The 67,201-nt window shown below is 49.4% G+C and overlaps 1 protein-coding gene across 1 annotated transcript; it reads right to left on the bottom strand.

Annotated features, from left to right (window-relative positions):
- Window positions 1-16,440: 16,440 nt before the first annotated feature.
- TMEM218 (transmembrane protein 218) lies at window positions 16,441-36,038 on the bottom strand. Its single transcript, XM_077458199.1, is given in 6 exon segments — window positions 16,441-16,726; window positions 18,388-18,545; window positions 26,489-26,591; window positions 28,240-28,350; window positions 35,949-35,975; window positions 35,977-36,038. Coding segments are annotated over 5 exon segments (438 nt in total). The 3' UTR covers window positions 16,441-16,726; window positions 18,388-18,410.
- Between the last annotated feature and the right edge of the window lie 31,163 nt (window positions 36,039-67,201).

The raw sequence follows: 67,201 nt of genomic DNA, 5'->3' as shown, positions 1-67,201 counted from the left end.
TTCCCCTGTGTAGTTCTGGGCTGATTCCTCACCGTTCCCATAATCATTGAAACTCCATGAGGTGAGATCTTGCATGGAGCCCCAGACCGAGGGAGACAGTTATTTTGTTCCTTCATTTTGCGAATAATCGCACCAACTGTTGTCACCCTCTCACCAAGCTGCTTGGCTGCTTGGCGATGGTCTTGTAGCCCATTCTAGCCCCCAAACCCTGCACTCTGTATGCAGCACACCCCCAAACTCTGCACACTGTATGTAGTGCACCCCTGAACTCTGCACTCTGTATGCAGCATACCCCTGAACTCTGCACACTGTATGTATCGCTTTCCTGAACTCTGCATTCTGTGTGTAACTCCCCCTCCCCATCTCTGCACTCTGTATGCAGCGCACCTTGAACTCTGCACATGCAGCGAGCCTCTTAACTCTGCACACTGTATGTAGCGCATCCCTGAACCCTGCATTCTGTGTGTAACCCCCCCAACTCTGCACTCTGCATCCTGTGTGTAACCCCCACTCTGTATGCAGCGCACCCTGAACTCTGCACATGCAGTGCACCCCTGAACTCTGCATACTGTATGTAGTGCACCCCTGAACTCTGCACTCTGTATGCAGCATACCCCTGAACTCTGCACACTCTTTGTAGCGCAGCCCTGAACCCTGCAGCGCGCACCTCTGAACTCTGCACTCGGTATGTAGCCCATCTCTGAGCTCTGCATTCTGTGTGTACCCCCCCCTGAGCTCTGCACACTGTATGCAGTGCACCCCATGAACTCTGCACTCTGTATGCAGCGCACTCCTGAACGCTGCACACTGTATGTACCACACCCCTGAGCTCTGTAGTCTGTATGCAGCATACCCCTGAACTCTGCATACTGTATGTAACGCATCCCTGAACTCTGCATTCTGTTTGTAACCCCCCCAAACTCTTCACTCTGTATGCAGCACACCCCTGAACTCTGCACTCTGTATGGAGCGCACCCCTGAAATCTGCACTCTGTATGTAGCGCACCCCTGAACTCTGCACCCTGTATGTAGCGCACCCCTGAACTCTGCACCCTGTATGTAGCGCACCCCTGAACTCTGCACTATGTATTCAGAGCATCCCTGAACTCTGCACACATTTGACCACGCCCACTATTTTATATGGGTTAGAGCAGGGATCTCAAACTGGTGGGCCTCCAGCTGTTGCAAAACTACAAGTCCCATGAGGCATTGCAAAGCTGACAGTTGCAAGCATGACTCCCACAGGCAGAGGCATGATGGGACTTGTAGTTTTGCAACAGCTGGAGGGCCGCCAGTTTGAGACCCCTGGGTTAGAGCGTGTGTATGTGGGGTGGGGGGGGTTGAGCGTCATGGTTTAGTTCCTGCACCTATTCTCTGAGAAAAAAGCCCTGTAAATAACACATGATTCTACAACATAATGTTGGATGTAACCCATAGCAACAAACTGAAATTTTTCCTGCACAGATTTAGAAACGAAAGTGGGGATATGATTGGCTCTAGGCAGACAGTGTGGTTGTCTCATCTGCACAAAGTCTCAGACTGTTAAATGAAGAAAAAAAGCACAAATAAAATTCCGGAAAGGCTTCAGCTACATAAAATCGGAGAAACAATAGGAAAGGCGGAAATATCATGTAAAGCAGGAAGAGTAGAAGTGAGGAACGTTACCATGTCTGGACAATAAGAAAACACAGCGATACAAGCGGCACTACGCTATACCATGTGATTCCAGTCCACACCAGACATGGATCAGTGCCACCGGCCCGGCTCTCTGTTGTTCTTCAGCCTCTCTGAAGGTTAAATCAATAATGCCGCTTCCTCCATAGACAGAGCCCAGCCAGGTCCGGGTGCTAATTAACTACAATGCTGTTCTTAAGACTCCGCCAAGAAAGTCAACACAAAGCCGGCAACTTTCAAGAGCTCTACAGTGGAACGCCAGCCAAAGTGTTTTTTTTCCCCTACTTTTAAATGAGTTATCTGGCCATACAATGATAAAATAATTTTTTCATTCAGCCTGCAAATTCCTCCATTCACGCTAACAGAATACAGTACCTTGAAAAAGTATTCATACCCCTTGAAATTTTCTAAATTTTCTCATGTTACAACCAAAAACTTAAATGTATTTTATTGGGATTTTATGTGATAAACCAACACAAAGTGGCACATAATTGTGAAGTGGAAGGAAAATGATAAATGTTTTTCAACATTTTTAAATAAATATGTGAAAAGTGTGGGGGGTGCATTTGTATGGCGCCCCCCGGAGTCAATACTTTGTAGAATCACCTTTCACTGCAATTACGGCTGCAAGTCTTTTTTGGGGATGTCTCTACCAGCTTTGCACATCTAGAGAGGGACATTTATGCCCATTCTTCTTTGAAAAATATCTCAAGCTCTGTCAGATTGGATGGAGAGCGTCTGTGAACAGCAATTTTCAGTTCTTGCCACAGATTCTCAATTGGATTTAGGTGACTGGGCCATTCTTTTTTTTTTTTTCAATTCTTTATTTAATGTTATAATAAAAAATATCATCTTACAGATTCCACCACTTATAAACTTGCATCTTTCACACCCAAGACTTGCAGCATTTTTATCATAAGTCCCCAGTCTACCCTGTCAAATGCTTTTTCAGCATCAATTGACAGGAATAGCCCTGGGGACCTACTGATTTTGATGGTCTGAAGGAGGAGCAACGTTCTCACACTGTTGTCCCTCCCTTCCCTCCCTGGGATAAAACTGACCTGGTCCGGATGGACCAGGTCAGTCATCCATTCCTTCATCCTGGATGCCAAAACTTTTGCGAAAAGTTTGGTATCTGCATTCAGAAGGGCTATCGGCCTATAGTTTGAACACAGCATACAATCCTTCCCTTCTTTCAAGATAACCATTATTGGTGCTCCCAGGGCCTCCTTACCCATTCCATAGTTAACTCCAGTCCCAACCCATTCATGTACTGACATAACTTCGGGACTAGGATCTCTTTATATTTTTTAAGATAGTAGGTCGTGAACCCATCTGGTCCCGGGCTTTTACCCAGGGCTGAATCCTTTAAGGTATTATGAATTTCCTCCTCAGTTGTAGGTCTGTCTAATATGGCCCTATCACTTGCTGATACATGAGGCAGTCTAGCATTTTTTAGATATTCTTTAATCCTCTCAGTTTTTCCTATTTCCTGTTGCCCTTTCTGATTAATGGAGTATAGGATCCCATAGTAACTCCTGAACATATTTGCTATCTCTTTAGTTTTATATACCATTTCCCCATTTTATTTTGAATTTTTTTTATATAGCTAATTTCTTTTATCTTTTGCAACATTTTTGCTAGATGTTTACTCGCCTTTTTTCCCCAGTGACTGGGCCATTCTAACACATGAATATGCTTTTACCAAAACCATTCCACTGTAGCTCTGGCTGTATGTTTCGGGTTGTTGTCCTGCTGGAAGGTGAACCTCCACCCCAGTATCAAGTCTTTTGCAGACTCTACCAGGTTTTCTTCTAAGATTGTCCTGTATTTGGCTCCATCCATCATCCCATCAACTCTGACCAGCTTCCCTGTCCCTGCTGAAGAAAAGCATTCCCACAACATGATGCTGCCACCACCATGTTTCACGGTGGGGGTGGTGTGTTCAGGGTGATGTGCAGTGTTAGTTTTCCACCACACATAGCGTTTTGCTTTTAGGCCAAAAAGTTAAATTTTGGTCTCATCTGACCAGAGCACCTTCTTCCACATGTTTGCTGTGTCCCCCACACAGGGCCGTCTTTAATTTTGATTGGGCCCTGGGCAAACATTTTCTTGGGGCCCCCCCTCCATTCTGAGACATACAAAAAATAGCAGGTAGACTCAAAATCAGTTTACTGCAGCAGATCACGCAGTGATTGCAATTGTTTGCCAGAGGTTACAGCCTATCCTTACTGCTCGCTGGCTGGTTGCTAGAGGTTACAACACATAATTTCTGCTTGCCGATTGGTTGCTAAAGGTTAATGCACATCATTACCACTTACTGATTGGCTGCTAGAGATTAAAGCAGATCACTACTGTTCGCTGATTGGTTGCTACGGGCTAATACACATCATTACCTCTCACTGAGCAGTGGAGCAATCCTAAATAATTGAGCAAGTAAAGGGGCACATTAATACACATACTACAGGAGAGTGTCAGAGAGTGCAGACATACTACAGGAGAGGTTCAGAGACTGCGGACATACTGCAGGAGAGGTTCAGAGACTGCGGACATACTGCAGGAGACAATCAGAGACTGCGGACATACTGCAGGAGACAATCAGAGACTGCGGACATACTGCAGGAGACAATCGGAGACTGCGGACATACGGCAGGAGACAATCAGAGACAGCGGACATACGGCAGGAGACATTCAGAGACTGCTGACATCCTGCAGGAGACAATCAGAGACTGGCGACATACTGCAGGAGACAATCAGAGACTGGCGACATACTGCAGGAGACAATCAGAGACTGGCGACATACTGCAGGAGACAATCAGAGACTGGCGACATACTGCAGGAGACAATCAGAGACTGGCGACATACTGCAGGAGACAGAGACTGGGGACATACTACAGGAGACAATCAGAGACTGCGAACATACTGCAGGAGACAATCAGAGACTGCGAACATACTGCAGGAGACAATCAGAGACTGCAAACATACTGCAGGAGACAATCAGAGACTGCGGACATACTGCAGGAGACAATCAGAGACTGCGGACATACTGCAAGAGACAATCAGAGACTGCGGACATACTGCAAGAGACAATCAGAGATTGCGGACATACTGCAGGAGACAATCAGAGACTGCGGACATACTGCAGGAGACAATCAGAGACTGCGGACATACTGCAGGAGACAATCAGAGACTGCAGACATACCGCAGGAGACAATCAGAGACTGGCGACATACTGCAGGAGACAGAGACTGGGGACATACTACAGGAGACAATCAGAGACTGCGAACATACTGCAGGAGACAATCAGAGACTGCGAACATACTGCAGGAGACAATCAGAGACTGCAAACATACTGCAGGAGACAATCAGAGACTGCGGACATACTGCAGGAGACAATCAGAAACTGCGGACATACTGCAGGAGACAATCAGAGACTGCAGACATACTGCAGGAGACAATCAGAGACTGCGGACATACTGCAGGAGACAATCAGAGACTGCGGACATACTGCAGGAGACAATCAGAGACTGCGGACATACCGCAGGAGACAATCAGAGACTGCAGACATACCGCAGGAGACAATCAGAGACTGCGGACATACCGCAGGAGACAATCAGAGACTGCATACATGCTACAGGTGATGGTCAGAGAACTTTCAGCAATGCACAGCTTGACAGTTGAATAACACAGCTCGGGGTTTAAGCAGTCAGGCATTTATGGGTGCAAGGACATACCTGGGCAGCCAAACTCACTACATACATTTAGAGGTGTGTGGGCGGGGCTTCCATTCTCTGATCTCATTCTCTGAGCTCCACTGATGCTTTGTAGGGGGGCCCCGTTACCCGTGAATTGGGGCCCCGATGAAGGTTTTGCAGAGTGCACAGAGAACACGGGAGGTTGTATTCCCGCGCTAGCCAGCTGAGAGGGGGCAGGGCCGGGAGCTCCACTGACGCTCTGACCCCGCCCCTGTGCAGCCTGTATGCTCGGAACAGAGTGGCTGTAGTGAGAGCCAGTGATCGGAGTGGGAGCGTCAGTGGAGCTCCCGGCCCCGCCCCCTCTATACTGGCTGGGGAATACAGAGGTCCGGGGGCGGGGCCGGGAGCTCCACTGACACTCCCACTCCGATCACTGGCTCTCACTACAGCCGCTCTGTTCTGAGCATACAGGCTGCAGGGGGGCGGGGTCAGAGTGTCAGTGGAGCTCCCGGCCCCCCCCCCTCTCAGCTGGCTAGCACGGGAATACAGCCTCCAGTCCCGTGTCCTCTGCGCACTCTGTAAAACTTTCATTGGGGCCCCAATTCGCGGGTAGCAGTGCGGGCCCCCCTACAAACATTGGGCCCAGGGCAGGTGCCCCGTTTGCCCTGCGCTAAAGACGGCCCTGCCCCCACATGGCTTCTCGCAAACTGCAAACAGGACTTCTTATGGCTTTCTTTCACCAATGTCTTTCTTCTTGTCACTCTTCCATAAAGAGCAGATTTGTGGAGAACACGACTAATAGTTGTCCCGTGGACAGATTCTCCCACCTGAGCTGTGGATCTCTGCAGCTCCTCCAGAGTTACCATGGGCCTCTTGGCTGCTTCTCTGATTAATGCTCTTCTTGCCCGGCCTCTCAGTTTAGGTGGACGGCCATGTCTTGGTAGGTTTGCAGTTGTGCCATACTCTTTCCATTTTCGGATGATGGATTGAGCAGTGCCCTGTGAGATGTTCAAAGCTCTAGATATTTAGTTATAACCTAACCCTGCTTTAAACTTCTCCACAACTTTATCTCTGATCTGTCTGGTTTGTTCCTTGGCCTTCATGATGCTGCTTGTTCACTAAGGTTCTTTAACAAATCTCTGAGGGCTTCACAGAACAGCTGTATTTATACTGAGATTAAATTACACACAGAAGGACTCTATTTACTAATTACATGACTTCTGAAGGCAATTGGTTCCATTCGATTTTAGTTAGGGGTATCAGAGAAAAGGGGACTGAAGGCAAACGCACACTTTTAGATATTTATTTATAAAAAAAAATTGAAAACCATTCATCATTTTCCTTCCACTTCACAATTATGTGCCACTTTGTATTGGTCTATCACATAAAATATACATTTACATTTTTGGTTGTAACATGACATGAAAAGTTGAAAAATTTCAAGGCGTATGAAAACTTCTTCAAGACACTGTAAATGACGAAGCTGACGAAGAATGATGTCATGGGCCACACTTGAGGCCCACCAACCATATCATGATAGTTGGCCTCCACTGCCCTACACAGGGCCGCTGTTAGAAATCATGGGGCCCCATACAGCCTACCTGATGGGGCCCCATTGACCCCGCCCACAACCCATCCTGGCTCCGCCCATAACCCCACCCCTGCCTCCACGCTGTCAGGGCAGGAGGCAGGAGCTGGAACATTTAACATTTACAGCGCCCCACCAATCATAACTGCATCTGAATGGGAGAGATGTCAGTGTTTTGACATCTGTGCCCATTCAGTTTGTGTCTTCATACGGAGCTTTCAATCAGGTCTGCATGAAAAAGGACCTAATTGCAAAGCTTGGGTGAAAGGTTATGAAAGGAGAGTGGTTTGGGGGTGGTAAAAATGCAGCTTGGCTATGTATTTTTACTGTCCCTTCCCCCATCACATGTGTAAAAGTAGCATCTCACTATGTGCACATGGTCATTATCATTATGATGATCAGAGCACAGCAGGTGCTGTGTGGCTCTGTCAGTGTAACATGACTGTGTGATGCTGACTTTGTTATGGCTGTGCTGAGTTATAGTCTGTAACACACAGTACAGCCATATATAAGGAAAGTCAGCACCACACAGTCATGTTACACTGACAGAGCCATACAGCACCTACTGTGCCCTGATCATCATAATGATAATAACCATGAGCACACAGAGTCTAGGGACTGCACATTATACAATAGTGTGACCTGTCAGTGTGTGTGTGTGTGTGCAGGGGACTGCTTGCCTGTGCACCACTGCCATTGTCCAGATTACTCCTGCTGCTCTGTCTGTCTCAGCCGTCCCAGTGATAAGTCCCTCAAGCTGCAGCACTTACTGGATGAAGGGAGCCGTATAACAGTAATATCCATCCGCCGGAGAGGCATACAGTGAGCAGGAAGAACTTTAGTTTGTGCAGGTATACTGAGAACAGCATGCGGCACAGCATTGTATCCCTGCACCCGAAAATAGAAAAAAAGTCCCTCTTCTGCTTTCACCTCCTGGGCCCCTCTGGTAACCTGATGGGGCCCAGGAAATGAATATATATTCCTTATATATGTTAGTAATCAAGTGGGTGCAGGTTAATATAGTTATTTCGTTTTTTTTTTTTTTTTTTTAGCTAGAAGTTAAAAGCTGCTCGGGCCCCCCCTGCTGGTCGGGCCCGGTACAACAGGGCTGGTTGTACTGCCCTATCAGCGGCCCTGGCCCTACATACTGTAGGAGAACCTCTACCAGGATCACACCTTCCCCAGTTTTCAAAATCTTCTGGAACATGAACAGTGTGGGTAATGTCTCCTTGTGTCTTCTACCCATGAAGGTCATTAAGGCATATTGGCCTTCACACCTGCAAATATTTACTTACCAAACCCAACCACACTCCGTTGTGGAGGATTTCATTTTTTTTTTTTTTGTGAATCCCGATTTTCCCGGGGTCGTGGTTATTATACACATTTGTTGATGTAGCAGGGAACAAGCGATAATGAGATTTTGATTTTGTGTGAATTTGCCCCTCGGGGTACATGAAACGTTCAGCTATTGTTATGATAAGGGACACACGGCCAACTGGCCGGCTTCACACCTCTCCATTGTACACATAAATCATGTGTTCTCACCCCGTGCCGAAGCCGCAGGAAATCAGAGTGCATGAGCTTGGAATGCTGTGAGTTGTGTAATGTGGCCGAGTTCCATATACAATCCCCCCCCTCCCCCAAATACACAGTAGAGGGTGATACAATGGCTCGATCGTTCTGAGTCCTGCCAGTTAGATCTGCATTTGCAGTGTGCTCTTCTAGTATGGAAATTGTACATCAGTGAGAACCCAACAAAAATAAAGAGCTTTAGCCCCGGTTCACACTTGTCATGCGACTTAAGAGTTCAAAGTCGTATGACACGTCCCGCCGCATTAACGGCAATAGAACCGTTCTAATAGGAGCATCTTGAGTCGTTCCGACTGAGAAAGAGGTTCCTGCACTACTTTTGGTCTGACTTGCATTGAATTCTGTTAACCACTTGAGCTCCGGAAGGTTTTACCCCCCTTCATGACCAGGCCAGTTTTTGCGATACGGCACTGCGTCGCTTTAACTGAGAATTGCGCGGTCGTGTGACGCTGTAGCCAAATAAAATTGATGTTCTTTTTTTCCCCACAAATAGAGCTTTCTTTTGGGGGTATTTGATCACCTCTGCGGTTTTAATATTTTGCACTATAAACAAAAAAACACAGACAATTAAAAAAAAAAGAAAAAAAAAACAATATTTTTTTACTTTCTCCTGTAAAGCATATCAATAAAAAAAAATTGAAATATCACATTTCTTCATCAATTTAGGCCAATATGTATTCTGCTACATAGTTAAAAAATGGAGAGCAACAGTATTTGGGACGCACCATCTCTGCGCAGGTATATATGCAAGTTTATGGATCAAGTGTGCATGTGGGTCTCTCCACATTGTATATTTGTCCTCCCCTTTCCTTAGACATTTCCAAACATGGCTGTTCTCTTTATTTATAGGTTACCATCATGGTTTTGCTCCTGATGAGTGATATAAAAGTCACGAAACGCGTAGAGCTGTCAACTTCCATGCTGTGTACACATCTTATAACAAAGAATGAACGTTCCATTTTGATTTATCCCTATTTTTGTTTTTATTTATTCTTAGGTGACACTTTAGAGTGCCACATACCTATAGATAACTGGTATTTATTCAATGTGAAGATTCCTATGTATGTACTATCAAGTCCTTGTTGGAATGTACATTTTGATGAAATTCTATAATATTAATTTATGATTATGTATAATAATAGGTGCAATACATGACTATTTGAATTTATTAAAATCAGTTTTTTATGTATTCTGCTACATGTTTCTTGATTAAAAAAAAATCCCAATAAGCGTATATAGAGTTTTGCCAGCTATACGCAGACCGGGGAATTCTGGTGCTTCTCCAATTCACGGTGCAACAGCTTTGCCCATTCAGTAAGCGTCTGCGACACCAAGGCCGTGGCCAGCACGGGTTGTAACGCTGACCCCACTACCGTACACATGGACCGGGCCACTGCTTCGGCCCTCCTGTCGGCAGGATCCTTGAAGGCAGGAGTCCCCTCTACTGGAATTGTGGTTACTTTATTTAACCTGGATACCGGGGGGTCAACGACCGGAGGAGACGTCCATTTTTTCAGGCTCTCCTCAAAGGGGTAACGCACCGCCATTTTTCTTGAGACTGAAAAGGCCCGCTGCAGACTTCCCCATTCCTTGTAGATGAACTTATCAAAATAAGTCAAATACGGAAACACCTTAGGCTTGCGGGCCGGTTTGTGGGACCCAAAAGGGGCTGATACCTCAGCAGAGGTTCCTGCTGCATCCTGTATTCTCAGAGTATCCCGCACCGCAGTGATAAGTGCTCCAACTAGCGCTTTTTCCTGCACTAACCCGGACACAGAGTCATTCTCACTGTCCGAATGGTCCTGGTCCGCATCTTCTGACACATCAGAACAGGGGCCACCATTCACCGCAGGACCTGAGTCTGAATCAGAGCCCTCCCCAGAAGACGGGGGCAGGGGGCATTTTTTACCCCCCTTGCACCCGCACGCTGCTTCCACCCTGGCAACAATGGTCTCCAGGACCACCAAAAAGCGTCCATAGGCACTGCATTTTTTGCAGGTGAGCCGGTTGCAATAGCAGGGATGTCTGGGGAAGAAGCGCCAACTTCTGACGCCATGCTGACCCTCACTCATCTGCCACAACTTAGGGACATAAGGCAAGGTACACAAAATCCCCCCCTCCTAGCTGCTTGCAGACTGAGGGGCCCCCCCGCAGGACTCACCACCCTGACCAAGTGCTGCGCTGTGCTGCCGCTGACCGTTCTGCCCTGTTTCAGTCACAAAGTGCTCAGAGTGAAAACTGTGCTGTTCTGAGGTACACAGAGCCAGCACTAGAGGTAAAAACGTGCTGAGGCTACAAGAAAATGGCCGCCGGCCGTCCTTAGTACAAAAATCACCAAGAAAATTTCCGCCGAACTTTATAGAAAATGGCTAACAGCCATACACTGCATAAGACTACAGGAAAATGGCCGCGGTCTCTCCTGAAGTAAATTTACTCAGGCACCTCACAACGCAGTAAAAAGGGGCAGAAAAACAAAAACGGACCCCAACAGGCAGCGCAGCCCTGCCAAATCTGGGACCCCCGGAGGACCCCGGCCCAAGTACATACACCACACCTCATGCCCAGTCACACAGCGGCCCCAGCAGGGGGAGGAGGGAGTGAGGGATAGGGAGAGAAGAAAGGGAGAGTGAGAGACCCCCTAATCGATCTCCCAGGGAATGCCCAGCTGCTCTATCCTGCTGAGGCCGGGAGAGCCATACTTACCCCTCCTGTCGGCATTTCTGGACGCATTCCACCACAGACCCATCACCTGAGCAGTACGGGGTGGCTGCTGGCCACGGCACACTGTGACACAGACAGCAGTAGCCCGGTCATATGTGTGCCCCGGAGCATATAGCTCACCGCCCGCCCCTGGAGCAGAAGGGGCATGTTGTGGCCAACCCAGCGCGTAGCTAGGGTCTGCTCATGCTCGATGGCCAGGCTGGGGAGACCACAAAGATCTACATTATCCAGCCTGTCACCCAGCCGGCTGTTGATAGTAGATCACAGCACAAATTGTAGAAAAAAATCACAGGACCAATGGTCCCCTCAGGGAGCCTAGGTCCTTCTCCTTCACTAGGCAGAAATAAACTGAGCTGCAGGAAGCAGGCTGAGGGGTTATAGCCAAAGGGACCGCCCCCTGGGCGGTGCTGTGCAGTCTTGCTGTTTTTACATGTGTTACATGTTCTGCCTAGTCCTCTCCTGAAGTGGCGTGATAACCCTAAGGTCAAGAATTAAAGGAGCTGTGTCCGTCAATGAACAAAAGAGAAATACTCTTTTCATCTTTCAAAAAGTGTTTTCCAGCGCTAAACCTTTCATCTAATTTCCAAATGCCTGCATTTGTAAATTTTAAAAGCCAATATAAAGGAATAGCAGTGGTAAAAAAAAGCACTTGTCGATTTAATTAACCCTTTTTTTTTGTTAATTCTCCTTTAAGTAGGCGTGGCAGGAGGTGTATCCTATGCCTACATATGTTTGCTGGTAGGTGTCCCTCATTCCCATCTCAAAATATTGAGAGCTATGATGTCGTGTTTGGTGAGCATTGTTTCCGAGCCTGTTGTCCGCTGAAAATCTACTAGCCAACATTTGTTGGCCGAAAGTTGGACAACAATTGTCTGATGGAGCGTACTAATGGTCGGATTTTAGGCCAACAGTCTGTCATCACACAATTCCCTGCCGAAAATCCGATCGTGTGTACGAGGCTTTAGGTATTGATTTACTAAAACTTGAAAGTGCAAAATCTGGTGCAGCTGTGCATGGCGGCCAATCACTTTCTAAATTCAGCTTGTTCAATTAAGCTTTGACAATAAAACCATGTGTGGGGTGCAAATTGGCATGTTCGCCCTGGGCTTGCATATTATTATTATACAGGATTTATATAGCGCCAACAGTTTACACAGCGCTTTACAATGTAGAGGGGGGGGGGGGCAGCATATGACTCCTTTAACCACTTAACGACCGCCCACCCTACATATACTGCAGCAGGGCAGCCGCTCTGAGCCAGATCACGTACGTGATCTGACACTTCCGGGTCTGGGACGCATGCACGCTGATTCTACACAGCGGGAGCCCAGCAGCAGGTACCACGGAGTCGATATTCGCTAGCACCCGCCCATTAGACGGGACACAGGCTGAACGACAATCGGCCTATGTAAACAAGGCAGCTCGCCATTCTGTCAGTAAAGAAGGCATGGATCCTGTGTCTCTGCAAAGTGCTCCAATCAAAGAACCTCCCCCACAGTAAGTAAGCACAACCTAGGCACACATTTAACCCTTTAATCGCCCCTGATGTTAACCCCTTCCCAGCCAGTGTCAGTACAGTGACAGTTAGTTTTAATTAGTTAATTAATTAATTTCGTTTAGTTATATTCGTTAAATTCGTTTTCGGATTTCGTTTCGTTTTCTACTGAATTCGAAAAATCGGTCGCATTCGAAAATTCAATATTTCAACCAAATTTTGAAAATATTTCTACCGGATTCGAAATTATTTAACCGCATTGGAAACTATTTCAACCGGATTCGAAAATATTTTGCGACCCGAATTTAGGGCCATGTATCTCGGGGTCACTTGGTGCTAGAAACCCCAAATTTGGAGATGTTGTAGTGCTAGTTCTATTGTGTTTGCATACCAAATTTGGTGTTTCTAGCTATAAGTGACCCCGAGATACGTGGCCCCAAATTCGGGTCACAAAATGTAATTCTCTGCTGCAGAAAAGTGCTTGACATTTTGTGACCCGAATTTGGGGCCACGTATCTCGGGGTCACTTGGAGTTAGAAACCCCAAATTTGGAGATGTTGTAGTGCTAGTTCTACTGTGTTTGCATACCAAGATATGTGGCCCCAAATTCGGGTCGCAAAATGTCATTTTTCGAATTTGATTCGAATTTCGTTTGAATTCGTTAGCATTGTAATTCGGATGCATCCGAATGTCCGAATAATGAAAATTTGTCCGAATTTCGATTCGGAACGAAATGAAATGCACATGTCTAGTGACAGTGCACATTTTGAGAAATGATCACTGTATTAGTGTCACTGGTCCCCAAAAAGTGTCAAAAGTGTCACTTAGGGGTTGATTTACTAATCCCGGCATGTAGCCGCATGCTGTCACAGCCAGGTGCCCACAGTTGAAATACTTGCACTGGGGAGAGAAGACCGAGAAAAGGGACCGCTCCAGTGAGCATAGCACTGGATTCTGGGACAGAGGACACATTGCTTCTCTTCCATTAATCCCTACTGTTGAACCTGGGCCAGAGAGCTATACCCTGATTGTCAATCAGAACAACAAGATGAGAGAAAGTTTTCCCAACCAGCTATGACACAAGCTTGGTCCCTTCTGCAGGACTCCTAATGGACAAATATTCCACTTCCTGGCCTACTCCTTTCAGAAGAGTGCAATTTATGGTTGTACAGTATCACACAAAAGTGAGTACACCCCTCAGTCACATTTTTGTAAATATTTTCTTCTATCCTTTCATGTGACAACACTGAAGAAATTACACTTTGCAACAATGTAAAGTAGTGAGTGTACAGCTTGTATAACGGTGTAAATTTTCTGTCCCCTCAAAATAACTCAACACACAGCCATTAATGTCTAAACCACTGGCAACAAAAGTGAGTACACCCCTAAGTGAAAATGTCCAAATTGAGCCCAAAGTGTCAATATTTTGTGTGGCCGCCATTATTTTCCAGCACTGCCTTAACCCTCTTGGGCATGGAGGTCACCAGAGCTTACCACTGGAGTCCTCTTCCACTCCTCCATGATGACATCACGGAGCTGGTGGATGTTTGAGACCTTGCACTCCTCCACCTTCCATTTGAGGATGCCCCACAAATGCTCAATAGGGTTTAGGTCTGGAGACATGCCTGGCTGGTCCATCACCTTTAACCTCAGCTTCTTTAGCAAGGGAGTAGTCATCTTGGAGGTGTGTTTGGAGTCATTATCATGTTGGAATACTGCCCTGCGGCCCAGTCTCCGAAAGGAGGGGATCTTGCTCTGCTTCAGTATGTCCCAGTACATGTTGGTATTCATGGTTCCCTTAATGAACTGTAGCCCCCCAGTGCCATGACACTCCCACCACCATGCTTGACTGTAGGCAAGACACACTTGTCTTTGTACACCTCACCTGGTTTGCGCCACACACGCATCACACCATCTGAACCAAATACATTTCTTCTTCTCATCAGGCCACAGTACACAGTTCCAGCAATCCATGTCCTTAGTCTGCTTGTCTTCAGCAATCTGTTTGCCGGCTTTCTTGTGCATCATCTTTAGAAGAAGCTTCCTTCTGGGATGACAGACCAATTTGATGCAGTGTGCGGCCAATGGTCTGAGCACTGACAGGCTGACCCCCCACCCCTTCAACCTCTTCAGCAATGCTGGCAGCACTCATATGTCTATTTCCCAAAGACAACCTCTGGATATGACGCTGAGCACGTGACCTCAACTTCTATGGTGGACGATGGCGAGGCCTGTTCTGAGTGGAACCTGTCCTGTTAAACCGCTGTATGGTCTTGGCCACAGAGCTGCAGCTCGGTTTCAGGGTCTTGGCAATCTTCTTATAGCCTAGGCCAGTGATGGTGAACCTTGGCACCCCAGATGTTTTGGAACTACATTTCCCATGATCCTCATGCACTTTGCAGTGTAATGGAGCATCATGGGAAATGTAGTTCCAAAACATCTAGGGTGCCAAGGTTTGCCATCACTGGTCTAGGCCTTCTTTATGTAGAGCAGTGTTTCTCAATTCCAGTCCTCATGGCCCACTAACAGGTCATGTTTTCAGGATTTCCCTCAGATGAAACAGCTGGGGTAATTACTAAGGCAGTGAAACTGATCAAATCACCTGTGCAAAATAATGGAAAGCCTGAAAACATGACCTGTTAGTGGGCCATGAGGACTGGAATTGAGAAACACTGATGTGGAGCAACAATTCTTTTTTTCAGATCCTCAGAGAGTTCTTTGCCATGCGGTGCCATGTTGAACTTCCAGTGAGCAGTATGAGTGAGTGAGAGCAATAACTCCAAATTTAACACACCTGCTCCCCATTCACACCTGAGACCTTGTAACACTAACGAGTCACATGACACCGGGAAGGAAAAATGGCTAATAGAGCCCAATTTGGAAATTTTCACTTAGGGGTGTACTCACTTTTGTTGCCAGCAGTTTACACATTAATGGCTGTGTGTTGAGTTATTTTGAAGGGGCAGCAAATTTACACTGTTATACAAGCTGTACACTCACTATACATTTTAGCAAAGTCTAATTTCTTCAGTGTTGTCACATGAAAAGATATAATAAAATATTTACAAAAATGTGACTGAGGGGTGTACTCACTTTTGGGAGATATTGTATATCTTGCTATTTTCATGAATGTTGCACGTATACTGTATAATATAGAGCATGACTGTAGGTATCTTCCTGACGAAGCGGGCAATGACCCCTGAAACGTGTCAAAGTCACAGCAAGCAACTCATCACCCAAGTTCGGCAGGGATGTTGAGTGAATTATTTGATGTTATGACATCTCATGTACAGTAGCCAATAGCTTTGATGTAGGAATTTGATCTGAGAATGCGTGGCACTTGGTCCGATCAAAATTCTCTACACATGATCGGAGTATGTCCGATCGGACCAGTTGGTCGGGAAATATTTCCAACAAGTTGGAAAATTGGGTCCGACGGATATTCCGACGGAATCAGTCCAATGCATACCACACACAGTCGGATTATCCGACAACACGGTCTGATAGGACACATTCCGACGGATTCTCCGACCGTGTGTATAAGGCTTAACACTGTCTAACTGTTAACTCTAACTGTCTTATTTCCAGCTACTGGAAATGTCCTGTTATCTTAGAGCAACCAACACATCATACAAACAGAACTTTTAAGGTGATAGAGATATACCCAAGTCAATAAATACTGAAAAATATTTTTTTTTTTATTAACCAAAATCTCTTACAAAAAACATAAAATATAAAAATATAGATACAATGAAGGTCAACGGACCATTTTGAAGTACATTCAGCAAACATTCTCCCGTGCCTATTCTCTCTTTACACAACTACATTCAATTGACACATATGATATTCCAAAGTATTTGTAGTCCAAAAAAACCTATATTCCAGCAGTGGAATAAGGGCGGCCTTCTCTACGCGTTTCATAGACTCACGATCTGGTTCTTCAGAAGACGGAGAGAAGTTTATCTATAATTTCATATAAAAAAAACAATGATTAGACACATACATAGACCTGGTCATAATTGAACACCGAAGACTGACAACGCAGATTATTCTATATCTGATGATAACATGGTAAACCATTAGCACTTGATGGGGAAATTGCATATTTCATATTTTCTTCTACTTGGCTCACAATATTGAATAATGAATTCACCCAAAAGGGGAAGCTCCCCTTGTTTGCACCCTTCACTGCCACAATTGGCACTGGGGAGGGGGGGGGGGCGGGTACCTGGTTTTGACATCTGAGCTGGAAGTTCCTTCCCCCACAGTCTTCTGGGACAGGATGAGTGGGGGTGGGGGAGTTGGATCCAGGAGACTCTTCCACCACAACCCCATAAATCCACCCTGTAACCTATCATGACAGAAATGGCCAAAGATATGGGCAAGATTTACACTTGTGATTGGGGTGTCAGGGCTGGGCCTTCTCTGAGCTGGCCGCTCAGCTGTCGGCTAATTGCCAGCTCCTATCTCTCTACAGTGACTCAGCTGTTGATGATATCCTGCTCGTCAGTCCTGCTTACTTAAGCCGCCCAGTCCAGAAGTTCTCTACTTTCGCCTTGGTCAAGATCACAAAAACTATCTCCCGCGATCCTGTTCAAGACTTGCTTTGCTGACATCCCTTTTGGCTCCAGATCCTGCTTGCTGTTCCACTACATTGATACCTGACTTCTGGCTTGGCTGACTATACGTTCTGGTTACTGAAATTTGGCTATGTTTTCACTATATTTGTTCTTTTTACTTTTATTATTAAAAAAGTGTGATTTAACTGTACTTCCGTCTTGGCTTGATTTAATGGTTTCTGACATGGGGATTGTGAAAAAAGAAGGTTAAGCTGTGTTTTTACCCCCCCCCCCCCACCTTAAGCTGCACAGGCAGCCGAATAGGGATGTACAGATGCTACGCCCATGCCAAACATTATACCCCATGCCACATTTAGCGGGCAGAACATGATCCATTTAGGTGAACGGGGCCACATCACAACCCTATGATTGTAGCGTGGTGGTGGGGGCTTTTAGGGCTTAAAGTGGTTCTAAAGCTTTTTAAAGTTTTTACTTTAACGCATTCTCTGCGTTAAAGTAAAAAACCTTCAATGTCCAAGACCCCGAACTTGATCCATCGGGCATTGTGCACAAGAGCAGCAGCTCTCCCAGGTCTCTCCATCCTCACTGGGCAGATTGATAGCAGCGGGGGGGCTATTGGCTCCCTATGAAAGGGAGCCACTGGCCTGGAACAAGGGTCCAGGTCAAGAGTTCTGACTTCACATTTTATGTACTTGTTCTGACTCTTGGCTTATAAAATACTAATATTTGCAGAAGGAAATCAGCAATAGCGGCTTACCATACAATTTGTTTTTTTATACATAACCAACATTGCTTCAGGAGAGGAGGCAGCACAAGGCAAACCTTTTACATGCTGCCAAGATTTGGTGTGTACCTAACAAACAGACCACAAGAGCTAAAATCCATACCGAGACTTCATATGTGCCAGGAATGAGGGTCTCAGTTGGAAGATAAAGCGTTTCTTCTTTAAAAAAAATCAAAAAATCCTCCGAGTTCATATTTAAAACACATCTGTATGTAGAAAAAATTATTCTGTATCCGTAATATAGCAAATGAATAAATTACCTTGAAATCCTTGGCTGCTTAGATTAGTGAATCCGAAGGCGTTTTCCATAAAGGGGTTCCAGAATGTAGTACAAGAAAGACAGGAAGATGCTGGCCAGGAAGATGAGACTCATGACAGACAGCAGGACGTAGCGGCCGATGAAGAATGTGTCCACAATCTGTATCAGGCAGAAAATATATACACTGTGAAGTAATTGGTGCAAATAAATATTATTCAAGAGTGGTTTACGGATTCCCTCTAGCTATGAAACCGAGCACACTGCTTAATAAAACAAAGTCTTATTTATTTCCCAAGAAAATAGGAAAACGCTAACATGAAAATACTAAAGAAAAGATATTAGCAAGCATATAACAGAACATAATACAAAAACATCAAAGATACTTATCACACGGTCTCCTCGGCTGGGCTCAAAAGGGTAGAGAGCTAGCCATGCAGCTCAGAAAGCCACGAGGCTTGAACGAAGAGCGAAAAAAGGGACGAATTCCCTCCTGTGTGCCCTTTTTACACATTCATTGAGACCCATTCGTAACCACCCCCACTAGCCTCCTGTCCAATGAGATATTGCCAAGAGGTAGTTCTTTTAATATCTTATATTACTGTCCGTCCTGCTGTATTGGCCTCTAGGGGCAGCATTGTCCATGTATCATCTCTAGGTGCCTGTTTGATCTTTGTCACCCACTGTCAATCAATCATCCTGGCAGCCATGATTCTCCTTTAAGATTGCTTGCAGTGTATCATCATACCAGTGGGCTCGGAGCCAAGCCCTTGTTACAAGCCTTGCTAACTTTGAGATGCAGATTCTGATATGCTACAAAGCTCTAAGTAAGTAGGAACTGACCGGCACATGGGGTGGGGGGGAAGGAGATGCGGTGTTTAGTGCCACTGCTGGCTGCCTGTGGGTGGGGGTGTGTGGTGGTTTGCCGCCCCCCCCAAAAAACACCAGCTGCCACTGACAGCAAGCGTTAACTGCTCATGTATTGCCTAAGGGTGAGGAAAGCAGAGATATACTTACCTAATCTGCCAATCCTCCCAGCGTACAACCAGCCCCCCCCCTCCCCCCCATGGTCCAGTAGTCTAGTGCAGTGGACTGTTTCTGATGTCACCACGCCCATAAACCTGCTCTGGATGTGAGGACAGCAGGAACAGTCCACCGCCGTTTTTTGAGGATTGAAGGATCAAGTGAGTATAGGCTTTCTGTGCGCCCCTAGGCAAAACAAGCAGTTAAAAAAAACTAAAAACTTTTTCCTGGAGTTCTGCTTTAAAAGTAAAAAAAAAAAGACTTTCCTATTACATTCACCGGCCTCTTCTCTGCTCTCTCCACTTTCTATATTTCAGGATTTGTATTATCTCTATGACTCATGCCTATTGGTAACACTTACCTAATAAACAGGCACAGGAGATGATACCGCTATATAAATTAACAATGAATATTAATGATATCCATGATAAAGGTGCCAAAAAATCATTTTCTGAGTGTTGAACATCAGAGTGATGTAAGGAAATGTTAACGATAAAAAAGTACAGAACCCCCTGCGGCCCATTATTCAATTCTCATGGAACCTGTAATGGTACAGAAGCTGCTACTGACCATTTGTTTTTAAAGAGGAACTTCAGTCCTCTTAATGCTGGCACCACCATCTTTGATGGTCCAGATGTGCTAAAGGTCGCTGCCCGTCCTTCGGAACCTAGCAGAGCCCCGTGGCAGCTCTGCACATGCACGGGTGCGCAAACGTGGCATTTCTTCAGAATGTTCGCAGACCGAACACAATGTGGATACTGAAGGCCAGGCAGAGCCCTTCACTGCATTTGCACATGCGTGGATTAGGTGCAACGTAATTCTTACCTAAGTGAGAAAAGCTGAAGTGCTGGTTAGGGTTCTCCCTCCCAAATCAAATCACTAATGGCCCCATTCACAATAGATGAAGGCTTCCTGGCCATCATTCTGATCCTTGCTTTACTACAAAGTAGGGTATATACAGTAAAGGGGGAGTTCAGGTTTTTCAAACTTTACTAAATCCCATCTTACCAAGCCCCATCATCCTTTTGACTGGATTCCTAAAGGGGGGGGGGGGTCAGTTAAGGACTGCCTGATCACGTGACCAATGTCACATGTTTGGGAGTGGGTCCTGCGGGCTCTTGATAAATGCTAGAGACCAGGCACTGTCTATGAAAGCTCAGTCACTGTGCTAGGAGGGTGCAGTGAACACACTCTCAGCACAGGAACCTTGGCTGCCCATGGATGTCAATGTGCAGCATGTGGGAGTTAGAGCGCACCCTCTGCCACTGCACATATGGGTTACATGGGGTGGTGAGAGGTTAAGGCATGCTTGCCCTGGGTCATTGACTTCAGAGTCATCCTGCACCTTGCACCAGCCATGACAGTTTATATTTTTTTGTCCTTGGAGGCTACCTCTAGCTGTCCTACAAGCAGCAGTAATAGGGCCACATGAGGCAATTTGAATTTCCAGGGTGTATAACTGTGGTGGTCAATTTTCTTGATACAGGGGGCCTCAAGTGTTCCCCGTGATATCACCAAAGGGCTACACATGAGTGTCAATATTCAATGACAGAGACAGCAGACATCCAACAGGATATAGTCAAAGACTATGGGCATGGTACAAGAGATGGTCAGAGACTGTGGACATAATACAGAAGATGGTCAGAGACCATGGACATCATGCAGGAGATAGTCAGAGATTGTGGACATAATACAGGAGATGGTCAGAGACTGTGGATAGAATACAGAAGATAGTCAGAGACCGTGGACATAATACAGGAGATGTTGGCCACTGTGGGTATGATACAGAAGATGTTGGAAACTGGGGACATGACACAGGAGATGTTGGAGACTGGGGACATGATACAGGAGATGTTGGAGACTGCAGACATGATACAGGAGATGTTGGAGACTGGGGACATGATACAGGAGATGTTGGAGACTGCAGACATGATACAGGAGATGTTGGAGACTGGGGACATGATACAGGAGATGTTGGAGACTGGGGACATGATACAGGAGATGTTGGAGACTGGGGACATGATACAGGAGATGTTGGAGACTGGGGACATGATACAGGAGATGTTGGAGACTGGGGACATGATACAGAAGATGTTGGAGACTGGGGACATGATACAGAAGATGTTGGAGACTGGGGAAATGATACAGGAGACATTAAAGACTGGGGACATGATACAAGATATGTTGAAGACTGCAGACATGATACAAGATATGTTGAAGACTGCAGACATGATACAAGATATGTTGAAGACTGCAGACATGATACAAGTGATGTTGGAGACTTCAGACATGATACAGGAGATGTTGGAGACTGCAGACATGATACAGGAGATGTTGGAGACTGGGGACATGATACAGGAGATGTTGGAGACTGGGGACATGATACAGGAGATGTTGGAGACTGGGGACATGATACAGAAGATGTTGGAGACTGGGGACACGATACAAGATATGTTGAAGACTGCAGACATGATACAAGAGATGTTGAAGACTGCAGACATGATACAAGTGATGTTGGAGACTGCAGACATGATACAGGAGATGTTGGAGACTGCAGACATGATACAGGAGATGTTGGAGACTGGGGACATGATACTGGAGATTTTGAAGACTGTGGACATGATACAAGAGATGTTGGAGACTGCAGACATGATACAGGAAATGTTGGAGACTGCAGACATGATACAGGAGATGTTGGAGACTGAGGACATGATACAGGAGATGCTGGAGACTGCAGACATGATACAGGAGATGTTGGAGACTGGGGACACGATACAAGAGATGTTGGAGACTGGGGACATGATACAGGAGATGTTGGAGACTGGGGACATGATACAAGAGATGTTGGAGACTGGGGACATGATACAGGAGACATTGGAGACTGGGGACATGATACAAGAGATGTTGGAGACTGGAGACATGATACAAGAGATGTTGGAGACTGGAGACATGATACAAGAGATGTTGGAGACTGGGGACATAAGAACCATTCGTAGACAGGAGAGAAATTACATGAGACTGCTAGAACTCAGTGTATCTACACATCATACACTGGACCCCTGTGGTAGATACAGACTCAGAAGTGACAGATGCCTCTCACTCGGCCCCCATACACACCGAACTACAACTTCTCATCCCACTACGATGGGTGAAAACACTGGAAAATTCTCCTTCAGGCTCATAATGATGAAAAATACATTTTTTGAACAACGGCCAAATAAAAGTTCCTTTTTTTTTTTCTTCAGATGGTGGACATGAAACAAAGTGTGAGAACATAAAAGGGGATGGCCAGACCAATCCTCCGCCATGGCCGGGCCCCCGGGAGCTGCCAAACATGCTGCTACAACAAGAAAGGTCAGGAAGCTGTGCCCGCATGAAAGGCTGACCTTGGCTTCCTCGCTGAACGAGTCTCTGGTGGTCGGCGTGTTTGTCCGCACAAGACGCTTCGCTTTTCTAATTAGCCAATTAGTGGGCCTTCGGTGGGTAAAGCTGGAGTCATGTATTATGGATGGACTATTGAGCTGCTCTGAGAGGAGGATGGAGAGGGAGACGCACACACAAATCTTGTAATTAGTTCTCGGAGAGGAACTGCCGCAGCAGCTGAGTAAATCACATGGAGTACCAATGTCCATCTCACCACTACTCCTCATACAATGACCCGTTATCTAGTATATTGAGGGGGGGATATCATAGTAATCCAAGGCCATGTGCGCTCCCCATGGGCAGTGTGGAATAACAAGAGCCGCCACTACTGGAATAAAGCGCCCTGCAGAATCACAGAACAAGCCCTATAAAGCTGGCCATACCATGATCCGAATCTGGCCGATTCCTGCTGGCCCAGCCGAACTCTGATCAATGTGTGGCCTCCCCTGCTGAACAGAAGTCAATTTAACAAATGACATATTGGAAAGTTTTCCATCAATCAACAGTCAATCAATCAATACTTCCTTTCTATTGATGCTACATAGCTTTTTTTAAATGCGGTGATGCCATCACTGGGTCTCTGTGCTTCTATATGCACTGCAGGCAGATCGTGGCTGGTGGGAGGGGCAGACAGTACTAACCTTAAGAGCGTTCAGTCCTGATAAAAGAAGTGGGCTGGCTCTTGGGAGGGGCTTTGCAAATATCAAAATGCCTTGATAATTGGATGTCGGTTTGGAGGAGTGAGGGCTCATTTCCACTGAAGCTTAGTAGTACCCCCAGCTCTGCTGATCCCCCGCTCAGTAGTAACCTCCAGCTTCACTGATCCCCCGCTCAGTAGTAACCCCTCTCAGCAGATTCCTAGCTCATTGCTACCCTTGTTCAGCAGAGACCCCATTCAGTAGTATCCCCAGCTCTGCTTATCCCCTGCTCAGTAGTACCCCAGCTCTGCTGATCCTCCGCTCTGAAGTACCCCCGCTCAGTAATAACCTCCAGCTCTGCTGATCCGCTGCTCAGTAGTAACCTCCAGCTCTGCTGATCTCCCACTCTGTAGTAACCTCCAGCTCTGCTGATCCCCCACTCAGTAGTAACCTCCAGCTCTGCTGATCCCCCGCTCAGTAGTAACCCCACTAAGCAGATCCCCAGCTTATTGGTACCCTTGTTCAGCAGATACCACACTCAGTAGTACCCCCAGCTCTGCTAATTCCCCGCTCAGTAGTAACCTCCAGCTCTGCAGATCCCCCACTCAGTAGTAACCTCCAGCTCTGCTAATCCCCCGCTCAGATGTACACCCACTCAGCAGATGCCCAGCTCATTGGTACCCTTGTTCAGCAGATCCCCCACTCAGTAGTACCCCCAGCTCTGCTTAGCCCCCCACTTAGTAGTAACCCCCAGCTCTGCTGATCCCCCACTCAGTAATACCCCCACCTTTGCTGATCCCCCATTCATTAGTACCGCCACTCAGCAGATTCCTAGTTCAGTGGTACCCTTGTTCAGCAGATATTCCACTCAGTAGTACCCCCAGCTTTGCTGAGCCCCGCTCAGTAGTAACTTCCAGCTTTGCTGATCCCCCGCTCAGTAGTACCCCTACTCAGCAGATTCCCAGTTCATTGGTGGCAATCAAGCATGTGTGGCGGCAACCAGATGAGTACAAAAACAAGTGTGCTTTGCCTACAGTCAAGGATGGTGGTGGGAGTGTCAAGGTCTGGGGCTGCATGAGTGCTGCCGGTGTCCTCTCATATATGGTCCCCCATCGGATAGTGTCCGCTGTGTACTGCGCATGCGCAGTACACAGCACACACAGATTCCGAAAATAGCCGAGGATGAACGGTGCCTGTGCCGTGAGTCCACGTTCTAGCCCCACATAGAGTTGGAATATAAAAGAGCCGAGCGCAGCGAGGCCAAGCCCGAAGCGTGGCGAGCAAAGCTCGCACGCGAGGGGCCCTCTAATTTTCCGAACCCTATGTCCGCTTGGATGGTGGGGCTACCACCTCCACTCACGGCGCAGGTGCCGTTCATCTTCGGAGATTTTTTCCGAAGCTTCTTCTGTCCCGTACTGTGCATGCGCAGTACGGGGCAGACACTATATGATGGCAGGACACTATCTGCCAGAACACCGGCACTGGAGAGCTACAGTTCATTGAGGGAACCATGAATACCAACATGTACTGTGACATACTGAAGCAGAGCATGATCCCCTCCCTTTGGAGACTGGGCCGCAGGGCAGTATTCCAACATGATAATGATCCCAAACACACCTCCAACACCACCACTGCCTTGCTAAAGAAGCTGAGGGTAAAGGTGATGGACTGGCCAAGCATGTCTCCAGATCTAAACCCTATTGAGCATCTGTGGGACATCCTCAAATGGAAGGTGGAGGAGCGCAAGCTCTCTAAAATCCACCAGCTCTGTGATGTCATCATGGAGGAGTGGAAGAGGACTCTGGTGGTAACCTGTGAAGCTCTGGTGACCTCCATGCCCAAGAGGGTTAAGGCAGTGCTGGAAAATAATGGTGACCACACAAACTATTGACACTTTGGGCCCAATTTGGACATTTTTTTACTTAGGGGGTGTACTCACTTTTGTTGCCAGTGGTTTAGATATTAATGGCTGTGTGTTGAGTTATTTTGAGGGGACAGCAAATTTACACTGTTATACAAGCTGTACACTCACTACTTTGCTTCAATGTAAAGTGTCATTTCTTCAGTGTTGTCACATAAAAAGATAGAATAAAATATTTTTAAGAATGTGATGGGTGTACTCACTATATGTGTCAGTTCATTGCTCGGGTATTCGTGCGCAAGCGCGCACACGTGCATATGCGCATGCCAATTAGCACTTGGCACTCAGTGGCCTCTATCTCTATGAGCAGTTGCGGAATGGTCTTCAGCTTGGTCCTGAGACTTGATCCGCTGTACCTGCTTACCTGTGTATGACCCGGCTTGTCTTTGGACTTCGCTTCTGCTCTTGCTCTGTTTATTCAACTACCTCAACCCTGGCCTGTTTACTGGACCTGTCCTGCCTGCTGACTTTGTACTGCTTTGCCCGACTGTTACTGACCTTGGCCTGCCTTCTGGACTTGCTTTGCCCACTGATTCAGTTCCTTGCTGCCTGGTCGTTGCTGACTGCTCCTCATCTTCTGGTCCTGCTACCATCTCCTGCTCTGGTGCCAAGCTACTCCTGCATCCTGTTCCATGGACTGCGACTACCAGCTCCACTCACCTACGGAGTGGACATCACCAGCCAGCTACTACAGCACTCATGCCACTCCTTGCCCTTACTTACACTCTCTGTCTCCACCTTCAAGAGTGTTGGGCGGGAGGTGCAAGAGAGGCCTCCGCAACGTTCCAGCCTTCACCAGGTATGTGATAAAGGAATTGTAAGCTGAAATGTGTGAACTCATATCAGTAAGGCTTTGTAAGCCAAAAAGCGTTAGTTTTCGGCTCTATATTGGACCACTTGATTTTTAGTCAATAAATTCAAATTATGTATTGACTCCAAGTGTTGACTTTTATTTGAGGACCGTGTGACCTGTGAAGAGTCAGCTCCTCGGACAAGCTTGATTGGGTTTCTATTATGGATGTAGAGATTTCCATTCAGGATTACCAATAACCAATTAGCCACAATATCATTTAATGTCCACACCCCACCCAACAAAATACCTGAAACTCCTTCTGTGTCGTGGAAGTCTCACTCGCTCGGGGGAAGAAGACCAGAACCAGAGTGACGATCAGCGCCAGAAGGAAGAACACAACACTCAGCAATCTGTAAGGGCAAAAGGTATAGAAATCTTCACATAGGTTAAAAGATGGAACCACATAGATTACCATTGTACCACATTCTCCCATAGGAGAGCTCCTGGAGGTCTACTGAATTCTATCACTTTATATGTGTCTGTACACCTTGTGGCTGATCTGCAGTCTTCTGGTATTTAGCGTGCAGCCCTATGGGATGGAGCGTGCAGCCTTATGGGATGGAGCGTGAAGCCTTATGGGATGGCACGTGCAGCCTTATGGGATGGCACGTGCAGCCTTATGGGATGGAGCGTGAAGCCTTATGGGATGGCACGTGCAGCCTTATGGGATGGAGTGTGCAGCCTTATGGGATGGAGCGTGAAGCCCTATGGGATGGAGCGTGAAGCCCTATGGGATGGAGCGTGAAGCCCTATGGGATGGAGCGTGAAGCCCTATGGGATGGAGCGTGAAGCCCTATGGGATGGAGCGTGAAGCCCTATGGGATGGAGCGTGAAGCCCTATGGGATGGAGCGTGCAGCCTTATGGGATGGAGCGTGCAGCCTTATGGGATGGAGCGTGCAGCCTTATGGGATGGAGCGTAAAGCCCTATGGGATGGAGCGTGAAGCCCTATGGGATGGAGCGTGAAGCCCTATGGGATGGAGCGTGCAGCCTTATGGGATGGAGCGTGCAGCCTTATGGGATGGAGCGTGCAGCCTTATGGGATGCAGCGTGAAGCCTTATGGGATGGAGCGTGCAGCCTTTTGGGAGGGAGCGTGAAGGACTCTGGGAGGGAGCGTGCAGCCTTATGGGATGGAGCGTGCAGCCTTATGGGATGCAGCGTGAAGCCTTATGGGATGCAGCGTGCAGCCTTATGGGATGCAGCGTGCAGCCTTATGGGATGGAGCGTGCAGCCTTTTGGGAGGGAGCGTGAAGGACTCTGGGAGGGAGCGTGAAGGACTCTGGGAGGGAGCGTGCAGCCTTATGGGATAGAGTGTGCAGACCTATGGGAAGGAGTGTGCAGCCCTCCGGGAAGGAGCGTGCAGGCTCCTGTCAGTCGGTAGTCATTGTTTTCCCTGTCTAGATGCTGGGTCAGGGACAGTAAAGGAAAATATTTACCAGGACGTCATTCACACTTTCTATATGGTTCATTCTCTTTACTCTACTATATACTCTGTATTATGTTTTCTCAGACTTATATATATATATATATATATTTGTCTGCAGTCTCATCTGCTCCAGCACATCCGCAATTGCCAACCATCTACTTTAGCATGTCTGCAGTCTCTGACCATCTACTCTAGCGAGTCTGCAGTATTTGAACTATTATTCTAGCATATGTTCAGTCCATGACCATCTACTCTAGCATGTTTGCAGCCTTTAACTGTCTACTCTATTATGTCCACAGTCTCTGATCATCTACTCTAGTATGTCTGGAGTCTCTGACCATCTACTCTAGTATGTCTGGAGTCTCGGACCATCTACTCTAGTATGTCTGGAGTCTCTGACCATCTACTCTAGTATGTCTGGAGTCTCTGACCATCTACTCTAGTATATCTGGAGTCTCTGACCATCTACTCTAGTATAAAGGCCGATGTTTAGCTGATTACAGAGAAGTTCTGCGCACCGCCTTACATCTATCACTAAGTTGAATAAAGCCAATATCATGGCATGCTCTTACCGGGCCGCCCCAGACGTGCGGGAAAACAGAACACACAGCAGCAGGGTGACCACCCAGATAGCCGAGATCACAAACACTCCAGTGCCCACGCCAAGAACCGTACTCGCCATTCTGCAGGAAGGAAAGAAATAAAACTTAAAAACAGATTTTATACGGTAGGTTGTCAGCGATGGACATTTCAGGGGCTAGCAGACACACGGCATACCGTTAGATAAGTTTGTGCTTCAAAGTTAACATTTGAACATCTCCGATTCTCTCAGCACCATGCGCACAGATAGTGCCCTTTATTGAGTTTGCGCTCTGCATCAAGCCACCACTAGATGGCGCACTGAATGAGGCTGACACAGAACTGTATGTGCCCGTATTATTCTGTGTACATGGTGTGACCCCGCTCACCCGTGCCCTGCGATCACACCTCCATCAATAGCTTATTCATCTATTCCTATCGTATCAGAGCCCCCCACACAGTAGGCAACCTGCCATGTAAAAGATCAGATCAGACACAATGTAACAAGCAAATAAAGAAGGCCAAAGGCTGCATATTAGTGTATACAGAGCCTGGTATTCATATACCCCCTACAGCCAATATCATTCAAAGGCGGTCAAACTGATGCGTAGTAAAAAAAATAAAATTAACAATCTGTAAGTGTGTAGAGTAAAATGTGATTTCAGTATACACTCCCCGGCCACTTTATTAGGTACACCTTGCTAGTAGCGGGTTGGACCCTCTTTTGCCTTTATTATTATTATACAGGATTTATATAGCGCCAACAGTTTGAGCAGCGCTTTACAACATGAGGGCAGACAGTACAATTACAATAGAATTCAATACAGGAGGGATCAGAGGGCCCTGCTCGTTAGAGCTTACAATCTAGAAGGGAGGGTCAAGTTTGCCTTAAGAATTTCCTTCATTCTTGGTGGCATAGATACAACAAGGTGTTTGGAAATGTTCCTCAGAGATTTTGCTCCATAGTGACACGATAGCATCATGCAGTTTCTGCAGATATGTCCGCTGCACATCCATGATGCCAATCTCCCGTTCCACCACCTCCCAAAGGTGCTCTAATGGATGAGATCTGGTGAGTGTGGAGAGCATTTGGAGTACAGTGATCTCATTGCCCAGTGGTGAGATGATTGGAGCTTTGTGACATGGTGTATTATCCTGCTGGAAGGAGCCATATGAAGATGGGTCTCCTGGTGGGTCCACCACATCCCAAAGGTGCTCTATTGGATTGAGATCTGGTGAGTGTGGAGGCCATTGGAGTACAGAGACCTCATTGTCCAGTGGTGAGATGATTGGAGCTTTGTGACATGGTGCATTATCCCGCTGGAAGAAGCCATCAGAAGATGGGTCTGGTGGTGGGTCCAATACATCCCAAAGGTGCTCTATTGGATGGAGATCTGGTGAGTGTGGAGGCCATTGGAGTACAGAGACCTCATTGTCCAGTGGTGAGATGATTGGAGCTTTGTGACATGGTGCATTATCCCGCTGGAAGAAGCCATCAGAAGATGGGTCTGGTGGTGGGTCCAATACATCCCAAAGGTGCTCTATTGGATTGAGATCTGGTGAGTGTGAAGCCATAGGAATACAGTGACCTCATTGTTCAGTGGTGAGACAATTGGAGCTTTGTGACATGGAGCATTATCCTGCTGGAAGGAGCCATCAGAAGATGGGTCTGGTGGTGGGTCCATTACATCCCAAAGGTGCTCTATTGGATGGAGATCTGGTGAGTGTGGAGGCCATTGGAGTACTGAGACCTCATTGTCCAGTGGTGAGATGATTGGAGCTTTGTGACATGGGGCATTATCCTGCTGGAAGAAGCCATCAGAAGATGGGGACACTGTAGTCATAAAGGGATGGACATGGTCAGCAACAATACTCAGGTAGGCCACGGGGTTTAAACAATGCTCAATTGGTACTAAGGGAATCAAAGTATGCCAAGAAAATACCCCCCCCCCCCCCCACACCATTGCACCACCACCAGCCTGAATCCTTGATATAAGGCAGGATGGATCCATGCGCCAAATTCTGACCCGACCATCTGAATGTCGCAGCTGAAATCGAGATTCATCAAACCAGGCAACGTTTTTCCAATCTTCTATTGTCCAATCTTGGTGATCCTGTGCCAGTTGTAGCCTCAGTTTCCTGTTCTTAGCTGACAGGAGTGGCACCCGGTGTGGTCTTCTGCTGCTGATTCAAGGTTGGATGTGTTGTGCGTTCAGAGATGGTATTCTGCATACCTTGGATGTAATAAGTGGTTATTTGAGTTATGCCCCGTACACACGAGCGGAATGTCCATCAGAAAAAGTTTGACGGAAGCTTTTCATCGTATATTCCGATCGTGTGTTTTTTTTTTTTCTTCAAAAATTCTGACGGACCTAGAATAGAACATGTTCTAAATATTTCCGAGGGAACCAATTCCTATTGGGAAAACCTCTCGTCTGTATGCCGTTCCGACGTACCATAAACAACGCATGCTCTGAAGTACGAGACGGAAGCTATTGGCTACTGGCTATTGAACTTCCTTTTTCTAGTCCCGTCGAACGTGTTGTACGTCACCACGTTCTTGGCGATCGGACTTGGGTGTGATCGTGTGTACGCAAGACAGCTTCAGCAGAATTTATTCCGACGGGAAAACCGGTCGTGTGTACAGGGAATTACTGTTGACTTTCTATCGTCTAGAACCAGTCTGCCCATTCTCCTCTGACCTCTGACATCAACAAGGCATTTTCCTCCACACAACAGCCACTCACTGGATATTTTCTCTTTTTCCCACAATTCTCTGTAAACCCGAGGGATGGTTGCATTTAGACCAATGCACAAAACAAAGTCCATAAAGACATGGATGAGAAAGTTTGGGGTGGAGGAACTTGACTGGCTTGCACAGTGCACTGGTCCACATCATTTGGTGGAGGGGGGATTATGGTGTGGCGTTGTTTTTCAGGGGTTGGCCCCTTAGTTCCAGTGAAGGGGAATCTTAAGGCATCAGAACACCTTTGGGATGAATTAGAGCAGAGACTGTGAGCCAGGCCTTCTCATCCAACATCAGTGCCTGACCTCACAAATGCCCTTCTGGAAGAATGATCAAACCTTCCCATAGACACCCTCCTAAACCTTGTGGACGGCCTTCCCAGAAGAGTTGAAGCTGTTATAGCTGCAAAGGGGCTAACTCCATATTGAACCCTATGGACTTATTCCCTGTTGGACTTATGCCCTGCAAAAATTCTACCCTCTGTCACATTCGGTGGGTGAATGCGACCTACTCAAGTGAATGCGGTACAGTGGCGTGGGCATTTAGGGGGTTAAAACAGACAAGCATCCTTCAAAAAGCGACCTGCAGATCTCTCCTCAGAGGGCAAACACAGGTGTAAATGTGAGTCACAGCCCCCCCTCTTTTCTCAGGGCAGGTGTGGTGCGGGAATGTGTGGAGATTCTCATGATTTCCCGCACTACACAAAAACACACGATTGCCATTAACTCTTAACCACTTCAATACCGGGCACTTTACCCCCTTCCTGCCCAGGACAATGTTCAGCTTTCAGCGCTGTCGCACTTTGAATGACAATTGCGCGCTCATGCTACACTGTACACAAACTACATTGTTATTTTCTTCCCACAAATAGAGCTTTCTTTTGGTGGTATTTGATCACCTCGGGGGGGTTTTATTTTTTGCTAAACAAATTAAAAAAAGATTGAATAATATATTTTTTCTTTGTTTCTGTTATAGAATTTTGTTTTCTGCTTCACTGACGGGCACTGATGTACACTGATGAGGTGGCACTGATATGTAGAATTTATGGGTACTGATATGCAGCACCGATGGGCACTGACAGGCGGCACTGATATGTAGAATTGATGGGTACTAATATGCAGCACCGATATGCAGCACTGATGGGCACTGATAGGCGGCACTAATATGCAGCACTGATATGCAGCGCTGATGGGGACTGATAGGTGTCACTGATGGGCACTAATAGCTGGCACTGATGGGCAGCACTGATGATGTGGTACTGACTGGTGGTACTGATAGGCACTGATTGGCACTGTGGTGGGCACTGACAGGCGTTCCTGATGGGGCACTGACTGACAGCTGATGGGCACTGATTGGCATTGCTGTATCACATCCGATCGGCTCTTCCCTGTCAGCACGAACCGTGAAAAGACGTTTACTGGCACTTCCTGGTTCACGCTGTGATTGGTCACAACTGATCACATGGTAAGGAGCCTCCGTCAGAGGCTCCTTACCACGATCGGAGATCGACCAACAATCGCGGGCACGCGCCGGCATGTTATCCTGAAGGACGTCATATGATGCCCCATCAGGATAACTGAACCACCGCCCGGCTGCGATTCTGCTATAGGCTCGGGCGCTAAGTGATAAAAGCGACTACTGTTGTACCATCCGTTTTTGGCAGCTGTGAACACACGTGCCATACCTTACTGGGCGGCCCCATTCATTCTTAAGCCCTCCCCTCCTGGCACTCTCCAGCCATGTGACCGCTGTGATCAGAAAGCTAAGTACGTGCTGGGAGTACCCGCTGGGGGACCTGCTGGGAGCGCCGCTCTCAGCGCGGTAGTTTACGCAGGGCCACATATCTGTGTACGGCCAGCAGGAAGTGGTTAACTGCACCCCCACCCGTCTGGCAAACACGTGTGTGTTCACAGCAGCTAAAATGAATGGTAACTGCAGCACCGTGCGGGTGTGTTCGTCACGATTTTTGTGGCGCTAATTTTACTCATTTTACATGCGTAGGGCTGAACATTAAAATAAATAAGCTGCCCGAAATGCGCAGGAAGGTGAAAAAAAAAATTTAAAATAAAAAGTGTGTACGTAGATGCATTTTATGGTGTGAGCAATCCCTCAAAGGTCACCCCCAATCATGTGACATAATGTGAAGTCTCCACCCCCAATCACGTGACATAATGTGAAATCTCCACCCCAATAACATGACATAATGTGAAATCTCCACCCCAATCACATGACATAATGTGAAATCTCCACCCTCAATCACATGACATAATGTGAAATCTCCACCCCCAATCACATGACATAATGTGAAATCTCCACCCTCAATCACATGACATAATGTGAAGTCTCCACCCCAATCACATGACATAATGTGAAATCTCCACCCCCAATCACATGACATCATCACCATCAAGCAGGAAAAAAAATATATAAACATATACAGAAGGGAATAAACTTTTGTAAGACGTTGCCCCTAGCAACCACCTCATTCCTTTAAACCTGAACACACATTAATTACACAGGTTCTGTGGCTGATTAAGGTGGTAATTAAACTCACTTGGTGCCAAATCTGCATTAACCGCTTCCCACCCGCCCTATAGCCGAATGATGGCCTTAGAGCGGGCGGCTTCCTTCGCCTGGCCGTCCCTGGACGGCCTGGTGTTTACTTCCGCAATGCGCGCCGCCGCGGGCGCGCATCGCGGAAGTTCTGTGTTTGCCGTGTCCCCCGGGGACAGGCAAACACAGATCGCTGTAAATGGCCAATCACAGCGGCCGTTTACAGCGTGATCGGCGTGTCCAATGGGAGATGATCTCATATGTAAACATATGAGATCATCTCTCAGCGCCGCTCTCCCTCCTCACACAGACAGCGTGTGAGAGGGGAGAGAAGAACGGCTGCAGCAGCCGTCAGTATACAGAAGCAAAAAAAAAAAAAAAAGTGTAAAAAAAAAAAAGTTTAAAAAAAAGTGCCATCCTCCCCCAGAGCCATCCTCCCCCAGTGCCATGCCCCCCCCCCAGTGCCATCCTGCCCCAGTGCCATCCTGCCCCAGTGCCATCCGCCCCAGTGCCATGCCCCCCCCCCAGTGCCATCCTGCCCCAGTGCCATCCTGCCCCAGTGCCATCCGCCCCAGTGCCATCCGCCCCAGTGCAATCCACCTCACCCCAGTGCCACCTGCCCGCAGTACTATCTGTCCCCAGTGCCACCTGTTGTCAGTGCCATTTGTCCCCAGTGCCATCTGTCATCAGTGCCACGTATAAGTGGCATCTGTCATCAGTGCCACGTGTTATTAGTGCCACATAGTGCCATCTGTCATCAGTGCCACGTATTAGTGCCATCTGTCATCAGTGCCACGTATCAGTGCCATTTGTCATCAGTGCCACCTGTCAGTGTCACGTGCCATCTGTTGTCAGTGTCACGTGTCATCAATGCCCCTTATCAGTGCCATCTGTCATCAGTGTCACGCGTCATTGGTGCCACGTATTAGTGCCATCTGTCACCGGTGGCACGTATTAGTGCCACGTATTAGTGCCACGTGTCATCAGTGCCACGTATTAGTGCCACGTGTCATCAGTGCCACGTATTAGTGCCACGTGTCATCAGTGCCACGTATTAGTGTCATCTGTCATCAGTGCCACATATTAGTGCCATCTGTCATCAGTGCCACGTGTCATCAGTGCCACGTATAAGTGTCATCATTGCCACGTATCAGTGCCATCTGTCATCAGTGTCACATGTCATTGTCCTGGTATTTCAAAAGTGCAATAAGTAGTCAACAAGTTAGATGTGTAATTTATGCTTCTAGAACACGTGATGGCGCTCCCTGCATGTTGGGCCTCTCTATGTGGCCAGGCTGTGAAAAAGTCCCACACATGTGGTATTGTAATACTCAGGAGGAGTAGCAGAATTTTTTGGGGGGTGTCATTTGTGGTATACACATGCCACGTGAGAGAAATACAATGACAATTTTGTGGAGAAAAATAAAAAAAATGAAAAATCTTCATTTTGCAAAGAATTGTGGGAAAAAAATGACAACATCAAAAAGCTCACTATGCCTCTTACTAAATACCTTGGAATGTCTACTTTCCAAAAAGGGGTCATTTGGGGGGTATTTGTACTTTCCTGACTTGTTCGGGTCACAAGAAGCGAGATAGGCCACCAGTACATCAGATGTGATCAATTTTGTATGATTCGCACCACAGCTTGTAGACTCTCTAACTTTCACAAAGACCAAATAATATCCACTAATTTCGGTTATTTTTACCAAAGATATGTAGCAGTAAATTGTGGCCAAAATTTATGAAGAAAAATTTTTAATTTGCATAATTCTGTCACAGAAACAAAGAAATATGCGGTTTTTTTCAAAATTTTCGGTCTTTTTTCATTTATAGCGCAAAAAATAAAAACCCCAGAGGTGATCAAATACCACCAAAAGAAAGCTCTATTTGTGGGGAAAAAAGGACACAAAATTCATTTGGGTACAGTGTTGCATGACTGAGTAATTGTCATTCAAAGTGTGAGAGCACCAAAGGCTGAAAATTGGTCTGGGCAGGAAGGTGTTTAAGTGCCCAGTAAGCAAGTGGTTAAATCATCCTCAGAAGCCGTGTAATTCATATGTGTTCAGGTTTAAAGGGATGAGGTGGCAACTCTACAACCACCACTCAAATACACATAACAAGGGGAAATGTACGAAGACTCGAGCAGATAGAATCTGCAGCAGTTGTCCACGGCAACCAGTCAGCTTCTATCTTTCGTTTTGAAAGCTCACCTGAACAAAGCTCACCTGATTGGTTGCCGTTGACAGCTGCTCCAGATTCTGTCTGCTCCAGTTTTGATCACATTTCCCCTCGGTGATCATAAGTGGCCATTCACACAGATACAGAGCAAAAACAGGGCTGCGTAAATTGACAGCGCTATATAAGTACCTAAAATAATAATAATAAAAACCATCGATCACTTACTGATCAATCCGACGAGTGAATGCTGAAATAACTGATGGAAGTGGAATGGAGACAATCCTGTCTTTCCACTTCCAGGTTAAAGGGCGTCATCCATCCCAGTGTACAGATCCCAGCACAGCGTTGCCTGGCAACAAAGGACGCCAACCGAGCATGCTCTACGACACCAAACAAAGCAGGGAGGTGCAGCATAGCATGCTAGGACACCATGGGGGGAGGGGAATTTACTAAAGGAAAATTCACTTTGCACTGAAAGTGCACTTGAAAGTGAAGTCGCTGTAGATCCGAGGGGGACATGCAAGGAAAATAAAAACAGCATTTTAGCTTGTATATGATTGGATGATAAAATCAGCAGAGCTTCCCCTCATTTCAGATATACCCCTTAGATTTAGAGCGATTGCAGTGCAAAGTGGGTTTGCCTTTCGTAAAAACAAAACCAATGACTTCCTACATCAGGGGGATTCAAATTCAAGGAGGTGCATGTTTGGAAATTTCCTTCCAGTAGAATTCCAAATCTCATGTTTGTGCGATGACTCAGATCCTAGTATGTGTATTTATAAAAAAAAAAAAAAAGGAATTTACAATTCCCATAGCATAGCCCCCTTAGATCGGGTGTCCCTATGACAGTGCCCCCTTGCATCAGAGACCCCCTTACATCGGATGTCCCATCTGAGCCCCCCTACATCGGATGTCCCATCTGCACCCCCCTTACATCGGATGTCCCATCAGAGCCCCCCTTACATCAGATGTCCCACCAGTGCCCCTCTTACATCATATGTCCCATCTGAGCCCCCTTACATCGGATGTCCCACCAGAGCCCCCCTTACATCGGATGTCCCATCTGAGCCCCCTTACATCGGATGTCCCATCTGAGCCCCCCTTATATCAGATGTCCCATCAGAGCCCCCCTTACATCAGATGTCCCACCAGTGCCCCTCTTACATCATATGTCCCATCTGAGCCCCCTTACATCGGATGTCACATCTGAGCCCCCCTTATATCAGATGTCCCATCAGAGACCCCCTTACATCGGATGTCCCATCTCAGCCCCCCTTACATCAGGTGTCCCATCTGAGCCCCCTTTACATCGGATGTCCCATCAGAGCCCCCCTTACATCGGATGTCCCATCAGAGCCCCCCTTACATCAGATGTCCCATCAGAGCCCCCCTTACATCGGATGTCCCATCAGAGCCCCCCTTACATCAGATGTCCTATCAGAGCCCCCCTCACATCTGATGTCCCATCAGAGCCCCTCTTACATTAGATGTCCCATCTGAGCCCCCCTGACATCGGATGTCCCATCAGAGCCCCTCTAACATCGGATGTCTCATCAGAGCCCCCCTTACATCGGATGTCCCATCTGAGCCCCCCTTACATCGGATGTCCCATCAGAGCCCCCCTACATCGGATGTCCCATCTGAGCCCCCCTTACATCGGATGTCCCATCTGCGCCCCCCTTACATCGGATGTCCCATCTGCGCCCCCCTTACATCAGATGTCCCATCTGAGACCCCCTTACATCGGATGTCCCATCAGAGACCCTCTTACATTGGATGTCCCATCTGAGACCCCCTGACATCGGATGTCCCATCAGAGCCCCTCTAACATCGGATGTCCCATCAGAGACCCCCTCACATCGGATGTCCCATCAGAGCCCCTCTTACATCAGATGTCCCATCTGAGCCCCCTTACATCGGATGTCCCATCTGAGCCCCCCTTTTATCAGATGTCCCATCAGAGACCCCCTCACATCGGATGTCCCATCAGAGCCCCCCTTACATCGGATGTCCCATCAGAGCCCCCCTTACATCAGATGTCCCATCAGAGCCCCCCTTACATCGGATGTCCCATCAGAGACCCCCTCACATCGGATGTCCCATCAGAGCCCCCCTTACATCGGATGTCCCATCAGAGCCCCCCTTACATCGGATGTCCCATCAGAGCCCCCCTTACATCGGATGTTCCATCAGAGCCCCCCTTACATCGGATGTCCCATCAGAGCCCCCCTTACATCAGATGTCCCATCTGAGCCCCCCTGACATCGGATGTCCCATCAGAGCCCCTCTAACATCGGATGTCCCATCAGAGCCCCCCTTACATCGGATTTCCCATCTGAGCCCCCCTTACATTGGATGTCCCATCAGAGCCCCCCTACATCGGATGTCCCATTTGAGCCCCCCATATATCGGAATGTCCCATCTGCACCCCCCTTACATCGGAATGTCCCATCTGAGACCCCCTTTCATCGGATGTCCCATCTGAGCCCCCTTGACATCGGATGTCCCATTAGAGACCCCCTCACATTGGATGTCCCATCAGAGCCCTTCTTACAACAGATGTCCCATCTGAGCTCCCTTACATCGGATGTCCCATCTGAGCCCCCCTTACATCAGATGTCCCATCAGAGCCCCCCTTACATCGGATGTCCCATCAGAGCCCCCCTTACATCAGATGTCCTATCAGAGCCCCCCTCACATCTGATGTCCCATCAGAGCCCCTCTTACATTAGATGTCCCATCTGAGCCCCCCTGACATCGGATGTCCCATCAGAGCCCCTCTAACATCGGATGTCTCATCAGAGCCCCCCTTACATCGGATGTCCCATCTGAGCCCCCCTTACATCGGATGTCCCATCTGAGCCCCCTTACATCAGATGTCCCATCTGAGCCCCCCTTTACATCGGATGTCAAATCTGCGCCCCCCTTACATCGGATGTCCCATCTGCGCCCCCCTTACATCGGATGTCCCATCTGAGACCCCCTTACATCGGATGTCCCATCAGAGACCCCCTCACATTGGATGTCCCTTCAGAGCCCCTCTTACATTGGATGTCCCATCTGAGCCCCCCTGACATCGGATGTACCATCAGAGCCCCTCTAACATCGAATGTCCCATCAGAGACCCCCTCACATCGGATGTCCCATCAGAGCCCCTCTTACATCAGATGTCCCATCTGAGCCCCCTTACATCGGATGTCCCATCTGAGCCCCCCTTATATCAGATGTCCCATCAGAGACCCCCTTACATCGGATGTCCCATCAGAGCCCCCCTTACATCGGATGTCCCATCAGAGCCCCCCTTACATCGGATGTCCCATCAGAGCCCCCCTTACATCGGATGTCCCATCAGAGACCCCCTCACATCGGATGTCCCATCAGAGCCCCCCTTACATCGGATGTCCCATCAGAGCCCCCCTTACATCGGATGTCCCATCAGAGCCCCCCTTACATCAGATGTTCCATCAGAGCCCCCCTTACATCGGATGTCCCATCAGAGCCCCCCTACATCGGATGTCCCATCTGAGCCCCCCTTATATCGGAATGTCCCATCTGCACCCCCCTTACATCGGAATGTCCCATCTGAGACCCCCTTACATCGGATGTCCCATCTGAGACCCCCTTACATCGGATGTCCCATCAGAGACCCCCTCACATTGGATGTCCCTTCAGAGCCCCTCTTTCATCGGATGTCCCATCTGAGCCCCCTTGACATCGGATGTCCCATCAGAGACCCCCTCACATTGGATGTCCCATCAGAGCCCCTCTTACAACAGATGTCCCATCTGAGCCCCCTTACATCGGATGTCCCATCTGAGCCCCCTTTACATCAGATGTCCCATCAGAGACCCCCTCACATCGGATGTCCCATCAGAGACCCCCTTACATCGGATGTCCCATCAGAGCCCCTCTTACATCGGATGTCCCATCAGAGCCCCCCTTACATCAGATATCCCATCAGAGCCCCCCTTACATTGGATGTCCCATCTGAGCCCCCCTTACATCGGATGTCCCATCAGAGCCCCCCTTACAACAGAGTCACATTCAGATTCCTCCTTTACATCAGGTATCCTCATCAGTGCGCCCCCTCTTCAGAGCACCCCTTACATCATGTGTCCCTATCAGAGTTCCCTTTACCAGGTGTCCCCTCAGAATGCCCCTTATATCAGATGTTCTCATCAGGGCGACCCGAATATCAGATGTCCTCATCAGAGACACTCTTATAGCAGGTGTCTTCATCAGAGAGCCCCTTATATCAAGTGTCCCTATCACAGTGCCCCTTATATCAGGTGTCCCCATCAGAGTGCCCCTTACATCAGGTGTCCCCATCAGAGTGCCCCTTATATCAGGTGTCTTCATCAGAGAGCCCCTTATACCAGGTGTCCCTATCAGAGTGCCCCTTACTTCAGGTGTCCCCTCAGAGTGCCCCTTACATTAGGTGTCCCCAATCAGAGTGCCCCCTTTCTTCAGGTGTCCCCTCAGAGTGCCCCTTAAATTAGTTGTCCCTATCACAGTACCCCCTTATATTAGGTGTCCCCATTATGTGCCCCGTACATCATGTGTCCCAAATCAGAGTGCCCCTTACCAGGTGTCCCCATCAGAGAGGCCCTTACATCAGTAGTCCCCATCAGAGTGCCCCTTACATCAGGTGTCCCCAAAAGAGAGTCCCTTACATCAGGTGTCCCATCAGAGTGCCCCTTATATCAGGTGTTCCCATCAGAGCCCCCCTTACATTAGGCATCCCCCATCAGAGTGTCCTTAAATCAGGTGTCGCCTCAGAGTGCCCCTTACATCAGGTGTTCCCATCAGAGCCCCCCTTATATTAGGCATCCCCATCAGAGTGGCCTTACATTATGTGTCCCCATCAGCGTGCCCCTTACATTAGATGTCCCCAATCAGAGTGCCCTCTTACATCAGGTGTCCTCATTAGAGTGCTCCCTTATGTAGCGGCGACACTTTGGACAAGGTGTCTGCCATTTACAAATTTAGTTTTTTTCCTCAGAACAGTAAAGGGGTTCTGAGGGCCGATTATGTAGGTTTAACATTGGCCTCAGTTTGGCTGGGCTGTGTTAGAGTTCTGCCTGGTCATGTGTACAGTTAGGTGCACCTGACAGGCCCAGAACCAGGTCTGGTTGGACACTTTAGGTATCAGCGTTCCCCGAAGCCAATCAGTGGGTGTGCCAGGCCCCGCTGAGGAGTCTGGGGAAGGGTACTTAAGATCTTGAAGTCACATGTTTCAGGTTCATTTGTGAGGTCATAGCTGCCTGTTCCTGATTCTGGACTGGGGTAGCCCCGCGAGGGGTCCCGGTCACAGGAGCGCGTGCCGCCCCGCAACATGGTCTAGCGTGTGACTAGCCCCATTAGACCTGCATAGTCCAGGGTAAGGATTCACCTGTTCCCGAGTCTCGGAGTCGGCTGGTCCAAGGCGCAGTAACTGAGGGAGGATTCAAGGCTTCCGGGTGTGCTCTCAACTTGGAGGGGCATCGCAGCTCGTGTAAGCGACCGGGGGAGGACTCTTCGAAGGAGGGCCAACAAGCTGGCATCCCAAGAAGTGCCTGGTTGCTGAGTTGTCAAGGACACTAACGAATCCACGCTTTTCCAGTACTGCCAAGGAGACAGAGAACGTTCCAGGTACTCAGGAAAGGGTTCCTGTTCCTGTTCATTTTCGGTTGAAAGCTTTATTCAAGGTCAAAGACTTTGTAAATTCCGGATCAAAGTGCCGACTGCCATGATCTCTGGCTAGAGGTTTGTTCAGCCTTGAAGCGCCCAGCTGCGAGTGGCTAATCTCTGGGTGGTATTAGAGACTTTCTGGTGATTAGCATTTCAAGGTGCCTGAGTTTCTTCACCTTTGCCCTACATTACATTAGGTGTCCCCAATCAGAGTGCTCTCTTACGTCAGGTGTCCCCATCAGAATGCCCCTTACGTTAGGTGTCCCCATCAGAGTGCCCTTTACGTTAGGTGTCCCCAACACAGTGCCCCCTTACATCAGGTGTCCTTATCAGTGCCCCCTTACATCTGGAGGCCCAATAAGAGTGCCCCTTACATCAGGTGTCCCTATCAGTGCCCCCTTACATCTGGAGTCCCAATAAGAGTGCCCCTTACATCAGGTGTCCCCATCAGTACCCCTTTACATCTGGAGTCCCAATAAGAGTGCCCCTTACATCAGGTGTCCTTATCAGTGTCCCCTTACATCTGGAGTCCCAATAAGAGTGCCCCCTTACATCAGGTATCCTTATCAGTGTCCCCTTACATCTGGAGTCCCAATAAGAGTGCCCCCTTACATCAGGTGTCCCCATCAGTGCTCCTTTACATCTGGAGTCCGAATAAGAGTGCCCCTTACATCAGATGTCCTTATCAGTGCCCCCTTACATCTGGAGTCCCAATAAGAGTGCCCCTTACATCAGGTGTCCCCAACACAGTACCCCCTTACATCAGGTGTCCCCATCAGTGCCCCCTTACATCTGGAGTCCCAATAAGAGTGCCCCCTTACATCAGGTGTCCTTATCAGTGCCCCCCTAACATCATGCGTCCCCATCAGAGCGATCCCCTACATCAGGGTCCCCATCAGTATGCCCCTTACATGAGGTGTCCCCATCAGTGCCCCCTTATATCAGATAAGTCACAGGGATATACAATAAGCGGACCTCCAGCTGTTGCAAAACTACAAGTCCGATCATGCCTCTGCATCTGCAATTCTGGTGATTAGCATTTCAAGGTGCCTGAGTTTCTTCACCCTTGCCCTCTGTTCCCATATGAGACTGTGTTTGTTGGATGTTACCCCCGCAAATAAAAACCTTTCTAAAGGACTTTTATGGTGTCAGCATCCAAAGTTGTTGGGTGCTAACCCTGGGAACCCCTAGACGTGGAAGAACCAGCCAAGCGGAGGTAACCGGTAAGCCTAAAAGTCAAGGCCGCCCTATCAAGGGTTATGGCCGCTACATTTACATTTTCCCCATCAGAGTGCCCCTTACATCAGGTGTCCTCATCAATGTGCCCCTTACATTAGGTGTCCCCAATCAGAGTGCTCTCTTACGTCAGGTGTCCCCATCAGAGTGCCCCTTACGTTAGGTGTCCCCATCAGAGTGCCCTTTACGTTAGGTGTCCCCAACACAGTGCCCCCTTACATCAGGTGTCCTTATCAGTGCCCCCTTACATCTGGAGGCCCAATAAGAGTGCCCCTTACATCAGGTGTCCCTATCAGTGCCCCCTTACATCTGGAGTCCCAATAAGAGTGCCCCTTACATCAGGTGTCCTTATCAGTGTCCCCTTACATCTGGAGTCCCAATAAGAGTGCCCCTTACATCAGGTGTCCTTATCAGTGTCCCCTTACATCTGGAGTCCCAATAAGAGTGCCCCCTTACATCAGGTGTCCCTATCAGTGCCCCTTTACATCTGGAGTCCCAATAAGAGTGCCCCTTACATCAGATGTCCTTATCAGTGCCCCCTTACATCTGGAGTCCCAATAAGAGTGCACCTTACATCAGGTGTCCCCATCACAATACCCCCTTACATCAGGTGTCCCCATCAGTGCCCCCTTACATCTGGAGTCCCAATAAGAGTGCCCCCTTACATCAGGTGTCCTTATCAGTGCCCCCCTAACATCACGCGTCCCCATCAGAGCGATCCCTTACATCAGGGTCCCCATCAGTATGCCCCTTACATGAGGTGTCCCCATCAGTGCCCCCTTATATCAGATAAGTCACAGGGATATGCAATAAGCGGACCTCCAGCTGTTGCAAAACTACAAGTCCCATCATGCCTCTGCAATTTCAGGTGCACTTTGCACTTGTAGTTTGCACTTGTATTGCAGAGTAGATTTGCCTTTAGTAAATAACCCCCCAATGTCTCTTATATTAGGATGCGACATAACACAGGAACCAGGAGTAACAGCAGAGTTCAGGTCACTCTAGGTTGAGAAGGTAAGGACAAAAGACTGCAACTAGAACCAACTTTTTTAAGAATGACTGTGCGCCTCCTGGTGTGAAGGGGTTAATTGGAGAATCTTGCATTTATTCTGCTGCACTAATACCCATCACCACTAGAGGGACCCAGAGGACCAGAAGAGAAGTTCTGAGCGGCTTTAACTTCAAGACAGAATTTTGCAATTCTGCTTCTTCCCCAAAGTAGGAGAAGCTTTCCTGAGACTTGCGTTAAGCCTACGTCACATTTTGTGCGTGTCGGTAATGTGCACAAAATCCTGTGCGTTCCTAACATGCACAGAAAGCACTACCCTGTAGCAGATGCAACGTTAGTGCCATTAATTGTTAATGGCACCCCCATGTTTCTGCTAACGCGCATTTACGCTGACCAAAACGCATGGTGTCACAGCACCAATGGCTGTTCAGTGCGGTGCGATTTTGAAAAAGGGTCAAGGGCTTGTTTGAGGCGTTGAAATGAATGGGCCGCCTTATATGCGACGTGTGGGACTGCGCAGGAAAATCTGTTGCACCTGCATGGTGTGAAGGAAGACTTAATGGGGGTTATTTATGAAAGGCAAATCCACTACTTGGAAGTAAAGTCGCTGTAGATCCAAGGGGAACATGTAAGGAAAATAAACTTGAAAACAAAGTCGCTGTAGATCCGAGGGGGACATGCAAGGGAAATAAAAAAAAACAGCATTTTAGCTTGCACATGATTGGATAAAAAAATCAGCAGAGCTTCCCCTCATTTCAGATCTATGCAGTCGCTGTAAATGAGGGTTAGATCGGAAATGAGTGGAAGCTCTGCTGATTTTATCATCCAATCATGTGCAAGCTAAAATGCAGTTTTTTTAAATTTCCCTTGCATGTCCCCCTCGGATCTACAGCGACTTTGTTTTCAAGTGCTCTTGCAGTGCAAAGTGGATTTGCCTTTAGTAAATAACCTCCAATGTCTTCCTTCTGTTTCAAGATCTAAAAGAATAAACCGATCAGTGGAACTCCACTGAAAGTCCGTCGGGAAGACTGTCGGTCCTAGTCTGCCGGAAAGTCCAGTCGTGTGTACACGGCATTACACACACTTTCAGCTTAGCCAACTGCAGCCAGCAAACCTGCTGGGAAGCCATAGTCCAGTCTGAATAATGTGTCCGGGTTTCAGGCAGAAACATGATTCCAAACCCAAACTGTCCGGGTGAATACTGGACAGGTGGCAACCCTAACTGTGACATACTAAAGCAGAGCATGATCCCCTCCCTTCAGAGACTGGGCCGCAGGTTAGTATTCCAACATAACAACAACAAACACCCCTCCAAGACGACCACTGCCTTGCTAAAGAAGCTGAGGGTAAAGGTGATGGACTGGCCAAGCATGTCTCCAGACCAAAACCCTATTGAGCATCTGTGGGACATCCTTAAACAGAAGGAGGAGGAGCGCAAGGTCTCCAACATCCACCAGCTCTGTGATGTCATCATGGAGGAGGGGAAGAGGACTCCAGTGGCAACCTGTGAATCTCTGGTGACCTCCATACCCAAGAGGGTTAAGGCAGAGCTGGAAAATAATGGCGGCCACACAAAATATTGACACTTTGGCCCCAATTTGGAAATTTTCACTTAGGGGTGTACTCACTTTTTTTGCCAGTGGTTTAGACATGAATGGCTGTGTGTTGAGTTATTTTGAGGGGACAGCAAATTGACACTGTTATACAAGCTGTACACTCACTACTTTACATTGTAGACAAGTGTCATTTCTTCAGTGTTGTCACATGAAAAGATAGAAGAAAAGATTTATAAAAATGTGAGGGGTGTACTTACTTTTGTGAGATACTGTGTACTGATACTGAAGGTATGACTATGTTACCTGTTGGACTGCACAGTCATATTTATAAACCTTGCACAGAAAAGTGGAGGTAAGACTACGGCAATGAAGGTTGTTAGTAGAAGGTCTTCCTACTTCTCGCCCCTTCGGAGGTCACGTTGGCACTTAGTTGCCCACATCCTACCCACAAGCAGGACTCCGGCTGATATTACAAGTCTACAGTGACAGCAGATGTGGGTTTTGCCTTGTTTGCTGAGCATGCCGAATACAGAACCTTGACTGAGCCGTGACCTGTGCGTGTAGCGCCGTCACTCTCTGGTTGCGGTGAATGCGCTCGCTGCACGTCACGTGTACGATCAGCCTCATTGCCCGTCTTAAAGTAAACCCATCATTAGAATTCGCACTTCACCGGGATCAATTAGACTCATATCAGCAAGTCACATTATTACACTGCGCCAAAAAAAGTGCGTCCAACTGCCAGGCTGGATCACATGGTCTCTGGCTGCCAATCACTGCTGCTCAATGTGTATTCTTTTCTTGGTAGTGAGATAAGGGGACCTAAATGGCTCCTATGTACATACCAAGCTAAACATGATATATTGTTCTTTCCATCCTTAGTCCTTAGAGGCAAATTGTCATGAAATAAAAACACGGCTTCTGTTTCTAAAAATGCCATTTGCCTGGCTGTCTCTGGTTTCAGTACTTTCTGTCACTGACTAGACATGTGTGCCGTCAATAAATTTGTTTCGTTTTGTTCCGTTCCGTTTTCATATTAGCCGTTAATTCATGTCCGAAATTCAATTTGGATTCATACGAAATATCAATTTTCGGAACAATTACGAACGTTCGTTATGATGAATTTAAAAAGCAAAAAATACCTTTCTCAATATGGCAGTCGTCGACTCATTATGCTCATTATGAGGGTCTCCCATCATACCTGTGCTGTGCTCAATATGAGGGGCTCCCACCATACCTGTGCTGTGCTCATTATGAGGGGCCCCCACCATCCCTGTGCTGTGCTCATTATGAGGGGCCCCCACCATCCCTGTGCTCATTATGAGGGGCTCCCATCATCCCTGTGCTGTGCTCATTATGAGGGGCCCCCACCATCCCTGTGCTCATTATGAGGGGCTCCCATCATCCCTGTGCTGTGCTCATTATGAGGGGCTCCCACCATACCTGTGCTCATTATGAGGGGCTCCCATCATACCTGTGCTGTGCTCATTATGATGGGCTCCCACCGTACCTGTGCTGTGCTCATTATGAGGGGCTTCCACCATCCCTGTGCTCATTATGAGGGGCTCCCATCATCCCTGTGCTGTGCTCATTATGAGGGGCTCCCATCATCCCTGTGCTGTGCTCATTATGAGGGGCTCCCATCATCCCTGTGCTGTGCTCATTATGAGGGGCTCCCACCATCCCTGTGCTGTGCTCATTATGAGGGGCTCCCACCATCCCTGTGCTGTGCTCATTATGAGGGGCTCCCACCATCCCTGTGCTGTGCTAATTATGAGGGGCTCCCATCATTCCGGTGCTGTGCTCATTATGAGGGCCCCCACCATCCCTGTGCTCATTATGAGGGGCTCCCATCATCCCTGTGCTGTGCTCATTATGAGGGGCTCCCACCATCCCTGTGCTCATTATAAGGGGCTCCCATCATCCCTGTGCTGTGCTCATTATGAGGGCTCCCACCATCCCTATGCTGTGCTCATTATGAGGGCCCCCCACAATCCCTGTGCTCATTATGAGGGGCTCCCATCATCCCTGTGCTGTGCTCATTATGAGGGGCTCCCACCATCCCTGTGCTGTGCTCATTATGAGGGGCTCCCACCATACCTGTGCTGTGCTCATTATGAGGGGCTCCCACCATCCCTGTGCTGTGCTAATTATGAGGGGCTCCCATCATTCCTGTGCTGTGCTCATTATGAGGGCCCCCACCATCCCTGTGCTCATTATGAGGGGCTCCCATCATCCCTGTGCTGTGCTCATTATGAGGGGCTCCCACCATCCCTGTGCTCATTATAAGGGGCTCCCATCATCCCTGTGCTGTGCTCATTATGAGGGCTCCCACCATCCCTATGCTGTGCTCATTATGAGGGGCCCCCACCATCCCTGTGCTCATTATGAGGGGCTCCCATCATCCCTGTGCTGTGCTCATTATGAGGAGCTCCCACCATCCCTGTGCTGTGCTCATTATGAGGGGCCCCCACCATCCCTGTGCTCATTATGAGGGGCTCCCATAATCCCTGTGCTGTGCTCATTATGAGGGGCTCCCATCATCCCTGTGCTGTGCTCATTATGAGGGGCTTCCATCATCCCTGTGCTGTGCTCATTATGAGGGGCTCCCACCATCCCTGTGCTGTGCTCATTATGAGGGGCTCCCACCATACCTGTGCTGTGCTCATTATGAGGGGCTCCCACCATCCCTGTGCTGTGCTAATTATGAGGGGCTCCCATCATTCCTGTGCTGTGCTCATTATGAGGGCCCCCACCATCCCTGTGCTCATTATGAGGGGCTCCCATCATCCCTGTGCTGTGCTCATTATGAGGGGCTCCCACCATCCCTGTGCTCATTATAAGGGGCTCCCATCATCCCTTTGCTGTGCTCATTATGAGGGCTCCCACCATCCCTATGATGTGCTCATTATGAGGGCCCCCCACAATCCCTGTGCTCATTATGAGGGGCTCCCATCATCCCTGTGCTGTGCTCATTATGAGGGGCTCCCACCATCCCTGTGCTGTGCTCATTATGAGGGGCTCCCACCATACCTGTGCTGTGCTCATTATGAGGGCCCCCCACAATCCCTGTGCTCATTATGAGGGGCTCCCATCATCCCTGTGCTGTGCTCCTTATGAGGGTCTCCCACCATCCATGTGCTGTGGTCATTATGAGGGGCTCCCATCATCCCTGTGCTGTGCTCATTATGGGGGGCTCCTTCCATCCCTGTGCTGTGCTCATTATGGGGGGCCCCACCATCCCTGTGCTGTGCTCATTATGAGGGGCTCCCACCATCCATGTGCTGTGCTCCTTATGAGGGTCTCCCACCATCCTTGTGCTGTGGTCATTATGAGGGGCTCCCATCATCCCTGTGCTGTGCTCATTATGGGGGGCTCCTTCCATCCCTGTGCTGTGCTCATTATGGGGGGGCCCCACCATCCCTGTGCTGTGTTCATTATGAGGGGCTCCCACCATCCCTGTGCTCATTATGAGGGGCTCCCACCATCCCTGTGCTCATTATGAGGGGCTCCCATCATCCCTGTGCTGTGCTCATTATGAGGGCTCCCCACCATCCCTGTGCTCATTATGAGGGGCTCCCATCATCCCTGTGCTGTGCTCATTATGAGGGGCTCCCACCATCCCTGTGCTGTGCTTATTATGAGGGGCTCCCACCATCCCTGTGCTGTGCTCATTATGAGGGGCTCCCATCATCCCTGTGCTGTGCTCATTATGAGGGGCTCCCACCGTCCCTGTGCTGTGCTCATTATGAGGGGCTCCCACCATCCCTGTGCTGTGCTCATCATGAGGGGCTCCCATCATCCCTGTGCTGTGCTCATTATGGGGGGCCCCCACCATCCCTGTGCTGTGCTCATTATGGGGGGCTCCCACCATCCCTGTGCTGTGCTCATTATGAGGGGCTCCCACCATCCCTGTGATCATTATGAGGGGCTCCCATCATCCCTGTGCTGTGCTCATTATGAGGGGCTCCCATCATTCCTGTGCTGTGCTCATTATGAGGGGCTCCCACCATCCCTGTGCTGTGCTCATTATGAGGGGCTCCCATCATCCCTGTGCTGTGCTGACTTCCTGGGTTTTTAACTTCATCATAACGAATAATCGTAATTTTTATGACAATAATAGAACAATATTAAAGAAAATTCTAATTTTGTCCGATTTCTGAATCTCCCATCGACTACCAGTACCAGTCTCCCACTCTAATATTAAAAAAGGTAATTTTCCCAACCCCCACTCAGCAGCAGAAGAAAACCTCTGATTGGTCAACAAAACACCAGTCACGTTTCCGTTGTAACGGAATTTGGATCTGAAATTCGTCTATGAAATTTTGTATACAATTCGGAAGCATAGAAATTTGTATTTTGGATCCCCCCAAATGTACGAATTTTCGGAAATTTGTACGAATTTTCGATTCGTACAAAATGAACCGCAAATGTCTAATTGCCAACACTGTGGGCTGGAAGTGGAAGTTGACAGCGCTGGTGCTTAGTGAGCAAAAGTACAGCTGGTGGTAGACTGTGAATGTGCCCAGTTCAGATAAAGGTGGAGTTGGGTCCTAAGCCTGGTTTGGTAACAGCTAAGCCGGAATCAGGCAGGCAAAGGTTGGTAATGAGCGGGCAGCCAGGTATGAGGTAATATTCTAGCAAAAAATACAGATTTTTTAGGAGTAAACAAAAAGTTTCAGAAACGGCACCACACACGTGATGTATTGTCACGAACGTCAGAGCGAGAGTAATATATCTAGCACTGGATCTCCTCTGTAAATCTAAACTGGAAACTGAAAAATTACCTTTTTTAATATGGGAGTGGGAAACTGGTACTGGTAGTCGATATTCGTTATGATGAAGTTTAAAACGCAGGAAGTCAGCACAGGGGTGGTGGGAGCCCCTCATAATGAGTACAGAACAGGGATGGGGCCCTCATAATGAGCACAGCACAAGGGTGGGGGGGCCCTCATAATGAGCACAGCACAGGGATGGGGGGCCCCCCATAATGAGCACAGGGAGGGTGGGAGCCCCTCATAATGAGCAGAGCACAGGGATGGTGGGAGCCCATCATAATAAGCAAAGCACAGGTATGGTGGGAGCCCCTCATAATGAGCACAGCACAGGGATGATGGGAGCCCCTCATAATGAGCACAGCACAGGGATGGTGGGAGCCCCTCATAATGAGCGCAGCACAGGGATTGTGGGAGCCCCTCATAATGAGCACAGGAAGGGTGGGAGCTCCTCATAATGAGCACAGGGATGGTTGGAGCCCCTCATAATGAGCACAGCACAGGGATGGTGGGAGCCCCTCTTAATGAGCACAAGGAGGGTGGGAGCCCCTCATAATGAGGACAGGGAGGGTGGGAGCCCCTCATAATGAGCACAGGGATGGTGGGAGCCCCTCATAAGGAGCACAGGGATGGTGGGAGCCCCTCATAATGAGCACAGCACAGGGATGGTGGGAGCCCCTCATAATGAGCACAGCACAGGGATGGTGGGAGACCCTCATAATGAGCACAGGGATGGTGGGAGACCCTCATAATGAATATAATGAGTCTGATGACTGCCATATTGAGAAAGGTATTTTTTGCTTTTTAAATTCATCATAACGAACGTTCATAATTGTTACGAAAAGTTAACGAAAATTCATATTTCGTACGAATCCACGAATTACGAAATACGAATTAACGGCTAATACGAAACGGAATGAAACAAAACATTTTTTATTGACGGCGCACTTCTATTAGCAATCTGGCACCTGTGCCTTTCCATTGCCCCTGCAGGCCTTGTCTCAACTTCCAGGGTGCTGAGACAGAAACCTTACTAGAGTCATTTTGGGCTTCACATACAATTAATGACAATTCTTCTGTTCTTCCCATAGTCCAGGAAGAGTCTCATTAAAGTTTGTGTGTTTGTGAGAGGCAATCATCATCATCATCATCCGTAGAAAGTCCTGACCTTCATATTTTGTGTTATGACACAAAGTTAGGGGATGAGAACTGCTGACCGTCCTCATGCCGGAGCCATTAGACTTTTGTCTATTTAGCAAGTAGCGTTTAAGCTCATGAATTTGGCTTAGTGGCCCCTCTGTGACACTTGCGTTCCACACCTGTGGCCCTTGATTGGCTCCCGATGCTTAGAGCAGGACAAAAAAAGCAGCTGACACGCAGCCAGAAAGAGCTGACAATCAGCCGAGTGTGTACGTGGAGAGAAACATTTCCCAACGCAATCCTCAGATCTGCCATTACCCGGGTACATTGTTTACTGCTAAATGAGAATCTCTGCCAGTGCAGGCAGTCAGCACTTCAACGAGGGAAGATAAAGTTTAAATAACTGTAGCAGCAAGTTTTAAGACCCGCCACAAATAAAGTATTCTTTCTTTTGTAGTCCCTCAAGACCTTGGTTTTTCGTTAAAAGAATGGAGGCTCTTGCATCTTAAAGTGAAGCTGTGCCAGAATCTCGACCCGTTCCTCCCAACTGTCTTCCCTCCACAGCACAGTGGAGAACAATAAGCACTGAAATGCCTTTGCTGCTAGAACTTTGGGCTCCCTACAATGTCAGATGTCCCATAAAAGAAAAAAATAATGTGATCATTGGTCTCAGGACTGTAGAGGGTCAAGATGAGACGTCAGTCAAAGCCACCAATTGGCCAACTTTAGACTGTTGGTTTCCTAAGCCTTTTCTGCAAACTTCGGCAGAATGTCGGTTTCCTAAGCCTATTCCGTAAACTTCACCAGAATGTCGGTTTCCTAAGCCTATTCCGTAAACTTCACCAGAATGTCGGTTTCCTAAGCCTCTTCCGTAAACTTCACCATAATGTCGGTTTCCTAAGCCTCTTTCGCAAACTTCTCCAGAATGTCGGTTTCCTAAGCCTATTCCGTAAACTTCACCAGAATGTCGGTTTCCTAAGCCTCTTCCGTAAACTTCACCAGAATGTCAGTTTCCTAAGCCTATTCCGTAAACTTCACCAGAATGTCGGTTTCCTAAGCCTATTCCGTAAACTTCACCAGAATGTCGGTTTCCTAAGCCTCTTCCGTAAACTTCACCAGAATGTCGGTTTCCTAAGCCTCTTCCGTAAACTTCACCAGAATGTCGGTTTCCTAAGCCTCTTCCGTAAACTTCACCAGAATGTCGGTTTCCGAAGCCTATTCCGTAAACTTCACCAGAATGTCGGTTTCCTAAGCCTCTTCCGTAAACTTCACCAGAATGTCGGTTTCCTAAGCCTCTTCCATAAACTTCACCAGAATGTCAGTTCGTAAATTAGAAAATCCGAAAATCTGAAAGTAAGAAAGAAAATCCGAAAAATTCGAAAGAATAACTATTAAATTATAGGTATTAGAATTTCCTTTCAAGTTTGGGTGTTAGTGAACGTAACAAATTTATCTGAAGTCACGAAGTAACGAATGTCGCATCTAAACGAATGGAACGTAACAAATAAATAATAATATTCAAAGAAAACTCCCCCCCATCCATCCATATTTTAATGCTTTAGTTTGTTGAGAAATCACTTTGAAAAACAACACCCTGGCATTTCTAGCCGTGGCCATCTTGAGTAAGGGCAGATAATTCATGTAGCATTCAGGGGTGGACTGACAACTCATTGGGCCCCCGGGCAATAGGAGATTATGGGGCCCCCAGGCAATCCAAAATTATGGGGCCACACAGTATACACAGTATACAATCACACAGTATACACATACATGTACACACAGTATACACAGACATGTTTCTATTGGCTGAGAAGGTACTGGAGAGGTGGGGCAGCAATAATCTCGGGATTTTTAGACCAAAAGGATGTCGGTAAGGGACATTTCGGAGACAGATGTAAAAAAAACACAGATTTTTACATACTGTCCCTGGTTTTACTGAGGCTGGCAACCCTGATGGGGCCCCCTAGTGGCTCGGGGCTCTCGGGCAGTGCCCGAGTGGCCCAATGGTCAGTCCGCCCCTGGTAGGATTTACTTCCTGGAATCCATCTGCTTATAGCTCAGGCATGCAGGCAGTAGTGTAGAAAAAATGATCCGCACTCCGGTTGTTGCTCTTAAAATTTCTTCATTTTATTGAATAGCCACAGTGCACAAATGCTGATTAAATCAGTTGATGCGTTTCAGCCTATAAGGCCTTAGTCATAAGCCTATAAGGCCTTAGTCATAAGGTAGTAGGGTGTGCTTAGCTGAGAAAGCCCCTCCTCCCCTCATGAAGACTCCTGGGTTTTATGGCCTGGAACCAGGAAGTAACTGAAGACATTTAAAAAATAAAGCTTAAAACAAGTAAAAATAATATACCTTCCTATCTATTTACTAATGTTAGCAGCATAAGGATTAAAAATAGTCAATGTTGATAGAGAGATTGAAGTGCCGCTTTAACCACTTCAGCCCTGGATGATTTGGCTGCCCAATGACCAGGCCATTTTTTAGCGATATTGCACTGCGTCGCTTTAACTGACAATTGCGCGGTCGTGCGATGTTGTACCCAAACAAAATGGATGTCCTTTCTTTCCCACAAATAGAGCTTTCTTTTAGTGGTATTTTATCACCTCTGCAGTCTTTATTTTTTGTGCTAAACAGAAGAAGAGCAACAATTTTGAGAAAAACACAATATTTTGTACTTTTTGCTATAATAATTATCCCCCATTTTTTATTAAAAAAAAAAAAATTTTGGTAAAAAAAAAAATTGCAATAAGCGTATATTGATTGGTGTGCGCAAAAGTTATAGCGTCTACAAAATAGGGGATAGATTTATGGCATTTTTATTATAATTTTTTTTTTACTAGTAATAGCAGTGATCTGCAATTTTTATCGGGACTGCTACATTGCGGCGGACAGATCGGACACTTTTGACACATTTTTGGGACCAGTGACAATTATTCAGCGATCAGTGCTATAAAAATACACTGATTAATGTGTAACTGACACTGGCAGGGAAGGAGTTAACACTAGGGGGCGATCAAGGGGTTAATCCGTAGGCGATCCCTAGTGCGTTCTAACTGTAGGGGGTATGGCACTGTCTAGGAGGAGAGAGAGAGATCAGTGTTCATACTTAGTAGGATTAGTGGCAGTGCTGGTGGGGAGTTGGGATGAGTGGCATTGCTGGTGGGGAGTTGGGATGAGTGGCAGTGCTGGTGGTGGGGTGGGATCAGTGGTATTGCTGGCAGGGAATTGGGATGAGTAGCAGTGCTGATGGGGGGGTGGGATCAGTGGAAGTGCTGGTGGCAGGGAGTTGGGATGAGTGGCAGTGCTGGCAGGGAGTTGAGATGAGTGGCAGTGCTGGCGGGGAGTTGGGATGAGTGGCAGTGCTGGTGGCGGGCAGTTGGGATGAGTGGCAGTGCTGGTGGCAGGGTGGGATCAGTGGCAGTGATGGTGGCGAGGAGTTGGGCTGAGTGGCAGTGCTGGCAGGGAGTTGGGATGAGTAGCAGTGCTGGTAGCAGGGAGATGAGTGGCAGTGCTGGTGGAGGGTTGGGATCGGTGGCGGTGCTGGCGGGGAGTTGGGATGAGTGGCAGTGCTGGCGGGGAGTTGGGATGAGTGGCAGTGCTAGTGGCGGGGAGTTGGGATGAGTGGCAGTGCTGGTGGCGGGGTGGGATCAGTGGCAGTGATGGTGACGGGGAGCTGGGATGAGTGGCAGTGCTGGCGGGGAGTTGGGATGAGTGGCAGTGTTGGCGGGGAGTTGGGATGAGTGACAGTGCTGGCGGGGAGTTGGGATGAGTGGCAGTGTTGGCGGGGAGTTTGGATGAGTGGCAGTGTTGGTGGGGAATTGGGATGAGTGGCAGTGCTGGCGGGGAGTTGGGATGAGTGGCAGTGTTGGCGGGGAGTTGGGATGAGTGGCAGTGCTGGCGGGGAGTTGAGATGATTGGCAGTGTTGGCGGGGAGTTGAGATAAGTGGCAGTGCTGGCAGGGAGTTGAGATGAGTGGCAGTGCTGGCAGGGAGTTGGGATAAGTGGCAATGCTGGCGGGAGTTGAGATGAGTGGCAGTGCTGGCAGGGAGTTGGGATGGGTGACAGTGCTGGCAGGGAGCTGGGATGAGTGGCAGCAGTAGTGGCGGGGAGTTGGGATGAGTGGAAGTGCTGGTGGCGGGATGGGATCAGTGGCAGTGATGGTGGCAGGGAGGTGGGATGAGTGGCAGTGCTGGTGGGGGGGTGGGATCAGTGGAAGTGCTGGTGGCAGGGAATTGGGATGAGTGGCAGTGCTGGCGGGGAGTTGGGATGAGTGGCAGTGATGGTGATGGGGAGTTGGGATGAGTGGCAGTGCTGGTGGGGGGGGTGGGATCAGTGGAAGTGCTGGTGGCGGGGAGTTGGGATGAGTGGCAGTGCTGGCGGGGAGTTGGGATGAGTGGCAGTGTTGGTGGGGAGTTGGGTTGAGTGGCAGTGTTGGCGGAGAGTTGGGATGAGTGGCAGTGCTGGAGGGGAGTTGGAATGAGTGGCAGTGTTGGCGGGGAGTTGGGACGAGTGGCAGTGCTGGCGAGGAGTTGGGATGAGTGGCAGTGTTGGCGGGGAGTTGGGATGAGTGGCAGTGCTGGCGGGGAGTTGAGATGAGTGGCAGTGCTGGCGGGGAGTTGAGATAAGTGGCAGTACTGGCAGGGAGTTGGGATGGGTGACAGTGCTGGCAGGGAGCTGGGATGAATGGCAGCACTAGTGGCGGGGAGTTGGGATGAGTGGAAGTGCTGGTGGTGGGATGGGATCAGTGGCAGTGATGGTGGCAGGGAGTTGGGATGAGTGGCAGTGCTGGTGGGGGGGTGGGATCAGTGGAAGTGCTGGTGGCGGGGAATTGGGATGAGTGGCAGTGCTGGCGGGGAGTTGGGATGAGTGGCAGTGATGGTGATGGGGAGTTGGAATGAGTGGCAGTGCTGGTGGGGGGGGGGGGTGGGATCAGTGGAAGTGCTGGTGGCGGGGAGTTGGGATGAGTGGCAGTGCTGGCGGGGAGTTGGGATGAGTGGCAGTGTTGGTGGGGAGTTGGGTTGAGTGGCAGTGTTGGCGGGGAGTTGGGATGAGTGGCAGTGCTGGAGGGAGTTGGAATGAGTGGTAGTGTTGGCGGGGAGTTGGGATGAGTGGCAGTGTTGGCGGGGAGTTGGGATGAGTGGCAGTGCTGGCGGGGAGTTGAGATGAGTGGCAGTGCTGGCAGGGAGTTGAGATAAGTGCAGTGCTGGCAGGGAGTTGGGATAAGTGGCAATGCTGGCGGGGAGTTGAGATGAGTGGCAGTGCTGGCGGGGAGTTGGGATGGGTGACAGTGCTGGCAGGGAGCTGGGAAGAGTGGCAGCACTAGTGGCGGGGAGTTGGGATGAGTGGAAGTGCTGGTGGTGGGATGGGATCAGTGGCAGTGATGGTGGCCGGGAGTTGGGATGAGTGGCAGTGCTGGTGGGGGGGGGGGGTGGATCAGTGGAAGTGCTGGTGGCGGGGAATTGGGATGAGTGGCAGTGCTGGCGGGGAGTTGGGATGAGTGGCAGTGCTGGCGGGGAGTTGGGATGAGTGGCAGTGTTGGTGGGGAGTTGGGTTGAGTGGCAGTGTTGGCGGAGAGTTGGGATGAGTGGCAGTGCTGGAGGGGAGTTGGAATGAGTGGCAGTGTTGGCGGGGAGTTGGGATGAGTGGCAGTGCTGGCGGGGAGTTGAGATGAGTGGCAGTGCTGGCGGGGAGTTGAGATAAGTGGCAGTGCTGGCAGGGAGTTGGGATGGGTGACAGTGCTGGCAGGGAGCTGAGATGAGTGGCAGCACTAGTGGCGGGGAGTTGGGATGAGTGGAAGTGCTGGTGGCGGGATGGGATCAGTGGCAGTGATGGTGGCAGGGAGTTGGGATGCGTGGCAGTGCTGGTGGGGGGGTGGGATCAGTGGAAGTGCTGGTGGCGGGGAAATGGGATGAGTGGCAGTGCTGGCGGGGAGTTGGGATGAGTGGCAGTGATGGTGATGGGGAGTTGGAATGAGTGGCAGTGATGGTGGCAGGGAGTTGGGATGAGTGGCAGTGCTGGTGGGGGGGGGGGGGTGGATCAGTGGAAGTGCTGGTGGCGGGGAATTGGGATGAGTGGCAGTGCTGGCGGGGAGTTGGGATGAGTGGCGGTGATGGGGAGTTGGGATGAGTGGCAGTGCTGGTGGGGGGGGTGGGATCAGTGGAAGTGCTGGTGGTGGGGAGTTGGGATGAGTGGCAGTGCTGGCGGGGAGTTGGGATGAGTGGCAGTGTTGGCGGGGAGTTGGGATGAGTGGCAGTGCTGGCGGGGAGTTGGGATGAGTGGCAGTGTTGGCGGGGAGTTGGGATGAGTGGTAGTGTTGGCGGGGAGTTGGGATGAGTGGCAGTGTTGGTGGGGAGTTGAGATGAGTGGCAGTGTTGGCAGGGAGTTGGGATGAGTGGCAGTGCTGGAGGGGAGTTGGAATGAGTGGCAGTGCTGGCAGTGAGTTGGGATGAGTGGCAGTGCTGGCGGGGAGTTGGGATGAGTGGCAGTGTTGGCGGGGAGTTGGGATGAGTGGCAGTGCTGGCGGGGAGTTGGGATGAGTGGCAGTGCTGGCAGGGAGTTGGGATGAGTGGCAGTGCTGGCAGGGAGTTGAGATGAGTGGCAGTGCTGGCAGGGAGTTGGGATAAATGACAGCTTGCATGGAGTTGGGATAAGTGGCAGTGCTGGCGGGGAGTTGAGATGAGTGGCAGTGCTGGCAGGGAGTGGGGATAAGTGGCAGTGCTGGCGGGGAGTTGAGATGAGTGGCAGTGCTGGCAGGGAGTTGGGATGAGTGACAGTGCTGGTAGGGAGCTGGAATGAGTGGCAGCGCTAGTGGCGGGGAGTTGGGATCAGTGGCAGTGCTGGTGGCGGGGTGGGATCAGTGGCAGTGATGGTGGCAGGGAGTTGGGATGAGTGGCAGTGCTGGCGGGGAGTTGGGATGAGTGGCAGTGCTGGCAGGGAGTTGGGATAAGTGACAGTGCTGGCGGGGGGGGGGGGGGGTGGGATGAGTGGAAGTGCTGGTGGCGGGGAGTTGGGATGAGTGGCAGTGCTAGTGGGGGGGGGGGGTGGGATGAGTGGAAGTGCTGGTGGTGGGGAGTTGGGATGAGTGGCAGTGCTGGCGGGGAGTTGGGATGAGTGGCAGTGATGGTGATGGGGAGTTGGGATGAGTGGCAGTGCTGGTGGGGGGGGGGGGCTGGTGGGATCAGTGGAAGTGCTGGTGGCGGGGAGTTGGGATGAGTGGCAGTGCTGGCGGGAGTTGGGATGAGTGGCAGTGTTGGTGGGGAGTTGGGTTGAGTGGCAGTGTTGGTGGGGAGTTGGGATGAGTGGCAGTGCTGGAGGGGAGTTGGAATGAGTGGCAGTGTTGGCGGGGAGTTGGGATGAGTGGCAGTGCTGGCGGGGAGTTGGGATGAGTGGCAGTGTTGGTGGGGAGTTGGGTTGAGTGGCAGTGCTGGCGGGGAGTTGAGATGAGTGGCAGTGCTGGTGGGGAGTTGAGATAAGTGCAGTGCTGGCAGGGAGTTGGGATGGGTGACAGTGCTGGCAGGGAGCTGGGAAGAGTGGCAGCACTAGTGGCGGGGAGTTGGGATGAGTGGAAGTGCTGGTGGCGGGATGGGATCAGTGGCAGTGATGGTGGCAGGGAGTTGGGATGAGTGGCAGTGCTGGTGGGGGGGTGGATCAGTGGAAGTGCTGGTGGCGGGGAATTGGGATGAGTGGCAGTGCTGGCAGGGAGTTGGGATGAGTGGCAGTGATGGTGATGGGGAGTTGGGATGAGTGGCAGTGCTGGTGGGGGGGGGGGTGGGATCAGTGGAAGTGCTGGTGGTGGGGAGTTGGGATGAGTGGCAGTGCTGGCGGGGAGTTGGGATGAGTGGCAGTGTTGGCGGGGAGTTGGGATGAGTGGCAGTGCTGGCGGGGAGTTGGGATGAGTGGCAGTTTTGGCAGGGAGTTGGAATGAGTGGTAGTGTTGGCGGGGAGTTGGGATGAGTGGCAGTGTTGGTGGGGAGTTGGGATGAGTGGCAGTGTTGGCAGGGAGTTGGGATGAGTGGCAGTGCTGGAGGGGAGTTGGGATGAGTGGCCGTGCCGGTGGGGAGTTGGGATGAGTGGCAATGCTGGAGGGGAGTTGGAATCAGTGGCAGTGCTGGCAGTGAGTTGGGATGAGTGGCAGTGTTGGCGGGGAGTTGGGATGAGTGGCAGTGCTGGCGGGGAGTTGAGATGAGTGGCAGTGCTGGCGGGGAGTTGGGATGGGTGACAGTGCTGGCAGGGAGCTGGGAAGAGTGGCAGCACTAGTGGCGGGGAGTTGGGATGAGTGGAAGTGCTGGTGGCGGGATGGGATCAGTGGCAGTGATGGTGGCAGGGAGTTGGGATGAGTGGCAGTGCTGGTGGGGGGGGGGGGGTGGATCAGTGGAAGTGCTGGTGGCGGGGAATTGGGATGAGTGGCAGTGCTGGCGGGGAGTTTGGATGAGTGGCAGTGATGGTGATGGGGAGTTGGGATGAGTGGCAGTGCTGGTGGGGGGGGGGGGGGTGGGATCAGTGGAAGTGCTGGTGGTGGGGAGTTGGGGTGAGTGGCAGTGCTGGCGGGGAGTTGGGATGAGTGGCAGTGTTGGCGGGGAGTTGGGATGAGTGGCAGTGCTGGCGGGGAGTTGGGATGAGTGGCAGTGCTGGCGGGGAGTTGGGATGAGTGGCAGTTTTGGCGGGGAGTTGGGATGAGTGGTAGTGTTGGCGGGGAGTTGGGATGAGTGGCAGTGTTGGTGGGGAGTTGGGATGAGTGGCAGTGTTGGCAGGGAGTTGGGATGAGTGGCAGTGCTGGAGGGGAGTTGGAATGAGTGGCAGTGCTGGCAGTGAGTTGGGATGAGTGGCAGTGCTGGCGGGGAGTTGGGATGAGTGCCAGTGCCGGCGGGGAGTTAGGATGAGTGGCAGTGCTGGAGGGGAGTTGGAATGAGTGGCAGTGCTGGCGGTGAGTTGGGATGAGTGGCAGTGCTGGCAGGGAGTTGGAATGAGTGGCAGTGCTGGCAGTGAGTTGGGATGAGTGGCAGTGCTGGCGGGGAGTTGGGATGAGTGGCAGTGCCGGTGGGGAGTTGGGATGAGTGGCAATGCTGGAGGGGAGTTGGAATGAGTGGCAGTGCTGGCAGTGAGTTGGGATGAGTGGCAGTGTTGGCGGGGAGTTGGGATGAGTGGCAGTGCTGGCGGGGAGTTGAGATGAGTGGCAGTGCTGGCGGGGAGTTGGGATGGGTGACAGTGCTGGCAGGGAGCTGGGAAGAGTGGCAGCACTAGTGGCGGGGAGTTGGGATGAGTGGAAGTGCTGGTGGCGGGATGGGATCAGTGGCAGTGATGGTGGCAGGGAGTTGGGATGAGTGGCAGTGCTGGTGGGGGGGGGGGGGGGTGGATCAGTGGAAGTGCTGGTGGCGGGGAATTGGGATGAGTGGCAGTGCTGGCGGGGAGTTTGGATGAGTGGCAGTGATGGTGATGGGGAGTTGGGATGAGTGGCAGTGCTGGTGGGGGGGGGGGGGGGTGGGATCAGTGGAAGTGCTGGTGGTGGGGAGTTGGGATGAGTGGCAGTGCTGGCGGGGAGTTGGGATGAGTGGCAGTGTTGGCGGGGAGTTGGGATGAGTGGCAGTGCTGGCGGGGAGTTGGGATGAGTGGCAGTTTTGGCGGGGAGTTGGGATGAGTGGTAGTGTTGGCGGGGAGTTGGGATGAGTGGCAGTGTTGGTGGGGAGTTGGGATGAGTGGCAGTGTTGGCAGGGAGTTGGGATGAGTGGCAGTGCTGGAGGGGAGTTGGAATGAGTGGCAGTGCTGGCAGTGAGTTGGGATGAGTGGCAGTGCTGGCGGGGAGTTGGGATGAGTGCCAGTGCCGGCGGGGAGTTAGGATGAGTGGCAGTGCTGGAGGGGAGTTGGAATGAGTGGCAGTGCTGGCGGTGAGTTGGGATGAGTGGCAGTGTTGGCGGGGAGTTGGGATGAGTGGCAGTGCTGGTGGGGAGTTTGGATGAGTGGCAGTGTTGGCGGGGAGTTGGGATTAGTGGCAGTGCTGGCGGGGAGTTGGGATGAGTGGCAGTGCTGGCAGGGAGTTGGGATGAGTGGCAGTGCTGGCGGGGAGTTGAGATGAGTGGCAGTGCTGGCAGGGAGTTGGGATAAGTGGCAGTGCTGGCAGGGAGTTGAGATGAGTGGCAGTGCTGGCAGGGAGTTGGGATAAATGACAGCTTGCATGGAGCTGGGATGAGTGGCAGCGCTAGTGGCGGGGAGTTGGGATGAGTGGCAGTGCTGGTGGAGGGTGGGATCAGTGGCAGTGATGGTGGCAGGGAGTTGGGATGAGTGGCAGTGCTAGTGGGGGGGGGGGGTGGGGTCAGTGGAAGTGCTGGTGGCGGGGAGTTGGGATGAGTGGCAGTGCTGGGAGGGAAGTTGGGATGAGTGGCAGTGCTGGCAGGGAGTTGGGATAAGTGGCAGTGCTGGCGGGGAGTTGAGATGAGTGGCAGTGCTAGCAGGGAGTTGGGATAAGTGGCAGTGCTGGCGGGGAGTTAAGATGAGTGGCAGTGCTGGCAGGGAGTTGGGATGAGTGACAGTGCTGGTAGGGAGCTGGAATGAGTGGCACACTAGTGGCGGGGAGTTGGGATCAGTGGCAGTGCTGGTGGCGGGGTGCGATCAGTGGCAGTGATGGTGGCAGGGAGTTGGGATGAGTGGCAGTGCTGGCGGGGAGTTGGGATGAGTGGCAGTGCTGGCAGGGAGTTGGGATAAGTGGCAGTGCTGGCGGGGAGTTGAGATGAGTGGCAGTGCTGGCAGGGAGCTGGGATGAGTGGCAGTGCTGGTGGCAGGGAGTTGGGATGAGTGGCAGTGCTGGCGGCGGGGAGTTGGGATGAGTGGTAGTGCTGATGGTGGGGAGTTGAGATGAGTGGCAGTGCTGGCGGCGGGGAGTTGGGATGAGTGGCAGTGCTGATGGTGGGGAGTTGAGATGAGTGGCAGTGCTGATGGTGGGGAGTTGAGATGAGTGGCAGTGCTGGCGGGGAGTTGGTATGAGTGGCAGTGCTGGCAGGGAGTTGGGGTGAGTGGTAGTGCTGGCAGGGAGTTGGGATGAGTGGTAGTGCTGGCAGGGAGTTGGGATGAGTGGCAGTGCTGGCAGGGAGCTGGGATGAGTGGCAGTGCTGGTGGCAGGGAGTTGGGATGAGTGGCAGTGCTGGCGGCGGGGAGTTGGGATGAGTGGTAGTGCTGATGGTGGGGAGTTGGTATGAGTGGCAGTGCTGGCAGGGAGTTGGGGTGAGTGGTAGTGCTGGCAGGGAGTTGGGATGAGTGGTTGTGCTGGCAGGGAGTTGGGATGAGTGGTAGTGCTGGCGGGGAGTTGAGATGAGTGGTAGTGCTGGCAGGGAGTTGGGATGAGTGTGGCAATGCTGGGGGGAGTTCTAACCGGTCAACTTAGGTCATATGCTGATCTGAGAAATGTAGTGGTGACTTTTAATGGCAACTCTAACAACAGGTAGTGTTACTCACGGTGTCTCCGGCTTCACTTTTTTCTCGCAGAAGTGACACCTATGCCAAAATCAGGAGATTGGGTCTTCTCCAGCCCCTCAAACTTCACATTCCTCACCAGTCAGCTGCCCTCTAGTCTTTGCCCCCCACCTATCCCTAATTGGTGGCTGTGAACAGGCTGAGTGGGTGGCCACGGGCTCCAGGAACAGCCCTGCTGGTGACCCCTGGAAAATCATCATTCCACCACCAGGGAGTTGGGATGAGTGGCAGTGCTGGTGGTGGGGAGTTGGGATGAGTGGCAGTGCTGGTGGCGGGGTGGGATCAGTGGCAGTGATGGTGGTGGGGAGTTGGGATGAGTGGCAGTGCTGGCGGGGAGTTGGGATAAGTGGCAGAAGGCCTGAGTGGGTAGCCCTGCTGGTGACCCCTGGAAAATCATCATTCCACCACCAGGTTGAGAACCACTGCTGTAGAGGAAGAGTAACTCTACCAACATGTGAAATCTGAATGGCCTCTGTAGGGTAATAAAAAAAAGGTCATGCCTACTTTTGCGTTACATACGGTACTTTACTTTGAATCTTTTTACATCTGTCTAGAGATTAGATTTTTTTTTTATGTCACCTTTTATGGCCCCAACACTATGGTTTCTCTGATGGTCTGACAAGGCATCATACATGATTATACTTCTCTGCCAATGGAGACGGCTTTGTGGCACTGGCGCAGAACTGAACAAACTAATTGAACTTCCGACGTGAAAGCAAAAAAAAAAAAACAACAAAGTCTGCTGAGAGTTTTTTCGCTTTCCAGCAATTTGGGAAATTGGCTTTGGAAAGGTCCCAAGCTGGATGGCATTCCAAGCGGAGCCCAAGCAGTCACTGCAAGCGCAGCTTAATGTCTAGAACTGAACATCTGTGGATGATGAGGGCACTCAACGTTTTCCAACCCATCGCTGCCACTCCTACTGTGTGACCATACAGACGGCTCTTATTTCTGGTGCGCCCCCAGACTTTATATCCCCGTTCCCTCTGACTTATCCTCTTAATGTTCCCCTTTCTCCCTTCCCTGAGATGGGGAATAAGTAATTGCTCCAGCATGTTCATTGATTGTATGGGTCCCATCTCATGCACAGCAGATGGTTGGGGTCAGCTGGGAAAAATTAACTCAGCCCCGCTTTTCCACCAAGCAGAAAGTCTTAATATTTCCATTTGCAAGGACTAAGATAATGGGGGGGGGGTGTTTCAGCCTTAACGTCTTTTTTTTTTTCCCCCACCAACTGATGGCTAGAAATTATTCATCTTCCTTCTCTTCTGAATGTACTAAAATGTCATCATGTGGTGCCAACCTCTGGTGCAGATAACATACCGCAAACTGCCGATTTTCTTATATGCTTTACTATAATAAAATGTGAACAGAAACACAGAGAACAGTTATCAGAAATCATAAACCTATAATACAAGTTACCTTTATGGGCGCCGTCCTGTTTTCCACAGGTGTACAAAATTTGAACTATTTGATGCTATGTTAATACTTGGTGTGAATATAGCTCATTGCCGTCAGTAAAAAGGAGATTCACACTCTACTGTGCAAAGGAAGATATTTTTGAGACCCTCTTTCCACCCAAAATTCACCGAAGGTGCACCATTTACAATCATATAGAAACATTGCCTTAGATATATGAAAACCTAAAGGCATGGGCCCAGCGGCCATCAAACGCTGCCACTGTGCCCATAAAACGCTGCCAATGTGCCATCAAATGCTGTCACTGTGCCAAACGCTGCCACTGTGCCCATTAAATGCTGCCACTGTGCCATCAAACGCAGCCACTGTGCCAAACGCTGCCACTATGCCCATCAAACGCAGCCATTGTGCCATCAAATGCTGTCACTGTGCCATCAAACACTGCCACTGTGCCATCAATTGCAGCCACTGTGCCATCAAACGCTGCCTCTGTACCATCAAACGCTGCCACTGTACCATCAATTGCTGCCACTGTGCCATCAATTGCAGCCACTGTGCCATCAAATGCTCCCACTGTGCCGTCAAATGCTGCCACTGTGCCATCAATTGCAGCCACTGTGTCAAACGCTGCCACTGTGCCCATTAAACACTGCCACTGTGCCATCAAACGCCGCCACTGTGCTCATCAAACGCAGAAACTGTGCCATCAAATGCTGCCACTGTGCCCTCAAATGCTGCCACTGTGCCATCAATTGCAGCCACTGTGCCAAACGCTGCCACTGTTCCCATCAAATGCTGCCACTGTGCCCATCAAATGCAGCCACTGTGATAAACGCTGCCACTGTGCCCATCAAACATTGCCACTGTGCCCATCAAACGATGACAGTGTGTCCATCATATGCTGCCAGTGTGCCCATCAAATGCTGCCAGTGTGCCCATTAAAAGTTGCTACTGTGCCATCAAATGCTGCCACTGTGCCCATCAAGCACTGCCACTGTGCCATCAAGGGCTGCCACTGTGCCATCAAAAACTGCCACTGCACCCTCAAATGCTGCCACTGTGCCATCAGTCGCAGCCACTGTGCCAAACGCTGCCACTGTGCCCATTAAATGCTGCCACTGTGCCCATTAAATGCTGCCACTGTGCCCATCAAATGCAGCCACTGTGATAAACGCTGCCACTGTGCCCATTAAACGTTGCCACTGTGCCCATCAAATGCCACTGTGCCATCAAATGCCACTGTGCTATGAAATGCTGCCAGTGTGCCCATCAAATGTTTCCAGTGTGCCCATTAAATGCTGCCAGTGTGCCCTTGAATTCCCACCAGTGTAACCCCCGCCTGTTTGCCGTCTACCTGGCACTTACCCTGTCTTGGGTGGCGGTGGCGAGAGGGTTCCTCCATGTGTCACCTGCCGATCTCATCTCCCTTTTTTCCCCACAAATAGAGCTTCCTTTTGGTGCTGTTAGGTCACCTCTGTGGTTTTTATTTTTCTGGGCTATAAACAAAAAAGGAGCGACAATTTTGAAAATAAAAACTATTTTGCTATAATAAATATCCTCAAAAATGTTTTTAAAAAACGAATGTCTTCATCAGTTTAGGCCAATACATATCCTCTTCTACATATTTTTGTTAAAACAAAATTGCAATAAGCGTATATTGATTGGTTTGCGCCAAAAGTTACAGCGTCTACAAACTATGGGAAAGATTTATGGCATTTTTATTTTATTTATTTTTTTACTAGTAATGGCGGTGATCAGCGATTTTTAGCAGTATTGCGACATTGCGACGGACTGATTGGACACTTTTGACACATTTTTGGGACCATTGACATTTATACAGGGATCAGTGCTGTAAAAATGCACTGATTACTGTGTAAATGTCAATGGTAGGGAAAGGGTTAACACTACGGGGCGATCAAGGGGTTAAATGTGTGTTCCCTTGGTGTGTTCTAACTGTATGGGGATTGGACTAGGCTTTATCATGTTTTGCTACTTTCAATAAAACAACATATTTACCTTCATTTTGCTTTTTTTTTTTTTTAATTGGTCGCTCTTTAACCTACCAATACAAGTTTTTTGTATTATAGGAGTGTGGCATTTGTGGCACATATCTATTCGTATTATATGAGTGGTGAATCTCCATAATGGAGATGCAAGCAGCAATAAAACATAATAGGGATCGTAACTCTCACACACTAAGGCCGCGTACACACGGGCGGACTGTTCGTCCAACTTTGTCCGCTGAACAGTGTTTCAGCGGACAGTCCGCTCGTGTGTGGGCGTTCAGCGGACAGTTTCAGCGGACAGTCTGACGAACAAAGTTTTTCGGAATTTCCGTAAGACTGTCCGCTGAAACTTGGTTTGAGCGGACAGTCCGCTCGTGTGTAGGCTTGTTCGGCAAACTAAGTTCCGCGCATGCTCAGAAAGGATTTACACGCCGAAGGTTGCATTGCAGTGTATCGGACGCCGAATTTCTCGTCCCGTCGTACGTGCCGTTCATGTCATCGCGCAAGTTTTCAGCGGACTGTTCGTTCGTCGTGTGTGGTCAAGTCCGTTGATGCTAATTTTGAACGGACTGTTTGTCAAACTGTTTGACGAACCTAGTTGGGCGGACAGTCCGCCGTGTGTACGCGGCCTTACACATTCTTTTAAATATGTTCTTTCTTCTTGTTTGTGTCTTTCTCAGAGAGATTCTGTTTCAGAGAATATAAAGCAAAGGTAAGTCAAGACCATACGATAGAGAAAAGGGTGGCCCCTAGGAGTCGCACACCTAAGATGTCCTACAGAGGTGAAGAGAGTGGCAACTTCAGCCTGGACTCCAGCCAGGCCTCACCCCCAACACATTTTACTCCAGAGCTTAGTCATGGGGCATGGCCTGGCTGGATTCCAGGCTGAGGAAGCCACTCTCTTCAACTCTCTAGGACATCTTAGGTGTGCGACTCCTAGGGGCCACCCTTTTCTCTTTTGTACCCTTGCAGGAGCCAGGACGGACTCCACCCCGTGTCAGCACTCCAAACAGCACCTATGGATGCCCTATATGCATAGCCCCCTTTCTGCCAAGCCTGAGCGGCGCACACATCCCTTTTTTCAGGCCAAGACCATACAGCAGTTTAAGCCGACTAAGGACATGGATTACTGGAACCATGTCCTGTGGTCTGATGAGACCAAGATAAACTTATTTGGTTCAGATGGTGTCAAGCTTGTGTGGCGGCAACC

Source organism: Lithobates pipiens, unplaced genomic scaffold, assembly GCF_037356315.1.
Source record: "Lithobates pipiens isolate NorthernLeopardFrog02 unplaced genomic scaffold, aLitPip1_a1.2 Scaffold_27, whole genome shotgun sequence".
Taxonomy (NCBI): Eukaryota; Metazoa; Chordata; class Amphibia; order Anura; family Ranidae; genus Lithobates; species Lithobates pipiens.
The sequence above is the reverse complement of the archived record's forward strand: the minus strand, read 5'-3'. Positions and strand labels throughout refer to the sequence as shown.